At 33.2% G+C, this 60948-nt stretch overlaps 4 protein-coding genes and 2 long non-coding RNA genes across 11 annotated transcripts; 3 read left to right on the top strand and 3 right to left on the bottom strand.

The window, feature by feature from the left end:
• Positions 1 to 307: 307 nt before the first annotated feature.
• On the top strand, positions 308 to 4660 carry LOC107622576 (uncharacterized). Its single transcript, XM_021113086.2, has 4 exons — positions 308 to 398; positions 1468 to 2001; positions 2813 to 3592; positions 4427 to 4660. The coding sequence occupies exons 1-4, from the start codon at positions 308 to 310 to the stop codon at positions 4534 to 4536; spliced, it is 1515 nt and encodes a 504-aa protein (XP_020968745.1). The 3' UTR covers positions 4537 to 4660.
• Positions 4661 to 16558: 11898 nt separating this feature from the next.
• LOC148579336 (uncharacterized) lies at positions 16559 to 17558 on the bottom strand. The gene is made up of 2 exons (XR_015906960.1): positions 17352 to 17558; positions 16559 to 17249 (listed from the first exon to the last, which is right to left on the bottom strand). It is a non-coding gene; the product is annotated as an uncharacterized LOC148579336 (long non-coding RNA).
• On the top strand, positions 16683 to 20798 carry LOC107621741 (uncharacterized). 5 transcript variants are annotated; one of them, XR_015906955.1, is made up of 6 exons: positions 16683 to 17137; positions 18488 to 18557; positions 18733 to 18807; positions 19165 to 19246; positions 19495 to 20176; positions 20549 to 20798. It is a non-coding gene; the product is annotated as an uncharacterized LOC107621741 (long non-coding RNA). The 5 variants fall into 5 exon arrangements; XR_015906959.1 differs by lacking the exon at positions 16683 to 17137 and having other exon boundaries at positions 17545 to 18557; positions 19495 to 19665; positions 20095 to 20176; XR_015906957.1 differs by lacking the exon at positions 16683 to 17137 and having other exon boundaries at positions 17545 to 18557; positions 19495 to 19665; positions 20059 to 20176.
• Positions 20799 to 32926: 12128 nt separating this feature from the next.
• LOC107622521 (ABC transporter D family member 1) lies at positions 32927 to 37699 on the bottom strand. 2 transcript variants are annotated; one of them, XM_021113881.2, is made up of 10 exons: positions 37395 to 37699; positions 37217 to 37278; positions 36745 to 37131; positions 36473 to 36611; positions 36048 to 36263; positions 35210 to 35282; positions 34914 to 34970; positions 34211 to 34396; positions 33995 to 34087; positions 32927 to 33315 (listed from the first exon to the last, which is right to left on the bottom strand). In XM_021113881.2, the coding sequence occupies exons 3-7, from the start codon at positions 37044 to 37046 to the stop codon at positions 34924 to 34926; spliced, it is 777 nt and encodes a 258-aa protein (XP_020969540.2). In that variant the 5' UTR covers positions 37047 to 37131; positions 37217 to 37278; positions 37395 to 37699; the 3' UTR covers positions 32927 to 33315; positions 33995 to 34087; positions 34211 to 34396; positions 34914 to 34923. The 2 variants fall into 2 exon arrangements, with proteins under 2 accessions (XP_020969540.2, XP_088362835.1); XM_088506709.1 differs by having other exon boundaries at positions 32927 to 33507; positions 37395 to 37696.
• A 1161-nt stretch (positions 37700 to 38860) lies between these two features.
• Positions 38861 to 42999, top strand: LOC107622520 (ras-related protein RABH1e). The gene is made up of 6 exons (XM_016324451.3): positions 38861 to 39207; positions 40775 to 40845; positions 40954 to 41042; positions 41400 to 41511; positions 41807 to 41897; positions 42175 to 42999. Exons 1-6 carry the CDS (start codon positions 39091 to 39093, stop codon positions 42316 to 42318), a joined length of 624 nt encoding a protein of 207 aa, XP_016179937.1. The 5' UTR covers positions 38861 to 39090; the 3' UTR covers positions 42319 to 42999.
• A 357-nt stretch (positions 43000 to 43356) lies between these two features.
• On the bottom strand, positions 43357 to 47351 carry LOC107622518 (adenine deaminase). Its single transcript, XM_016324448.3, has 7 exons — positions 46996 to 47351; positions 46388 to 46499; positions 46235 to 46293; positions 45151 to 45432; positions 44865 to 44940; positions 44113 to 44221; positions 43357 to 43586 (listed from the first exon to the last, which is right to left on the bottom strand). Exons 1-7 carry the CDS (start codon positions 47017 to 47019, stop codon positions 43511 to 43513), a joined length of 738 nt encoding a protein of 245 aa, XP_016179934.1. The 5' UTR covers positions 47020 to 47351; the 3' UTR covers positions 43357 to 43510.
• Between the last annotated feature and the right edge of the window lie 13597 nt (positions 47352 to 60948).

Below are 60948 nucleotides of genomic sequence, written 5' to 3'. Positions count from 1 at the left end.
CTTTTTAAGGTACCTTAGAAGCCTCTTTAGCTTATGCAGTTGAGACGAAAGAAATCAAAGAATATATATAAGTTGGAAAACACTCCACGCAACATAGTGACTGACCCTCAATGTTAATACATTATAATCATTTTGACTCTTGGCTTTCCACTTTGGCAAAGAAAAATTCTTATTTTTTGTTCTTTTTGGTTTTCCTTTGTTAGTTGACTTGGTTCGCATGTTCTATATAACGGTTTGGAATTGCATACCAAATTATCCACACTCTTCATCTTCACTAAAGTCTCTGCTCCTTTGTTTCATTTGAGTGATGACTAACTCAAAAGCCTGTTTTTCTTTTGTTCTTATTTTTGCATTCTTCGTCTCTTCTCATCATGTCTTAGCTCGTGAATTTCCCAATGGTGAGTCTTCTCTTTGCTGCTTTCATTCAAATGTATACTTTTGTTAAAAGGTATTATTTTAAATAATTTGATTATAAATAGAAGCTATTTACTTTTGAATTGTAACATATTCAGTAAATGGTTAAATAAGTTTTGGAGTCCTATACAACTGTTTTTTTTTAAATGAATTTTCATCTTATATACAAATCATCTTAGAATGAATTAAGTACTTATTCTTTAATCCATAAGTATGAAGCTAATTTGTATGCGGCGGATAATAATAGTAAGGACTAGTTTCTTTCTTTTTTCTTTTTTTTTTTTAATTAAAATCACATAAAATTATACAAGGGCTAAAGCCATAAACCATAAACCATTTAGTTTTGATCTAGTGGTAAGTTTATTGGAATCCTTAATCAACTTATGAGGGTTCAAATGCCATATTGAACATGGAGAACTAGATTAAATATTAAAATTAGAGGTCTAAAAATTTAAAAGCTCAATTGAAATTCAATTGAAAATGAACTAGATGTAATAAAATATTTTTTATATTATTTTTACAAGAACTAACAATTTATTTAACACATTAGCTAAACATATAATAAACACTACAAACAAAATTTTCATACCCGATATCAATAATTTACAAAATGTTGAAAATCTTACATAAACTAAACTAGACACATTATCTTAAAATTGTTTTTTGTTAAAGAATCCAGTCATGAAGTTGATTTTATCATATAATTAAACATACATAAAATTAATAATTTTTGTACTTGATCATTGAAAACATTTTAATTTCACATTTATTCAATATAAAAAATGTTATATGTACATAAAAAATCAACCAATAAATTAGTTATTATATATTTTGTATATTTTTATATATGATGCTTCAAGTATTTTTAATGTATATTTTACATGTATTTTATACGAATAGTTAATTACTGATTAATGTTTAATGTATTTGGAGGAAGTATGATTGGTTTACAATACTCAATTCCAAAAAAAAATTCATCTTTGACTTTCTAATTATTATTTTGAAGTTTTTGATGTTTAATTTAAAATTTTAAAGATTATACATAATTTCTAGCAGATAATGTGGAAGTTGATGACTTAAAAGGTTCAACAAACAACAACATTCTATGGACTATTCCATTAACACCAACTAAAACTGAAGAGGATCATTATTCTAGAAACCCTCATCAGGGTAATGATCCTGTTCTTCCTATGTTATTCTTTAGAAGAAACAAAAATAAGAAACCACCAGAGACTAGTACACATACTCCACCAAAACCACAACCAGAACAACACATTCATAACCCGAATACCCATCCACATCCATATTATCCAAATGATCCACCCACACATCCATATTATCCAAATGATCCACCCACTAATTTTCAACGACCAAATCCATTAACGGGTGTTATACCTCTTTTGGACCCATTAATACGTGGTCAAAATGGAGAAGATCCAGAATCAGAGAAAGTTGATCCAGAATCAAAGAAGATTCCTCCACCAGATGATGGAGAAGAAGACTCGATGGATAATATTGCTCATCATTCGATTGGTTACAATCCCTATAGCAGTAATCAATACCAATCCTCAGGTTTTGAAAAAATTGGTAAGGAAGGCACACTACTTTATGAAAACTTTTTTTTTTCACTTTTAACATTTTAGTTAACTAATCAAACAAGTAGTAGTTACAACTAGTTAATACTGAAACAATTAGGTAAACAATAAGAGATGCAAACAAAAACAACGTGAACAACATATCATATTTCAGATTCATTAACAAAGATTATATCTAATTAATTTAAAATTTAAATTTTAAAATTAAAATTAATATTTTTTTAACTTATTATTTACATTATTCTCCTGTACTTTTTTATATTTAAATCTTACGTAAATTAGTAGTCTCATAAATTTTCTACACATGAGAACCTTCTAACTATATAAATGAAAATATAGAACCAGAGAATCATATATAACAATATAATTATTAATCAGACCAGTGTGATGTAGTGGTAGATTTTACAAAATAATAAAAAAAAAAAAACTATTGGTAACTAAACCTTAAGTAATAATACTGTAAACAAAATTTCCATACCCATATTTGTAATTTATTATATGTTGAAAATACATTATCTTAAAAATGTTTTCTAGTTAATGAATCAAAAGACGAAGTTGATTTTATCATAATTAATCGCATAATGTTTATATCTAATAATTAAGAACATTTTAATTTTCACATCTAATACAATATGATATATATAATTAATAATTCTCCATTGCAAAAAAACAATTCCATCTTAGACTTTCTTGTTTTGCAGGAGAGAAGGGTTGTTCCTTTTTTTTTTTTTTTAAAAATGTTTACTTTAAAATCTTAATTAAGGATTTTACTAATGGTGACAATTTTGCTCTTTATCTTTCAGGAAAGAGATTTTCAGCATATAATATGGAAGAGGTTGATGAGTTAAAAGGTTCAAACAACAACCTTGAATGGACTATTCCATTAAAACCAACTAAAATTGAAAAGGATCATTATACTAATCCTTCAATTGGAAACTATCATAGGGATTCTTATCAGAGTAACACTCCTATTCTTCCTATGTTACTCTTTAGAAAAAGACGACCAGAGAGTGAACCACATCCTGATCCACCTCATGGTCCGAATCATGATCCAAATACTGGTTCACATGGTCCACATCATGATCCACCTCATGGTCCACATCATGATCCACCTCATGGTCCAAATTCTGGTCCATATCATGGTCCAAATTCTGGTCCATATCATGATCCAAATACTGGTCGATATAATCCATATAATGGTCCAGATTATTATGGAGACGGATCAGGGATGGATTATCCGAGTGATCCATCTATTATATGGCAATATTGGAACACGATTAAGAATTGGGGTAGGAAAATTAAGGATTGGTATTATTCAAATCCAAATAATCCACAAGAAGAGAGTCCTCCAGTTGATGAAGATGAGCCGTCATCAGATCGTCCTCATTCTTCAATTGGTTACAATCCTTATAGGAGTTACCAATATTATGTTCCGTCTGCACTACCCCAAACTCAAAGCAACAATTACTACACTCTTCCCTTTAGCTACAATCCAAATCACTACTTACAATGGAATCATCTCTTAAAAGGTGGTTACTCTGCTAATTTTGCTGCCTATCAACCCTCACCGTTTCAACATATTGGTAAGGCACAATACTTCTCTAAACATTAATTCTATATATTTTCTTCCCCTAGCTTAATTACCTATATACATTGTTTACATAAGATAGGTTTAAATTTAATTATTTTGTCGGTTCCTATAGTTTTATCGAATTTTTAATTAGGTATCTATATTTTCTTTTCTTTTCAATTTAGCTCCTTATACCATATTAGATTTTGTAACTAAATCCCTACCGTGACAAAACGTTGAAATTAACAGAATATTCTATTAAATTATATAGAATATTCAGTCAAGTATTAGACATATTCATTTTACTTAACGGAATATTCTGTTAATTTCAAGTTTTTATCATGGTAGGAATTTAATTACAAAATCTAATATGGTATAGGAACTCAATCGAAAAAAAAAAGTATAACAACCTAATTAAAAATTCAATGAAACTCTAAAGAATACAGAATAATTAAATTCATAATGTAAAATAACTTAGAGGATTGCCCAAAATAGTATCTTGGCCGTATGTTTGGCTATTGTGACGGTTACCAAAAAAAAGTTTTAAAACTTTGATTTTTTTTTTTTAATTATTTGACCACTAAAATAATTATGTTAGGTGTATACTAAGATCAGACATTAATATAAAATAATAAAATATATGTCAGAATACAAAATATATATTAAAATAAATTAAATAGTACATATATTTATACACAACTATATAATGACTAATTTTAATAACTGATTTTGATGTATAAATAACATTTTTGCCTCTCAAATAAATAGTTATCTTAACAATCTCATAAGTTTTCTAATATGATAAAATTAAAGTCTTCTAATAACTATGGTACAAATAAAAATGCAGAAGCAGAGAACTACAAAGATGGAAATGTAGTCTGGAATCACAAAATGAAGAGCCCTTCAGAAATTGGCTGGAGCACAAATTATGGAGATAACAAGGAACCAATGAACTAATTTCGACTCTGAGTCACCTATGCCAAATACATAAATAGAATATATTATGGTAGTGCTGTGTCATACTACTTATCCTAAACATACTAAATAATACTTTACGCAACATTGGTCTTTAGCTATCATGTGCCATATGTTGCAAAGCTGGGTTTGTTGTTAGTGTTTTATATGAAATATGTATTGTTAATGATTTTACAAAGGGAGTTTTGTATTTTCGTAGAACTTTTTTCACTTGTTTGTTAATAATATAATTAAAAAATATTTTACTATAATCTTTATATTTTCACAAGTTAGTATGAAGTCATAAAAATTATAGCAAGAAGTGGATGATTATAAAAGTATAAATAATAGAGTATGAAATAATCATGTATGGTTGTATAGTATATCTATTATATATTATTTTATAATTAAAATATATTAGATGTTATTTTTTTATTGTAATTAAAATTATTTTTTTATAAATTAGAATGTTTTTTTTTTTTTCTTTCTCTATTTCTCTTATTTTTTTACCTACTCTATTTTTCTTATATATCATTGTCAATGATTAATTACAAATTGGACAATCAAAATATACAACATTATATTCTTTAATTGTAATTAAAAAATTAAAATTGAAATATTAAAATTAAAATATAGTTATATTGTATTACTAATTTAACAATCAAAATATATCACATGACACTCTCTCATTAAAATTAAAATAAAATATTTTCTTCTAAAATTAATAAATTCTCTTCTTCTATCCTCTTATTTACCTCTCCGTCCTTCCATTATATATATAATTTATAATTTACATTTTATATTACTAATTTGACAAATCAAAATATGTGATAAAATATTCTTTGATTATAATTAAAATAAAATATTTTTTTCTAAAATTAACAAACTATCTCTCTCTTTCTTCCTTATTTCTCTCTCTTTTTTTCTCATTTTTTATTTCTCTCTACATTTTTGTTCTACAAAAAATAAAATTAATAAAATAATATAATTCAAATAAATTCATAAAATTATAAAAATATATTAAATTTATAATTAAACATAATTAAATATAATTAAAAAATAATCCTGTAATATTATTTACATAAAAATATATTGTTGTTGTTGTATGCATATTTTTTTAATTTTAAATTTTTATCACTTATTTTTTTAATATATATTTTCACATCTCTTCTTTCAAATATTTATTACATATAATTTGGAGAATACTAATATTGTGATTAATAATTAATTAATTTAGAATCAAGATTCAATTATTTAAAAAAAATTAATTTTCAGTTAATTTATAACTATCAATATAAATTTTGATACTAAAATCTAATTATATTTTTATATATACATAAAGAAAAAAAATATTATTTGTAAATAACAAGCTTTAAAATTAATTATTTTTATTTGTGCAACAGACTTAACATCTAATTAAATGTAAAAATATACACATTAAATTCTTTTAAGTTTTAGATAATCAATATTAAAGTTAATTATTAGTAAAAAATTAAACTCTTTCACATGAAAATAATAGGGTTAAGTTCGATTTTGGTCCCCAACGTAGAGGCCGAAAATTGGAATCGTCCCCAACTTTTTTTTTTTGCTACAAAATGGTCCCCAAAGTTTTAGTTTGTTTTAAAATCGTCCCTCGGATGAAAATACCCCTCCCTCCCTCCCTCCCCTCTTCTTTCCCTTCTTTCCCAAAAATATGCAAAAGCACCAGCAGAAGCACCTCCCTCCCCTCTTCTTCCCCTTCTTTCCCAAAATTATGCAGAAGCACCAGCATAAGCACAAGTAGAAACAGAACCAAAAGCAACAACAATTAATCAAACAGAAACAGAAGCAGGACAACAACAACAATAAATCACCAATAAATCAACAATGGAATCAAGTAGAAATAGAAGAAGAATAACAATAACAATGAAACAATATAATCAATCAGAATCAACCAGAAACAACAATAATAAAAAATCAACAAATATAATAGAAGCAGAATGAAAGAAGAAGAAGAAGAATGATGGAAGCAGAAGCAGAGAAGAGCAACGGTGGCGGCGGCGGCAACAGCGAAGACCCTTCCCCCTCTTCTTCTCGAACCCCCTCCGCCCTTCTCCCTTCGCATAACCCCTTCCCTCTTTTTCCTTTACTTTACACATAAAACCCCTCCCATCTTTTTCCTCAACACCCCTCCCTCCCCCTTCTTCCCTTTCCTCCCCTCCCCCCGTTTCTTTTCGCATACCCCCTTTCTTTCTCTCTCCCGATCCAAAAATATTCCAAATTCAAGCCAAATTCAGTAACAACAATATTTCACAAAAAATTCAGTTCACAGAAGAAGAAGCGGCGGGCGGTAAGGGCGAGGAGGAAGAAGAAGAAGAAGAAGAAGAAGAAGCTGGTGGTGGTGCTGTGCAATGCAGCAGGCAGTAGGGCGGCAGCGCGGTGGTGGTGCGGTGCGGTGCGGCAGGCGGCAGGGCAACAGTGCGGCAGGGCGGCGGTCCCCCTTCTCTCCCCCTCCTCCCCCTCCTCCCCCCTTCTTTTCTCACGCCCCCCTTTCTCTCTCTCCTCACCCCCCCGCTTCTGTTATCTCTTTCTTTCTTTTTTTATTTATTTTATATTTATTTTATTTTATAATTTTTTATTGAGGGGTAATTTAGTAATAAAAAATTAAAATTGGTAAAAAGGACGATTTTAAAACAAACTGAAACTTTGGAGACCATTTTGTAGCAAAAAAAAAAGTTGGGGACGATTCTGATTTTTGGCCTCTACGTTGGGGACTAAAATCGAACTTAACCCAAAATAATAATTAAAAAATTTACTATTTAATTTTTTATCTATGAAGACTAATGCGAGCCAAATGTCCATTCAAAAATTTCTCAAAAAGAATCTCGTTGTAAATATAGTTTTAAACCAACAAATGACCAGTATCAGAATTTAGTTTGTTGTCACAAATTCAAATCAACAAAACCGGGAGTTTTAAAATCCGGGTCGTCTCACAAAAAAATTGCAGTGAGGTGTGCGTATCATTGGCTATGAGAAAAAGGAGTTTTAAAAATAATTGACAAGAAATTTGGTACGAATTTTGCAATCCACAACTTTCCGGCAAGTGCATCAGGTCGTACCAAGTAATAAACTCAGGTGAGTGAGTATCGATTCCACGAGAATTAATGGATTAAGCAAACAATAGTCAATTGATTATTCTAGTCAGACAATCAAAATTTAGGGTTTCAATAGTATAAAAACAGAGAATTAAATAAAAGCAAATTAAAATTGGTTAAGAAAATGATATGATAAAGATAGTTAAGGTGTCAGAGATATTTAAATTTTTGGATTAATATTTAATATTAACTACTTTGATCATGTAAAGATTATGTTTATGGCAAACCTCAAGTGATTAAATTTCTATTCCTAGGCAATCCAATCTCCTCTAATATAACTGACCGTCAATTTCTTGATCACTCAATTATATATTTATATTAGAGGGTTAAGTTCAAATTCCGATTTATAAGCCACACAACCCTAAGAATCCCAGAGAAAAATGTAGTTATATGTCACGTACCACATTAAGTCCAAATAATTAGGAATTGTGAGAAATTGGTTTCAAATTGTAATCTAATAATATAATTTTTCCAAGACTCAAATAGAATTTAAGTAGAATTAAAGTTATTTTTCAATATTCACTAATCCGTAGGATGAAGAACGAAACCAATTCTTAAACAATAATCAAAGCATTAATCAAGAGTAGAAGAACAATGGAGGATTAGTTGCGCATAGTGCAGAAAATTTCAAATCCTACTCTAATATAAAACCTAAAATTAATGAGGAGTATAAGATGGAAGAGATGGAGAGTAAGTGCCTCTTTGGGGAGGAAGGAAATCCCCTTTTTATAGTAAAACCTCTAAGACTAAACTTAGAATTAAAATTCAAACTAAATCAAAACAAAATCAAATCAAATCAAACCTTTTCTTAATGATTCTTTGACTAATTAATGATCTTTCTTGTAATTTAAGTTTGGTGTCTTCAAATCTTCTTTAATTACGAAGATTTCTCGGATCCGGGTCTATTGTAGGCGTTTGGCGCCACTTTGGTGGCATTTGACGTCTCTTTTTACGCAATTATGTACTTCCTTGCTGCTTGTCGAGTGGCCTTTAGTGCCAGGAGTCCCGAGAAGAATTACTGCTGGACGTGGTTTGGCGCTATACGCCAATGTCGCGGCGTTTAGCGCCGTAAGCGCCGTGATGCTAGAGAAAAATATAGATTATTATATATTGTTGGAAAGCTCTAGAAGTTGGCTTTCTAATGCCACTGAAACTGCGTCAAGTGGAACTCTATAGCTCAAGTTATGCTTGTTGGAGTGTGAAGAGGTCAGGGTTAATAGCATCCATGAATTCTCTTTGCACTTGTCTTTAATTCTTGGTTCCTCGCTCCTTGTTCTTTTGCTTTTCTTTTCCTAATATTTTTCTACAAGAATCATGAAACCAAGAAAATCAAATTACTAATAGAAAAGTTTAAAAAATTATATAATTATTAAGCAAAAGTCACACTTTTCTATAAAAAAATGCTAATGAAAAGTACTTAAGATGCTCATGCATCAAAATTAAATGACAAGAAAATAAAGAGCAAACAAGTAGTTTAAATGCTAAAAGACATCTTGAAAATGATTGAGAGTCAAGATTTTCTATCTAAGTTATTGACCACAAACATGGTAATTAAGAAGAGTTAATCCCACTTCGTCATTTCCAAACATTGGAAGAAAGTCAAATAGGCATAATTGATCTTAATCTACAAACCCTAGCCAACTCACTAATTATTAGACTTAGTGAAAGACTAGCGTAAGTGAAAACAAAATCAACTAAGAATTCTAAATTACCAATCAATATTGGATATCAATGACTCAAGGTCACCTAAGTCTTCAATTCCAAGTTTAGAATGCAAAATTCTACTCTAAAACTAAAAAATGTATTTTAGCAAACACTTGAAAGGCATAAAAGTATAAATGGTAAATTATAAGAATTAATAAAAATCTATAACTACCAAATTTAAGAAAATAATAATAGCAACTCAAAGAAGTAATAATAAACATGAAAACATGAAATTGTATTAAAGAAAAATTAGAATTCAAACAAGTATTCATAAACTAAAATTGACAAAAATAAAGAAACAAATAAATAAAAATAAACAAATTAAGATACTATAATAAGAAATTGTAAAGAAAACTACACTAAAACAAGAATTAAAACCTAAATATAAAAAGAGACTAAACTAAAATTTCTAAAATCCTAGAGAAAAGTTTCTTTTTCTATGAATTAACTTAAAACATGGATCTACACTACTATGACTACTTCGTTGATCTCCCTTGAGTCATGTCTCTAGCTATATGCATCGGAAATGAGTTGGATTAAGCCAAAATTGGGTCTGAAATCACGATCCAAGTGTTTACTTAAGTAAATCATGTGCTGCTATTCGTGCGTACGCATCTGTCATGCGTACACACAAATCCAAGGAGATGTGTACGCATCTGTCATGGTATGTACAATTAGACAGATTTCTAAAACTTTATTTCTTCATAATTCTTCTACTTTTGCATGCATTTTTTCCATTTCTTCGAACTATTCTTGTCTTCTAAACCTTAAATCACTTAAACAAACATATCAATACATCGAATGGGATAAATGTAAATTAAATTTAACAATTTTAAAGCATACAGAACATATTTTTTACAATTAAGTACAATTAGGAGAAATTCACAAAATTATACATTTTCTATAAATAAATGTATGATAAATTAATAAATTTTACTCTTTTCAACCCAAAATTTATTATACAATATGGATTTATCAGAGACTGGTCTTTTTAGTCGATAGAGACTTTGATCCCTTACGACTTTTTTGTAAAAGTAGTTTGATTTTATTAAAATATTTTTTGTCATAATATATAATATCATGACAAAATCGACATAATTTTAAAAGATTTATATTTTCATAATGTTATTACGGATAAAAAATACTAGTATGATACTAAACGTTCAATTGTTCCATATATATATATTTTTTTTCATTTAATTCACATAATTTAAAATTTTAAATTATAACATTTTTAATTTAAATAGGTATCATTTAAATTAATAATTTAATTTATTTGATAAAAATAATTGTAATCATATTATTGTACTCATACGATTAATTATGTTTATTCAATTCAAAAGAAATTAACTATTTAAAATTAATAATTTTAAATTAAAAGATCGATATACTAATATTATTTTTAAATTAAAAAATTATATATAAAAACACTCTTTCAATAGATTAGGCGCTTAATTCTCGACTAACTAAATCAACGATTTGAATCGTTTAACAATATAATAAATTAATTACATGCTTTTACATAGAGACAATGGACAACTTTAAAAATATTGTATTAAAATGCACAGGTTATGTAAAGGTGGATCTTAGACTCATTTTAAAATTTAGTAAAATTTTTAAAATATATAACATTAAACTCAAGATGGAAGCTAAAGTAAATAAGATATAAATATCATAATATTTATTGTATTATTGAAATATTTAACTTGTTAAATATCAAATTAATTTGAGAGAGTAAATTAAGTTAATTTGTTTGAAATTAAATAAATATAATTAATCACATGAGTATAATAATATGGTTTCGTTTATTTTTATTATATTAAATTAAATTAAATTATTAATTTAAATTATATCTATTTAAATTAAAAATTTTATAATTTAAAGTTTTAAATTATGTAAATTAATTAAAAAAATAAAAATATATCAATACGATCTAAATTGTATGAAAATAAGAACAAATTTGTTATACGAGTGGACGAACTTGCTTCAATTTTTTTTAAAAAAAATATATTTTAAAAATTAAAGATAAAATTATTTATTTTAAAAAATAACTATTTTTTTTAGTTTATTTTAGAAAATTTTCCGCATACAAAAAACTACGCGAAATGAATACACGTTTTTATTAAGTATTGATCCTACAATTTTCAGCAAATACTTTGTGTGAATATTTGTTTCATTATATCCATAGGTATGTGCATATGGATTAGAAGAAGGACCTTTTAATTTTTAAATATATGTAAGTATTATAATAATATTTTCATAAATTATGCATACAAGTTTTATAATGATATTTTTACAGGGTGCTTGATTCCAAAAAAATAATCTCAAAATAATTCAAATTTTTGAATGAGGACTATGATTTGTTTGAATCTGAATTATAATTGTTTACAATATTTTGTCAGTATTAGTTTGGGTTAGCCACTTAACTCATCTTAATCGTTACACTGTAATTTGATGATCGACCCGCATTCATGATTTGCTGAAACTGGTGATGAAGTAAACTTAATTTATAACATGAACTCAATATACTATTTTATATTCATTAATTACTGGTAGCTTCCCCCATTAAGTTTGAGCTATTTTATACAAAAACTGGTTGATCAAAGAGAGATGATATTTTTATTTTTTATTTTTTTTTGGTTTAACTTCAAGGTTCAGTGCTAGTTTGCTGAGGTCAACGCTGTTTTTGGAGCTTAAGCGGCATCATGGAGATCATCTAGTACTAAGAGAGACTCATGAGAATGAGGTTCTTTTGGAGCTGCATGGAGCGAGTGACTTCATGGTGCTTCATGGGACAGTTCCTCATTTGTGCAATTCTGGTGCTTGACGTGATGCTGAAGGTTTATTATTATTATTATTATTATTATTATTATTATTATTATTATTATTATTATTATTATTATTATTATTATTATTATTTATTTAACCATTTTTTATTTAATAGTCAATATAAGATTAATTTTATAAGTGAAACAAAGAACCAATCTCGACAGGTGGAAGCAAAACTTCGGGTATGCGGCTACGAAAACTGGCATATTGTTAACCTGGCAAGAGTGGCAGGAGGACTTGTGCTGGCTTGGAAGGACAGCATCAGTGTTCAAATTATTAGTAGTGGAGAATTTTTTGTGGCAGCCGAAATTAAGGAAGTCGGAAGCAGTGAGGTATGGGCGTTCATTGGTGTCCATTTGAGTTGTTCAGAACAAATTCGATCCTTACAGTTTGAGGAGCTTATAACAATGAGCCAACACATGGAAGGAAAAGTGGTAATAGCAGGCGATTTTAATGCTATAACAAGCCAAACAGAAAAGGAGGGTGGAGGCCAAAAATCAGCAAGCACCATTGCAACATTCACTAATTTTATTGACAGTAACGAATTGGTGGATATTGGAATGGTGGGGCACCCTTTCACGTGGACAAATCGAAGACAAGGAGAGGATTTGGTGAAGGAGAGGCTTGACCGCTATTTAGTTGGGATGGAATGGAAGTTGAAGTTTCCGAATGCAGTGGTGCACAGGCTCACAGAGTCAGGCTCGGATCATGCTTCAATTTTGATGGAAACCGAACCTCAATCCTGGCATAGTAAAAGGCGGTTTAAATACCAGGAACGTTGGTGTGGAGAAGAGGATGTCAAGAGAATTGTCAGTGAAGTGTGGAGAATGGAAGTTGTAGGCTCGGCTATGTTCTCCTTGGCCCAAAAGTTGAAAGTTTGTAGACATAGACTAGTTCAATGGCAGAAAACTCACAAAGCAAACTCTCAGAAAGAAATTGAGGACCTTCAAGCTAAACTAGAGGAGTTGCGGGTGGCTGGAATCAATGGGGGAGAGGAGGTTACCAGTTTGGAAGAGAAGTTGGAGCTGGCATATTTGAAAGAAGAGAGCTATTGGCGAGAAAAATCTAGAATCAAGTGGCTAAAAGAAGGAGATCAGAACACTAGATTCTTTTACCAGAAATTTCAATCAAGGATGCGAAGGAACAGAATTTGGAGATTAGTGGGGAGGGACAATGAGATTGCATCGAAACCGGAGGATATTGCAAAGGTAGCTGAGGACTACTTTTGCGATATTTTTACTTCTTCTTGTTCGGCTGATCCGAATCCATACTTAGAGGATTTGGAGTCTAAGGTTACAGCTTCCATGAACCGTAGGCTCCAAAGGCCAGTAACTATGGACGAGGTCAAAAGAGCTACATTTAGTGTTCATGCTCAGAGTGCTCCTGGTGATGATGTGTTTACAGCTAAGTTTTTTCACTTTTTCTGGGATATAGTTGGAGGTGACGTTTTTAAGGCAGTGAGAAGTTTCTTTCACAGTGGCAGAATTTTAAAAAGCTTCAATCATACTCAAATTTGTTTGATTCTAAAGGTGCCAGATGTCAGTGACATGACTCAGGTACGACCGATCAGTTTGTCTTCAGTTATGTATAAAATTATTTCTAAAGTTATGGTGCACCGATTACAAGGTATTATTCATAAAATTATAAGTCGAAATCAGAGTGCGCTTCTCAAAGGAAGACTCATTTCAGATAATATTCTAATTGCCCACGAATGTATGCACTATTTGAAAAATAAGAGAAGTGGGGCAGAGCATGAGATGGCTATTAAACTAGACATGAGCAAGGCTTATGATAGGGTTGAATGGCATTTTTTATGGTATATTATGGATAAGCTGGGGTTTGATGCTAAATGGATTAACTGGACTAAGGAATTGGTAACGACTGTTTCTTACTCTGTTGTTGTGGAAGGTCAACCATTTGGCTATTTTAGGCCAAATAGGGGCATCCGACAGGGTGACCCCCTATCTCCATATCTCTTTCTTTTTTGTGCAGAAGGACTTTCCTTCTTGCTACACAAGGCAGAGCAAAACAGATTAATTCAAGGAGTTCAAGTTAATCGGAGATGCCAAACAATTAATCACCTTTTGTTTGCTGATGATTCAATCCTTTTTTGCAAGAGCGCACCTAATACAAGCCAAAGCATTCTAGAATTGCTAGAGACCTATGAGGGTTTTAGTGGGCAAAAAGTCAATTTGAATAAGTCGGCTATCTTTTTCAGTCACAACACTCCTCAGAACACAAGACTAGCAGTTGCTCAGACACTAAATATTGAACATATCGGAGCACAAGACAAATACTTGGGACTGCCCTCTATAGTTCAAAAATCAAAGAAAGCAACCTTTGGAGCTATCAAGGATAAAGTTCAGAAGAGGATTATGGGTTGAAAAAGAAGTATATTGTCATCAGGTGGCAGGCACACGCTATTGAGAGCGGTGGGGGAGGCGATTCCTATTTATACACTCTCTTGTTTCAAGCTCCCGGACACGCTGTTGACTGAGATTCATAGCATGCTCTCGCAATTTTGGTGGGGTCAAAAAGGCGCAGAACGAAGAATGGTTTGGATTAAATGGGACACAATGACGAGACCAAAGAAAGATGGAGGGCTGGGGATCAAGGATCTAAGGGTGCAAAATTTGGCTTTATTGGGCAAGCAATGTTAGCGTCTAATGAAATACCATAATTCTACTATATCAAGAATGCTCAAAGCTAAATATTTCAGATATACAGATTTCCTACATGCAGAGATAGGAAGCGTACCGTCGTGGGGTTGGAGAAGTGTTCTTGAAGGGCGCAAGGTGATCGAGAAAGGCTTGTTATGGAAAATAGGCTCTGGCACTAATGTTCGCATCTTCCATGACCCCTGGCTCCCACCACCAGTGCCCCTTAATGTCCCTCAAAATGCACTCACAATCCCGCCAAATATGCAAGTGTATTACGTTAGTGCGTTACTAAATCCTGATAGAAGTTGGAATAAAAATTTGATTGAGTCGATTTTTTCAGTTGATATATGCAATAAAAATTTTTCAATCAAACCAACAGAGGAGGAGGATGAAGTTAATTGGTGCTGGACAAAATCTGGTATATATGAAGTTGGGTCAGGATACAAAATTGCTTATGGATTCTTTCATTCTCCTACTTCATTGAGGTCCCAGAACATACACAACAGAGTCTGGAATAGCATTTGGGAGTTGAAATTACCACATAAAATTAAGATTTTTCTATGGAAAAGTTTTCATGAAAAGCTTCCGGTGTTGCAACAAGTTCACAGCCGGTTCGCATCCACTCCTGCCACTTGTCCAAGATGCATGTTGAAGGCTGAATCAATTTCTCATGCTTTGTTCCAATGCCCCCTGTCTTCAATAATATGGAGCCTAAGCTTAATAACCCCTGACCTATGGATGAGAGAAGAAGAAACTTTTTTCAATTGGTGGCAACGAGTCTTATCCTAGGCAGTGGTTCAATTCGACGGTAGACAAAAGACCCTCCTCATAGCGGCGTTGTGTTGGAGCACTTGGAAAGCGAGGAATCGGTGTGTTTTTGAGAAGGTAATAAGCCCAGCACCAGAGATAGTGAAAGAAGCTAGCAATTTAGTGCGTGAACTCGTGAACCATACTTGATAGATGCTACTTTTTCTTTACTCTTACTTTACTCTTCTTTAAGCTCTTAGTCTTTCAGTCACAGCTGATGATAAATGGAAATACCCAATTCTTTTGTACTTCCTTATGGAAACACTTTTATTTTATATTAATAAAATAATATTTATCTTTGGAAAAAAAAAGATTAATATTTTTATTAGTCATTTTTAATTTAATATTAAAATTAGTTTAATCTATTTAATTTAAAATTAATTTAACAGAATAATTTTATATATTTATAATCAAATCTAATAAAATATTAGGCTGAATTCTATTGACTATCAAATATTTAGATTAAATGAATATGTCATTTGTTAAATATTAAAAGATTTTTTTGTCACTTTTAATAAATATAATATTTATTAGTTATTTTTATCACAATTTTTAAATAATTTAATGATTATTTTGTCTACATCTGAATCTTTTAGATATCAAATTGGTAGTTATTTCTATTTTGAATAAATAATCAAATATATATAATATATATACACAGCACAACAGTGATATTCACTAAGTATATAAATATATTTTTTTAAATTTTAAATTTATTTATTAGTCACAATTATAAAATAACAAATCTATAATTATTTCATTCTTTCTTTTTAATGGTTGTGGTAACAAATTTATTTAAATTTTGAATTATTATTTGTTTTTTTATCATTGAAGTTAATAAGTGAAGTTCACTTATAGTGGGGTCAAATTTAATTATATAGTGGGGGCAAATAAATTTTATTACTATATATTAGTTAACAAATTTTTAAATTCCAATGGGGACTTGCCCCCACTCCCTTCAACATGGATCCGTCCCTGATTACGACATTGTGTCTTTTTTCTGTAGGGTATTTTATGTCCATTCCAATTAGACATGTATTTGAAATGAGCATGGTTAACAAAAAAGACTCAACTATGAAACTGTATTAAAGGGTCTCTGACATCATCATCACATCCTAATCATAGAGACCAAGGCTTCTACAAATTAATCTACAAGTGCTTTTATTCTTGCAGACAAAAAAATTGTTTAATTCCATTTGCTTTGTTGTTTATTCTTTTAGCATTGTTTGGCTAATTGGTTCATATTTGTGACTGTGACCGAATTTGAGCTGAAAATTTTTCTACTCCAATTTATTTAACAATAAGGATGTTGCACCTAAATATTGCTTCTATGATAGGTGATGCCCTGAATTCTTTGAAGAACAGATTGACAGATCCTGCTGGTGTTCTTCAAAGCTGGGATTCCACTCTTGTCAATCCATGTACATGGTTTCATGTTACTTGCAGCAATGATAATAGTGTGATCCGTGTGTAAGTTATACATACATCACTTTTACTTTTACTTTTACTTTTATAGCCGTTTGTGTATGCTTTGATTTACCTTGAATTATGACTCCACTAGGCAGCTTCAAAGTCCTAGATGCTTCACATAAAGAACAATAAATCACATATCACAATACATTAACAATTTTTGTCATTTCACACAAACAAGAAATTAAGAATCAATATGAAGAGAGACAGAAACCTTATAACTTCAGGTTTCTTCATTTCTGGCATAATTAGCGCAGCAAAAGCAAGAGAAGCTTTCTAAATCAAATGGTTAATACCCAGAAAATGCAGAACTAGCCTTCTGAAAAATCTTCTCTCTATTATTGCTCTGAGACTATTATTTTCTAAGCCTTTAGGTACAGCACATTTGAGATTTGCATTCTCCATGCACCTGGAATTTTTTTTATAAGGTTTGAAACAACTAAACATTATCTGTATCCAAAGGACAAAGCTTATCATGTTTGTTTTTTTTTTTTCTTTTTTCTTTTATTTTATTATTTCTTATCTATATACCTAGATTTTGGCCTCTACTATGGAGGGATAGATAAGGTGCACTCAGGTGAGTTTCTGTATACTACTACACCACCAACAACTTTTGAGGATAACAATATTGTGATGATGATGCTTTTTCTAACCATTCATTCCTTTGGAGTTGGAATTTTTGATTCACCTTGCGGGCCCTAAATCCCACATACACTATGCCAAGTTTCATAATTATCAGTACAAGTATCCTTGTTTTTGTTTACATCATATATATATACTATAATATATAGTAATTAATTATACAATTCGACCATACCACATGTCACTGGTATTATTGTGGAACGTGGCCAAGTTTTTTTAGTGCTATTTTTTTTAGTCTAATTAATAGCACTTTGATCCGGCCTTCTCCCTTAAAGAATACCAACAATATCAGATAAGATACCTACTTATGATTTCTATTCTTGTGATATGTATTTGTACTAGTACTATATTATGATGATTCGTACTTATGATAAAGTACTATATTGTAAACTATATACGTATACTTTTTTGTTTATATTAAGTTAAATCTATAATAAATGCATAGATATTTGTATGGTTTGGTGTAGAGCTTAGTTACTATCCAACAAGATTGTGTGTGTGTCTCTTTGTATATATATGAAAAATGTTAGGAGTCATTTATTTTTAGTACTTATGCATGCAAATTTTTCCAAAACATATGGCAATTGGCAGTAGGCTCTCCATTAATGCTCATCATTTTTCTTGAGGAAAATCTAGAATTGAGTTTATATTAAGAATATAACATTTTGTATATATAAAACCTTCTAATTTTTACCATTTTTCTTTCAGATTAGAGAGATCCGCCAGAAATATGATATGGTGACCTACCTGTTGGAGTATATTTACTATCCTGACCAAAGTATGTCTTTTCGGAGTTAAAACTCAACTTATTGCACGTTCATATGCTGTGGAGCATAAGTTCTTTTTATTTTTATATTCTTAAGTTGCACTTCATTTCTTTTGTGAGGTTTTGTCTAAAATGTTTCCACGCTTGGCTAAATGCCTCTTTAAAACTTGTGATAAATGTTGTGTAGGAGGAATTGCATAATAATCTAGTCAGACTAGATATGCTATTTCAAAAGGCAGTGGAGTCTGGAATTGAGATACAGGTCTGTTGTCCTTGTTTTTACTGGATCCCTTCAGTTTCAGTTTTAAGAGAATTTCTGTGATTCACTCCTATTGGAGAAGAAAAGAAGTTTTATGATCATTTATTTCTGTTAATGGTTTATTGTTATACTTAAATTTTAACAAGAGCTAATTGAATGGTGAAAAATCAGTTGCACTTTTAACAAGATCTATCTAAGAGAGATGGTTTCCACAACCTTATTATGATGCTGATTATTTATCCCAAATGTTCCATTTGATTCTATTTCATTATTCTTATCTCATTGTCAATCATATCAGTAGTTCAAGTGTGAAACTAGCTTATAGTTTTCAACTAAAAAGATTAAATTTTTGTAAAGCAGGGTGAAGTTTAACAGATCGAAGTCTCTCAACATCCTTCCCAAAATTAGACAAAAGATCAGAATGTATCCTGTGTTGCTGCAGGTAACGCTTCATAAAGTCCCATAGTTTCGGTTAATCATCCTATAGTACTGCTCTAAATTGCCCCTTGCAACCTCCACTACTCTTTCTTGAACCATCTGTTCCCTCAAAAACCTCTCACAATGCTCATTTCTTGAACCATCTGTCTCAATTATTGCATATCATGATGAATTGGTGTTACTCTTCTAATGTTGTGAGAAACTTATTTTGTACCTGATGAAAGGCTAATATTACCCAATCTCTTGTTTTAGATAGAGTCAAGGGAAGAGAACTAAACTGGGAGAAGAGATATGACACTATCATTGGGACAGCTGAAGGATTGGTTTACCTGCATGAGAATTCAAAAACTAGGATAATTCAAAGAGATATAAAAGCCAGCAACATCTTATTGGATGCTAAACTTTGCGCCAAAATTATATGTGGTAATAAATCTTGTTTCTTTTTATTTTCTTATGATTATGGAATGTCATAAAATACTAAAGAATTTTTCATTGAGGTGCAGAAGTGTGGCAGCATTCCAGTTAAGTCATGGAGAGCAATTATTGCATGTTTAAGTCATGAAACAGTATTTATGCACAGATACAAACTGTTTTCTTTTATGTAAAAATGAGATTTGAATGAGTTCTTGTAGGAAAGTATTTCCCAAGACAAGAAGAGAAGTCATGCTGGCTTTGTATTTAAAAGACTCCTCAACACTCTTGTCTGTTTCATTTGTTGTTTTCTCTTTTATATTTAGGTTAATTCTGATAGTGGTTAGCTATAAGAGCAGATTGCTTTATACACCTTTAGTGTATGCTACAGTACAAATTTTACAGGCTAATTCTGTTCGCAAGTGTCCTGAATGTAAACAGCCACTACCCGAAAGCTATTCGCCTCCGGCAGATGAACCTTGGACGACTGGGATCTTTGGATGCACTGAAGATAGGGAAAGTTGTAAGTAATGCATTAATGGTCAATGTTAATAGTCTGTTTATATTTTTTTTTATGCTGTAATTGCCTTCAGTTTGATATAATCTAAACTAAGTCTATATAGGCTAGAGTGGATCCATGACCATGAATTCATTGAGTACTGACTATTTGGCAGAAACTGAGTTGCATAGACATTTGACAGCATAACATTTTCATATTGTACTGATCATGGTTAGTCCTTATGCATTCAATTGACATAATTTTCATTAGGATGTTGAGTAATGAGTTTTTTGTGCCATAACAAAGTGAATAACTTTCACTATTGACATTTTTTCATGTATTTTTCACTGTTGTGTACTTTTACTGACATGCAGTACTTTGAAATAATATTTTCAGGCAAGAAGTGTAGCCCTTTTCCAATTGCATTAAGAGATATAAAGCAACACGACATTACTCAAAGCATCCGCGGACTACTGGTTGATTGGCTTGTAGAGATTTGCATAATGTAATTTTTTTCATATAATACAATGTTATGAATTATAGTTGATAAATTTAGTACGGTTGAACAATACACTGAGGATTATAGTTGATGTATCAATACATTTTGTTTATATTTTGAATTATATTGACTTGCTTGTTTATAGTACTTTTCTTTTAGTTTGATAATATGATGAATTTGTTTATTTTTTGAAATATTATAAATATTCAAATACAAATTAGATAAAAATTTATATTTATTAAATTTATATTTATTTTGTATGAAAACAGGTTTATTTTGTAGTTAAAAAATAAAAAAAAATTATTTTATCTTACAGACAGATTTACAGATGAATTTTTTGTCTGTATTTAGAGTTTGGAGTGGTTTTTCAAGGCTCTAATTACTGACAGAAAATTCATCGGAAAGTTCGACGCTAAAGGGAAATGGATGGAGAATTTACAGAGGAAAAATCCATCAGTAACTGATAAAAATCCGTCGGTAATTTTTCGACGGAAAAAAATCCGTCGGTAAATAATTTTCGACGAGGCTTTTACAGAGAGACAAAATCCATCGGTAATTTTATCTGTAACTAAAAATTCGTCTGTAATATAAACCAAATCTATCTGTAAATCTGTCTGTATTAAGCAATTTTCTAGTTGTGAATCTCAAAAGATTATTATTTTGTTTAGGTTGTTTAATATAACTATTGATAAAGTTTGTAAAGCAAGATGAAACTAATGATTAAATAAAATAGTTATTCTCTTTTTTTTTTAAACTCATTTTACCTCACTCATTAAAAATGACTCAAATCAAATAAAGTATTGAACATTTGAATATAACATGTATTTATTGAAAATTAAAAAATATTTTATATTTATTTATTTTATTTTATTTTTGATATACTTTATATTTATTTTTCACTTGACTTTTTTTTTTTATTCTTTTTCGACTTAGCTTTAATTTTGTTCGGCATTCAGTTTGGCTTTTCTAAAAAATTGTGGAAGTAACTTTTATTTCTTATAATTTTTACTATTATCTAATAACTCATATATTATGGACTTCAAAAACCATAAGCCTTTTATACTAGTATAGTATAAGTACAAAAACAATGCCAAAAAAAATATTTTATATTTAAGCATGACAAACTTGCATTATTGCAACATAAACTCAGGATCAAGGTAATTATGTTGCATAAAGACCTGTAATTTAATTTATCGGTCAAAAAACAACTCACTTCATGTCAAATCACTAATTCATATTCCACGCGTCAATATTATAAGAGGAACAACAAGCTAAAAAGTACGAGAAGTATCATTCACCTCATTTAGTCAGGTGCAGGCTAAAACTCACCTATTTTAATAGAATCTTCGATACATCTGAACCAAATATAATGATTCACATTAGAATATCGTTTCTCCATGTTACAATTATACCCAAAATATAATTGATAGATAGATAATATACATAATATTTCATATATAAATTATTATTTATTGATACAAAATTATAAATTATATTAATATTATTTGAGTCATTTTTTTAAATTTCGGTAAAGCAAATTTAAATTTTACAAATAGATTTAATTTTAATTAGTCAAACCCTAAACTAAACTTGAGTTTAGTCTGATTTGACTCAATTCGAATCTCTTCCTGTAACACCCTACTACACAGAGTTTTACGCTTAAGTCGTAGAACAAAGGTAGTATAGTGTTACGGACCTCTAATCAGAAAATATTTATATATAATAATGAAAAGAGATAATATACTAGGAGCCTTGAAAAACGGGTAAAAAAAATCGCAAAATAAAAAATGCAACGCTCAAGGAATATAATTACTTGCGTGCTAAGAAACCTAAAGGTTCAAGATATAAATGAACGAAAGAATGAAAAGAGATTCAAGAATACAGTAAAACTAGCTCCTGACTCAACCTGCGAAGCCAAGGCTGGCCGGAGAATATTTATATATATATATATATACACACACATAAGTATCCCAGATACCCAAAATACAGAAACCAGTTCCTAACTCTCTGGTAACCTCTATGAGGAACAAAATAGTCTAATTACTTGAAGAGAAACTAAGTGCTCAGGTACATATATATATACAAACAAAAACCCAAAATGTCCCGGGGGCTACTCCGCTTCAGGAATCCAGACGCCTAGCGAGGAGCCTCTCGACCTGCATCTGAAAACAGTAACACAGTATGGGGGTGAGAACTGGAGGTTCTTAACATGGTAAAGGTGCCACGCGTATAATAAATAAGGTCCTGGGAATGCCAGAGGCAATCCTAGAACTCCATCATACAATTATAGAACTTAATTTCTAAGCAGAAGCCATAAAAAGGGGTAGGTGATCTAAGCATTCCTAAACTTACTCACTTTTAAACCTAGCATAAACACCAAACCATTCCACCCTTCCTCCGCTCCTCCATCTTCCATGATTCAGTAGAGACAAACAACCAAACAAGTTCACGCACAAGTAGAAAACAGATAGTGCAAATAAAAAGTATAACAATTAGCAAGATATATGTTCAATTAGGCAATCCCAAGTAATGCACAGCAGACAAACAAACAAGATGCATATGATGCATGCCTGTCCTATGGCTGATAAGGCTCATCTATTGGTTATCCAGCCAACCCGACAAGTCCGAAAACCTTAGACTGTCCCCCGTTGCGCATCCCCATGAGTCTATGCATAGATTTCACATAAATTCATCATTTAATCATTCATTCATATATCACTCAATGGGGTTATCCATACCCGGGAATTTATACGTGCCCGGTCACCCTTACGACGTAGGGTCAACAGAGTATCGAGATTCTACTTGGAACACGAGGTGGCAAGCCACGGTTCTGTTACCCAGAAAAGTTCGTATCTCAGATAGCATCATTCATAAGCCAATTCATGTTCATAATCATTATTTAATCATTCATCAAGCCATGGCATCATAACTTCTTTTAATATCCATCTCTTGTTCCTATAAATCCTCATGTTTTCCCTTTTCTTCATTTCCAAGTTACCCTATTTCCCTAGCTTCACCTAGTTACTGGACTTAGCACTCTACTTTATGTTTAAAAGGATGAAAATGGGGGTTTAGAAGTGAAAATCTGGTTTAAAACATAAAAATTCAGTTTTGCAGCAAGCAGGAGCCACGCGTGCGCGTGGTAGTGTGAAAAGGTAGCACGCGTGCGCACTCCCTTACCATACGTACGCGTAGTTGAGAACAGCATGTCACGCGTATGCGTGGGTCATGCGTACGCATGGTCATGCATGTTGGCTCATCGTGCGTACGCATGGGCCACGCGTACACGTGAATGTACGCTTTTCCAAAAAAATAACAAATTGTCCAGAAAGCTGCAAAACCAGAAATTAACTACCTGCATTCATATTTTTTACACCAAACTTTCGTCGTCCATAAATTTCTCTACAAAATTCTATTTTTCACAAAATTTATATCGTTCAAAAGCTTGTAAAACCATCTTTTATTTGAAACAAACTGCATTTTCATCCAAAATTTGAGGAACAAGTTATGGACTACCAAAGTTCATCAAAAACCACTTTTTTACCAAATTATACCAAACCCCCATTTTACCAAATTCACATTCCTTTACTCATAAAACCTGCACATTTGCAACATAACCAGTCCCTTTTCATTAACACCGACTACTAACTCATTAATGCTCCTACCATCCCATAAAATTCATACAATAACTCCAAAATCCACCATTCTAATTACAAGCTAAAACTTTAAAATTCATTAACTTACTTCCTCAATTCATCAATAACAACCTATAAATCATCATTAACCAATCAACAAGCCATAACCACAAAATTTCATTAACATATACCAACAACATCATCAACTCACCATTATAAATTCCAATAACACATATTTATTAACATCAATAACTCATTCTCATTAATTTTAACATCTCATGTCCATTAATTCCAACACAAGTTCACTCATCAATTTATCCATCAACATCACAAAGCTAATCATTTAATGCATATAACCATTTCAACTTATCCTATATATAGTTTCCTAGCTAAGTTTTCACAGAGCCTTATATTTTAAATGCGCGAAACATAAACCATACCTTGGCCGATCACCGTGTTTGGTCCAAGGCAGCCACACTAGCTATACATATAGCCCCTGCAAGCTTGAGAATTCAACCACAATCTTAGCTCCAATCACCACCAAGCTTCCAAATGCCTACAATTCAATTCCAATGCACATATATATACTTAATTCACACCTAATACACATATATATATATATATATCCCAAATTCAGTTTTTACATAGTAAAATCAAAATTGACTAGGGTTAAGGTGCTCCTTACTGTACCCATACGCGCAGCAACTCAAACCCAATGAGTTTCGCAAGCTTAATCGGACCTAGAACACCGAATTTGGCAAAATCTCATTACAAGCCTCAATTTCTAGAATAAAAAAGGGGGTAGAGATTCTGAGATAGAATTAGGGCTTACCGGTGAAATTGATCCGACAGAAATGTAGATGTCGATGCGTTGGACGCGTGACCGCGAACGGTGCGGCGATCGGAGCTCGAACGGAGAAGTTACGGTGTTTGGAAATTGAAACAAGGGTTTCGTACCCTTCTCTTCTTCTCCCTGCATCTAGCGCTGCTTCTGTTGTGTTCTTAGAGAAGAAAATGAGCTTTAGCTCATTTATATGCTGGGCCGGTTGGGCCCACGGGCCCAGTTTAACCAGTTCGACCCATCTGATCCAATTTTGGGCCAAAATTCTCAAAATTGGTATCAAAATTCTCGTTTTGAAGAGCTCTATCCTATTTTGATATTAGTTTTGCATTTTTAATTTTTCTAATTAAAATTTAATTTATTAACTAATTATTTGCTAATTTTACAGGGTTTACATCCTACCCACCTAATTAGGAATTTTGCCCTCAAAATTCAGATTCAATTATCTGAAAAGAGGTGTGGGTAGTCCTTCGGCATATTCCGAGTTTCTTGAAGCTGACCCTGTTACTCGAAACGTCCATCTACTTTCATTTAAACTGGCTTAGGTTGTAAGACATGAATTTGTTTTAGAAGCGTGTTTCAGAAGTTACGAAATATGGAGTACGTCGAATAGATTCGAAAGGTACGGCAGAAAATTATTTGGCACACCACTGACCCTCAATACTCTCTGAAAATTAAAATGGGCTAACTTAGCGGGTCTTAACTTCTTAGTTTTTTATTGCTCATCCGATTCTAGTTCGTTGAAGTAAGTTTTTCAGAAATAGGTATCCTCTTCCTTCCAACTTGAGAAGTCTTCTTCTTAAATCTGCCTAACTCTTTCGTCAGCTTTCATAATGAGAATTCTAACTCAGATTTGCGTAACTTTTTCTCTGTTGTCTCGGCTGTCAAATTCAGGAACTAAGACGTTTGATGTTCCAGTTTTTTATTAATTCAAAGGTGTTTAGCGTACTGTGGAGTCTCACCTTCTCCCTGATGTATAGTCTCGTTGATATCCCCAATAAGCAATTTGCTCTGATGGGCAAAATGGACTTGATCACTTGATCCACGATTTTCTAACAGCATCACCTTTTGTCCTAGACCTCGGTAATCTATTACGAAATCGATAGCTATTGCCTTTTACCTTTAATCTAGAACCTTCGGCGGTGGTAGCATTTCGAATGGCTTCTGGTGGTCTCTCATTTCTTTCTCATGCGTCAAACATGTAATCACATAGATTGCCACTTTGTTCTTCACTTCTGGCTACTCAAAATGTCTTCTTGGATTCGTGCTATGTTTTAGAAATCTCAAGGTAAACTCGAAAATCCTCTCTTGTAAGCATCGGGCAATAGTTTCTCATTTCAACTCCCGATTTTGACACATAACTCTTTCTTGGTATCTTCTTGATTCAATAGGCTTCAATACTCTTAGTAGCTCCTCATCACTATTATTGCGCTCCCTAAGTCCTCGACTTTACGATCTCCATTTCGGCATTTGGCATATAAATCTCTTCTTAATTCCCTTTTGTTTACCAAACTTCAATATCCATGGTGGCTCCTTATTGTCCCGTTACGCGTCCCGTATCTCATCGTTACCATGTTGTAAACTAGCAATGGATTTAGTCCGACACTTCCAACCACACTCACACTCTCCAACTTAGAACTTTAACTCTTCTAACATTTTCTCCTTTGGAATTAACGTCCAAGAATTCCTTAGAAACTTCTTGCTTAGGGCGTCTACTGCAACCTTACGATGTCGCATCAGCACGCCTCTTAAGTCCTCCTATAATACATCGTAGTCATTCCCTGAATGGTTCGTTAGGCTCAAATGATACAAGCATTGGCATGAAGATCAATCTTCTTTCCATGGCTCGAAGGCTTCCATCGTATCCTGGTATTTCATTCACACGGTGCACCTCTTTGCATCTATTTAGTCACGAGCAGTACGATCGGCGAGGATTAAGGTTTTAAATTCCCTAGTAATGCCGCTGGTTTATTTTCATGTTCAAAAGTCTTGCTCTAAAGGATTGATACTCTAATAATTGCATCTAAGAGTTATGCGCGTCGTAAGATCCAATACGAGTTGATTTTTCAAAGAAATGTTATGTTCAAAGAGACGAACGAGTAACACGAACGGTGTTCACAAGAATTCAAAAGAAAGTCTTGCATATAGTTAACCAGAGTTGTACAGAATTAATGGAATGCACAAGAAGAGAAACCTAGTTGCATCTCAGGAAAGAAGTTCGAATCAAAGCTTGAATAGAAAGAATAAGGCATGCCGAATTAAATAGGTTCTAGTTGGCTTTAAAAGAATGCGAGTTTCCACAAGAGAGCAACTCCACGCACCGCAGGTTTCTAGGATTCAAAGATTATGCGATTATATTAAAATGAGTTCAGGCTTATTTCAAAAGAGACAAGCTTTATACGAGTAAAGAACAAATTCGGAAGAACGATGAATTGGACTTTTACAGAAAAAGATTCAAGATGGAGCTTTCAATGTAAGCTATAAGAGAAAGGTTAGATTAAGTCGTGAAGATTAGTTGGCATGCTCTCGCAAAGAAACACTTAGATTCTCTCTTCCAGTACTCCCTTCAACTCGGTCCTGAGTTTTACCGATTATAATGACGTCTTTACTTGTGGTGCAATCAACACTAATCCGGCTTTTGACACTAAGTTTATCACAAACTCACGTTCTCTCTAAGGTGAAAATTCTGGTACATCTTCAAGAATGGTCTCAAGAACTCTCTCGTATAGGAATTTGGTCTTACCTTGACACGTCTCTTAATTAATTAGTAACTAAAGGTTGAATCCTCTTTATTCCTCTTCCTCGAAGTCTTAACGTCACTAGATTTCAAACGGTAACTCCGCATAGCTCTCGACAGTTCCAATTCCTTAGGTATAATCCACCCTGCTTTCACTGCGTCAGTCTGGCTCTTATCCTTCAAGAACCTAGCCACTCCTCTAAGTTAACTAAGTATCACTCCATCTCAACAACTAATAGTCTTCGACTAACCATCGGCTCGGACTCCATGATCATCAAAACTTGTCATGCATTACGAATTGAAATTCAACTGCTAGTTCATGGTTACCTCAGGTCTGAAAATCGGATTCGGCTGCATCCCGGCGTTTCTTCTGTGGACAGTCTTGAGCTATATGCCTCAGCTTCCCGCACTTGTAACATACACCTAGCCCGGCCCTATGCGGCTCGTCTGAAGCAGTCTCTCCATAGCTTTCCTGTAGCTTCGCCAACTTCATGGAGTAATCTTCTGCGAGTTGGCTCTTCTTAACCAATTCGGTGAAATTCGTTAGCTTTTGCGGATACACGTAGTTAAAGATATCTCTCCTAAGTCCTTTCTCATACTGAGCACACATCCACTCCTCATAGTTAGCTGGATTTCCTTGACAAACTTTTGAGAAATGGCACAGGTTGTCGAATTCATGGGTATAGTCAGCAACTGACATATCTTTTTACTTCAGCTACATTAACTCCAACTCCTTTGCAGTGCGAAGTGCATGCAAGAAATATTTCCCGTAAAATTCCGTCTTAAATCTACTCCAAGGGACATCTGTTAACTCCACCTGCAAGGTATGACATAACTCCTGCCACCACTTCTGAGCATCTCCCTTCAACATGTAGGTTACTATTTCCACCGACTGTACTTCAGGAATATGATGAGTGTACAAAAACCTCTCCACATCTCAAAACCACCGATCAGCTTCCAACGCATTGGCATTTCCATTAAACTGAGGTGGACCACTCTTGAGGAAGTCCGTAAGGGTCATAGATCTATAATATTGACCTACATTGCTTGTACCAGCACCCGAGCTTCCATCTCAAAGTGTTTGCATCGGTTCAGTTCTAAGATTTTCCCTCTGGTTACCTCGCTCGGATCTGCGAGACGACATTTAGTCCCTATTCACACCAAACAATTGATATTAGGGTGATCAATCTCAATATCTCAAGTTTAGTGCTTAAGAGTCCCAAATGCATGCTCACGAACATGTATGCTACACATATCAATTAGATATCCAAATAGCACATAGACACATACACAGAGAATGCACAGAAGCATAATCAGTCCGTCCTCGGGCTCTATAGGAACAAACTGCTCTGATACCATAATGTAACACCCTACTAAACAGAGTTTTACGCTTATGTGGTAGAACAGAGGTAGTGTGGTGTTACGGACCTCTAATAAGAAAATATTTACATATAATAACGAAAAGAGATAATATACTAGGAGCCTTGAAAAACGGGTAAACAAAAATCGCAAAATAAAAAGCGCAACGCTCAGGGAATAGAATTACTTGCGTGCTAAGAAACCTAAAGGTTCAAGATATAAATGAATGAAAGAACGAAAAGAGAGTCAAAAATACAGTGAAACTAGCTCCTGACTCAGCCTGCAAAGCTAAGGCTGGCCGGAGAATATTTACATATATATACATAAGTATCCCAGATACCCAAACTACAGAAACCAGTCCCTAACTCTCCGGTAACCTCTATGAGGAACAAAATAGTCTAATTACTTGGAGACAAACTAAGTGCTCAAGTACATATATATATACAAACAGAAACCCAAAATGTTTCGGGGATGACTCCGCTTCAGGAATTCAGACACCTAGCGAGGAGTCTCTCGACCTGCATCTGAAAACAACAACACAGTATGGGTTGAGAACCGGAGGTTCTCAGTATGGTAAAGGTGCCACGCGTATAATAAATAAGGTCCTGGGAATGCCAGAGGCAATCCTAGAACTCCATCATACAATTATAGAACTTAATTTCTAAGCAGAAGCCATAAAAAGGGGTATGTGATCTAAGCATTCCTAAACTTACTCACTTTTAAACCTAGCATAAACACCAAACCATTCCACCCTTCCTCCGTTCCTCCATCATCCATGATTCAGCATAGACAAACAACCAAACAAGTTCACGCACAAGTAGGAAACAGATAGTGCAAATAACAAGTATAACAATTAGCAGGATATATGTTTAATTAGGCAATCCCAAGTAATGCACAGCAGAAAAACAAACAAGATGCATATGATGCATGCTTGTCCTATGGCTGATGAAGCTCATCTGTCGGTTATCCAGCCAACCCGACAAGTCCGAAAACCTTAGACTATCTCCCGTCATGCATTTCCATGAGTCTATGCATAGATTTCACATAAATTCATCATTTAATCATTCATTCATATATCACTCAATGGAGGTTATCCATACCCAGGAATTTATACGTGCCCGGTCACCCTTACGACGTAAGGTCAACAACGTATCGAGATTCTACCTGGAACACGTGGTGGCAAGCCACGGTTCTGTTACCCAAGGAAGTTCGTATCTCAGATAACATCATTCATAAGCCAATTCATGTTCATAATCATTATTTAATCATTCATCAAGCCATGGCATCATAACTTCTTTTAATATCCATCTATTTTTCTTATAAATCCTCAGGTTTTCTCTTTTCTTCATTCCCAAGGTACCCTATTTCCCTAGCTTCACCTAGTTACTGGACTTAGTACTCTACATTATGTTTAAAAGGATAAAAATGGGGGTTTAGAAGTGAAAATCTGGTTTAAAACACAAAAATCCAATTTTGCAGCAAGCAGGGGCCACGCGTGCCCGTGCACGCGCACGCGTGGTAGTGTGAAAAGGTATCACGCGCGCGCATTCCCTTACCATGCGTACGCGTGGTCATGCATGTTGGCTCATTGCGCGCACACATGGGCCACTCCCGTATGCGCAGTTTAAAATGCCACACCACGTGTATGCATGGGCCACTCGTACGCGTGGATGTACGCTTTTCCAAAAAAAATAACAGATTACCCAGAAAGCTGCAAAACCAGAAATTAACCACCTGCATTCACATTTTTTACACCAAACTTCCGTCATCCATAAATTTCTTTACGAAATTCCATTTTTCACAAAATTTATATCGTTCAAAAGCTTGTAAAACCATCTTTTATTTGAAACAAACCGCATTTCCATCCAAAATTTGAGGAGCAAGTTATGGACTACCAAAATTCATCGAAAATCACTTTTTACCAAATTATATCAAACCCCATTTTACCAAATTCACATTCCTTTACTCATAAAACCTGCACATTTGCAACATAACCAGTCCCTTTTCATTAACACCAACTACTAAGTCATTAATGCTCCTACCATCCTATAAAATTCATACAATAACTCCAAAATCCACCATTCTAATTACAAGCTACAACTTTAAAATTCATTAACTTACTTCCTCAATTCATCAATAACAACCTATAAATCATCATTAACCAATCAACAAGCCATAACCACAAAATTTCATTAACATATACCAACAATATCATCAACTCACCATTATAAATTCCAATAACACATATTTATTAACATCAATAGCTCATTCTCATTAATTTCAACATCTCATGTCCATTAATTCCAACACAAGTCCACTCATCAATTTATCCATCAACATCACAAAGCTAATCATTTAATGCATTTAACCATTTCAACTTATCCTATATATAGTTTCCTAGCCTAAGTTTTCACAGAGCCTTATATATTAAACGCGCGAAACCTAAACCATACTTTGGCCGATCACCGTGTTTGGTCCAAGGCAGCCACACTAGCTATACATACAGCCCCCACAAGCTTGAGAATTCAACCACAATCTTAGCTCCAATCACCACCAAGCTTCCAAATGCCCACAATTCAATTCCAATGCACATATATATCCCAAATTCAGTTTTTACATAGTAAAATCAAAATTGACTAAGGTTTAGGTGCTCCTTACCATACCCATACGCACAGCAACTCAAATCCAATGAGTTCCGCAAGCTTAATCGGACCTAGAACACCGAATTTGGCAAAATCTCATTACAAGCCTCAATTTCTAGAATAAAAAAGGGGGTAGAGATTCTGAGATAGAATTAGGACTTACCGGTGAAATTGATCCGACAGAAATGTAGAGTTCGACGCGCTGGACGCGTGACCACAAACGATGCCGCGATCGGAGCTTGAACGGAGAGGTTACGGCGTTTGGAAATTGAAACAAGGGTTTCATACCCTTCTCTTCTTCTCCCTGTGTCTAGCGCTTCTTCTGTTGTGTTCTTAGAGAAGAAAATGAGCTTTAGCTCATTTATATGCGGGGCCGGTTGCGCTCACGGGTTCGGTTTGAATTCGATTCAACCGGTTTCACAACTAGAAAATGGCTTAATACAGACAGATTTACAGACAGATTTAGTCTTTATTACAGACGGATTTTTGGTTACCGACAAAATTATCGACGGATTTTGTCCCTCTGTAAAAGCCCCGTCGAAAATTATTTACCGACAGATTTTTTTTCCGTCGGAAAATTACCGACAGATTTTCCCTCTGTAAATTCTCCATCCATTTTCCGAAGGCGACGAACTTTCCGACAAATTTTCCGTCTGTAATTACAGACAGATTTTCAGACGGATTTTCCGTCTGTAATTACAGACAGATTTTCAGACGGATTTTCCGTTTGTAATTACAGAAAGATTTTCAGACAGATTTTTTGTCTGTAATTACAGACGAATTTTCTAACAGATTTTCCATCTGTAATTTAAACTTTGCAAAATCATCTCACACTCTGATTACAAACAGAAAATTTGTCTGTAAATCCTTTATTAAGGTAAAATAGATTTTTTTTTATTTTTCTAATTACAAAATAAGCTTGTTTTCATACAAAATAAATATAAATTTAATATAAATTTTTTATCTAATTTGTATTCGAATATTTATAATATTTCAAAAAATAAACAAATTCATCGTATTATCAAACTAAAAGAAAAGTACTATAAACAAGCAAGTCAATATAATTCAAAACATAAACAAAATGTATTGATCATCAACTATAATAAATAACAACCATATATCAAAGTGTGTTGATACATCAACTATAATTCAAAACATAAACTCAATATATTGTTCAACTATACTAAGTTATGCAAATAACGACCATATAAAAAATTCTTTTGATGTTTCCTATTTCTGCAGATGCTGTATCCAACTGGAACCAAGTTCCCATCGAATGGACCTTTTAGGAACAACTGCCTCCTCCTTTAAGTTTTCCAAGGATTCTTGAACCTTCTTCCGAACTAGATATTTAGAAGAATCAGAATCATCCAAATTTGATAGAGATGTCACAGACCCTTCCAATTGATCAGCATCAACTGCAGACTGGTGATGAAGCAGTAGCCTCAAACTGTAAATATCTCAGATTCATTAAGATCGAATATTTATGCAGCTTATTACCAACATAAATGGCAATAATATATATTTTAGTTTTCTTGTATAATTTCCCCTTAGGAATTACAAAGCACCAATAATGCCTCGACTATGATTATGATTTAATATAAATGGCAATTCTCCTCGCTTCAGGTGTCTTGTCCCTTCCCTATATCCAACAGTTGAGAAAAGATTATGATTTAATATAAAAGCAATATGTGAGCTCATGTGTGTGTGTGTGTGTGTGCAATTTTATTGCCCTGAAGAATTAACCCTGCAGAATGAATGGCTCATCTCTAACTCCCAATTTATTTGAACATAACCCACATCCAAATTAAATTCCCAAAGCAAGAATGAAGATTCATCGTTGAACTAAAGCTTTCAACAGTGTGACTTGAAGAATTCAAGAATATTCCAAAAATAATATGGTCAGAGATTGCTGCTATCACACAGATCCTACATTTTAGAGCCATTACTACAATTCAGTGCAGCTAAAACATAGAAAACAGAAAAGTATAAACAGTTACATATACTTCAAGTATGATCTAGTACCCAAATCAAAATGCTAAATGACCAGCTCAATAATAAAAATGCAGTTAATATCAACAGAAAAACTAATTAGAGAAGAGAAGTGACAGCTTCTGGGAGGAACATACCCACAAAGGTGTCAAATATGATAACAGTTCATCGAAGAAAGGTAAGAAGGAGGCTTTGAAGGTTTTGATCAAAGTTCCCAATATCTCTCCCACCTGGGACACATAAATGTTTTGAAAGGATGACCAAAGAATTGATCTGTACAAACATAATACAAAGACAGTAGTCCAGCAATCAACATAACTCAGATTTTTTAAAAACGAATTTAAACAACTAACTTGATCAAAAACTTCTTCCTCTTGTTCATTTTCCTCTTTAATCAGCTCACTCTCTTCAGCATCAAAATCTTCAGCTTTGGTCCTCTCTGCCCTCTCTCTTTTCCTACTTGAACTAGCTGTGATCACTTGTTTTATCTCGTCAACAATGGACCTGACCTGGCTTTCATCCAAAAGCATCCCAGAAATCTGAAGTACACAAAAAGATTAGAACACATACTGGATTGATGCTACACAGGAATTACTCTTTCCTTGTAATAATTTGATTATAAAATAAATAAGTGACAACAAAAAGAGTCTTCAAAAGGAAGCAAGCAATAGGCATCCATCTTAATAGTGAAGGGGAGTGAAAATTCTTGCATAATAATATATGATTATTTTTAAAAACAAGACTACAAAAACCACAACAATTACAAAGTGGAGCAGACTTACTATCACATGGAAATGAGGGGCAATGGTTGAACAGATTAATAACCAATTCAACAAATATATATATATATATATATATATCCTAATCTAGAATTCTAGATCAATTATGAAACATGAAATAAACAAAACCTTTTAGTTTTGGCTTTATTAGCATCACTTATGATGTTAGCTAATATATGTGAAGCTAGATTTTATTTCCAATTAGAATGTTAAGTATCAAACTTCGAGTGTAACACCCCCTAATTTTGTATAATATTTATCATCTAATGATACTAACCTGTAAGCATTCATTCAATGAATCCAACATGCTTGCATAAATTTCTGTATCTGGTTCCTGCAAGCAAACAGAAGAGGGAGAACTTCAGCACCACAAATGCCGTTGTAGAGCCTGGCCAGGCAAAGTCCACCCAATATAACCTATATTAAGCTTTGTTATCAAATCCATGCCTAGACTAGGTCTCCTAAACTAACAAAAAAGTCCATACTGCACACATAAAGGAACACCTCAGCTTATATGATATTTAGAGACTGATCAACAACCCCCTAAGGGTTCAGATCATAATAACAACTTACTCATGCTGTTCGCATTGCCGCTTTTTGCGTCCCTGGACGGCAATGTTGCTTTTCTCTGCATTTCAATTCCAACCTGGAGAGTGAAAAAAAACAAAAACAGAGGATCGATTAATTGATCACTCGAATTTGAAGTAGAATTGGGAAGTTCTGTATCAATAGAGGAACAAAAAGTTCAATGGAAACAGAAGCAACAGTGGATGCAGGTATTTGACCACCAGTCTTCTCTTCTACCCACTAATTGGATAAATATCTTTTAAAAAAGTAGTAAGCCATTTATTGCAGAAAATAAAAGAGTTGACTCACAAATGTTTGGCATGGTGCAACTTATCAAGACCAGGTACACTGCCACTAGAAATTGGTATAGGTCCTTGAAGCTCATTGTTAACTTATTACAATACCATCTTTTTTTTTTGAGACAGGATGGTGCCAACTTAATGCATAAACATAGCATTACTAGGTTACTCCATTAAGAAAACTGACTAAATGCATTGCCTGGTACAGCTTCATCAAATGCATTGCCTAGTAGTTGATTAAATGATGAGCTAGATGGAACTTGCCCACCAAAATATTTTACAATGGAATGTGTCCCCTGGAAACATACAGTTTTGATAAAAATTTCAATACCACTGTGACAGAAACAGCTATCACTTGCTAAGGAGTTACGATCAGCGAAAAGAAAAATTTTTAAAGGGTAAGCTAGCAAGTATGCACCTAAACATTGAACATATAGCTTATTGATAATATATATCAATGCTATAATAAGCATTTCAAAACCTTATGATGTGCTTACTGTTCTAAGGTTGAGAGAAAATTTGTAACGGAAGTAGTTCAAACTTACAGATGGTATGGGGACAATCTTACTAGTAGAAACAGACAGTGATGTAACTCCCCAGTTGTTATTTTCATTCCCATGAGTCTTAGAGTTGCAAAAGCCCAAAAATTCACATAATGCAGCTTGAAACAGAGTGAGGGCATCTTCTTGAATCTTTGTAGTTCCGTATCTTAAAGGACAAGATTTAGAAGGGAACTTTCTAAGTGAATCTGATTCTCCTTTCTGAAAGAAACATTAAAATAAGACAGATAGATTGATGCAAAACTACTGATGAATACAGAAGATGACTCAACCCTAAGAGTCAAGTCATCCACTAAGACATTACCAGTGGGAGTTACAACCTGAATTTTGGGAGCAGCATCAATATCAAAATAATAACAAAATCATAATGACAAGTTCAGGTGTATAGATGATTCATTGAAATCACTTGCCTTGACACCAGAGAATTCAATGTAGTTAGCTTCACTTATGAAACTTCTACTTCCTCGTCTTTGGAGTGAAGATTTCCCATTCTCCAGGCTTAGCTCCCTTGATACAGCCATTAACTCATGAATGCGATCAGCATAACCACTATAAAATATATAGTTTACTTAGAATATATAGGCTTGAACTTTGCAAGGATTTGTATATAACATATGCCTACATACCAAGAATAAAAACCGATATCAACTTCTAAAAAGGATAAATGACAGATTTAATATACCTGAGTCGATTGAGCCGTCTTGCACTAATAAAAAGAGTTCCCAGTGACTGAAATAGGGAAACAATAACACTAGTATGATATCTTAGATTGCTTAGCATCTCTGCATGCCCTAAAGTTGAACTGTCAGACCTTAGATGGCCAGAAAAGAAAGGCTCAATTATCAGAATAACAGCAACTGTAGCACCAAAGTACTTCAATAAAAAGTCCTGAATCATGCCAAACCACCAATGGTCATGTAGGACACTACTCAAATGCCTAACCAAGGTCTTAAACTTCTGTTGAATATGGGCTTCTTCTCTCATTTCTCCACCATAAAATGCTATACTTTCCAAGTGAGTCCTCAATCGCGAGTGAAGCTGTCGATAGTCTCCTTCCAGTTGCTGCTCTCTGAACATTAGTTTACCAGGAGCCAATGTCATCAAAATCAATATCAAACTATGAAAGTTAAAAACTATAGAAAGCAATGGCCTACCATGAATTTTAGGTCAAAAAAGCTTCGATTGCAGAAAATAATTCATCAAAATTAGAGTAAACCTGTAGATTCAAACAAAGCACAAAAGTAGAGTATGATAAACCTAAATCTGTCATAGAAAAATTGAGCCCTAAAATTTATCACGAAGAATAGAATCACAAAATCAGGATATATATACCTGAAATTTGATATGGTTACGAGAAGAACTGAGGGAGCGAGTTGAGATTAGATGGAAGAGGAGCCAGAGGGAGCAGATGCGATGAGAGCGGCGGCAGAGAGAGCTCTGCGACGATGGGAGTAGATGCGACGAGAGCGGCGGCGGAGGGATCTCGTGCGACGCAAGGGATGACAGAGAGAGATTGTGCGACGCAACGGCGGCAGCGGCAGCGGCGGAAGAAGCAGAAGTAGCAGCCACGGAGAGAAGAAGTAGCTTGTGCTACGGAGAGAAGAAGAAGCCGTGTTTCATTTGGAAGAAGCTGGAAGAAGGTCGAGTTTCATTTGGGTTTAATTAAATATTTTCGACAGAAAATTTTAAATTACAGACGGATTTTCCGTCTGTAATAATTTAATGAAACGCAGCGTTTTGTCTATTTAATTACAGACGAATTTTCCGTCTGTAACCATTTTTCACGGAAAAAAATTATTTTTACTGACGAAATTATCGACGGATTTTGTTTTACGTCTGTAATTTATGCTAATTCATTTTTTTTGTTTTCCGACAAAAATCTCTCTGAAATTTCGTTTGTATTTTCGTGGGATAAAATCCGTCGGAAATATCCGTCTGTAATAACTAGTTTTCTAGTAGTGTTTGACTCATCCGATCTAATTTTGGGCCAAATTTCTCGAAATTGGTATCAAAATTCTCGTTTTAAAGAGCTCTATACCTATTTTGATATTAGTTTTGCATTTTTAATTTTCCTAATTAAAATCCAATTTATTGACTAATTATTCGCTAATTTTACGGGGTTTACACTTCCAACCTTGTATAGTTATATATGTCGAGGCATAATTAAATACATGTATAATTTTTTTTGTATTATCAATATAAAATTAAATTCTTTATTTTATTAACTTCATTTAAAAGAATTATCACGATGACTCGTATTATTTTACTTTATACATTGTTTATTTGCCACTTTATTTTTCTCATAATATTTATCATTCCTTTATACAAAAATTATTATTAAATATCAATTATATACTTAAAATTATTGAAGATTTTTCTAATATTTTTTATTAGTTAAAGATTATTAATATTTATCGTAATAACTTTGTATTTAGCCAAAATAACAAATAGAAAGACACGAACTGAATATTTCTAGTAACTTAGCAATGGAGTTAGACTGCCCTGCTTTTTTGCTTCCATTTTGGTTGCTTCAATTAAGGGAAGGGATATAACTTATAAGTGCCCAAATGTAAGAAGGAAGGGGCAAAATTTGTCAAAATAAAATAATTAAAGAATAATACTACACATTTAAATTTTGTTATGAATAAAATTTAATTAAATTAAAAAATAAAATTTAAAATAACACTACACATAATTAATTTTTATTATGTTAGATATTTTTGTTGGACTTAGTTAAAAAAAAATTTAATGTGTATTATTATTCTTAATTAAAATAATAAAAAGAAAATGGCGGTGACACGGTCCTCTTCGTCGTGGTTGGCGCTCTCCACAGCCATATATAAAGCCATCAAACTTTGAATTGCGACCCTCCGGTCGTCGTCAACAATTTTCTGTCCCTTTCTTCTCTCTCTCTCTCTCTCTCTCTCTGAGAGAGGTTCAGATCCAGATCTGAAACCTAATCTCACTCTCCGTTACTCGCATTCGCGTAAACGATACATTTCCAAATCGATAATTCAAAAAGAAAAAAATGGCGACGGTGTCACCTCTCGCCAAGTATAAGCTCGTTTTCTTAGGCGATCAATCGGTTGGAAAAACCAGTATCATCACACGTTTCATGTATGACAAATTCGACACTACCTATCAGGTCCTTCACCATATTCTCGATCTTTTCAGGTTTTGGTTTTGTTTGATCATTCTTCAATGGTTTTCGTTGATCGGTTCTCAATTCAATTTGATCGGTTTATCAAACGTGAATGGTTTTGGTTTTGGTTTTGATTTTGCATTTCCCGTTGATCTCTTCTTCTTTGCGTAGTTTTGTGCGGATCAACCTGAATTAGAATAGTGTTTCCGTTTTCAAAAATTAGCCATTTCTGTGTATGCTCTGTTAGGAGTTAAGAATTAAGATCAGAATAAGTTCATGCTATTCATTGATCACTTAATACTGTATTTAATTGGAAAATAAGTATCAGAATGACTTTTGCTATGATTTTTAAGACCTGTTTATCTCACGTGATTAACTGTGATATCTTGAATCGTATTAAGAATTATTTTGTTCAGTTTAAGAGTTGTGAATTAGTACAGGTTAAGAAGTACATCCAAAACAAGAAACATAATTATGTTGTATGCATCATACATGATTCCCTGCCTAAAATATAAACAAGTTACTTGAACCTCAGACATGAAATCTTAAACTTTAAATATCAATAAACAAATATAGAACTCCAAATAATACGGTAAAGCAGTTAGGCATTAGTTACTCGTATATCTTGACTGTTCCTGCAAACTTGTGGTACATCCTAATAAAAATTCAGTGTAATACTCGTATATCTTGAACACGTATTATCCGCTGAGAACAGTGCAATACTCTTAGTTAACTTTCTTTTCTCCCTTTAGAACCATGTTAGTACTTTGAATATTCTGTTTGATAAGAATAATAGAGCAATGAAACATTTGGATAGGATGCATATGTCGTGAGTGGGTGAATGCAAGTTCTTGTTATGTCAAATTGACAACAAAGTAGTAGAGAACTCAGGGTGCATTCAATAACATCCCCTTAGTTCCTTTTATCTAATAATTAAAGTTTCTTCAACTTCTCAGTTTCTCTTATGAGAATTGGTCAAAAGCACTGGAAAAATAAAATCCTGAACTGCAAAATCCAGAAAAAAATTTCCCCAGCCTTAAGATGTGCTTTGCTGGCTTGCTCAGTTCTCAAATCAAGAAATTCTAATTATGTATCATCCAATTTAAACAACTAGGAATTATGGATATTCTGCAATTGTAACTTGTACTTTTCCCTGGCTCTTCCCCCTCGCCCTCACCAGGAGCAAAACACATTGTTGTTTGATATCGTTTTGATATAATCGAAGATTGATTTTAGCCGGGAGTTAGACCAGTTGCTTACAGATTGATATTGCATTAGCAATGCACGTATTGAAGTTTGAGTTAGACAAGTGCTGAAGTAGAGTAGAACTGCAAAAGAGACTGTATGTACTTGTAAAAATGTTTGAATTGTTATTATTTCGCTTGAAAATAGATTTACAGGGGTTGTTTCTATGTGTACTATATTTTGTGATGCTTCTTGTTTATATTAGTTATCTGAGATAGAATTTTGTCTTCCCTTTCATGCTATTTTCATTTCAACACTTTCATTTCCCTTGTCCTGCTACTACCTACTAGGCTCTTGACAACTTTCTTGATCATCTGATTTTCAGGCTACTATTGGCATTGACTTCTTGTCGAAAACAATGTACCTTGAAGATCGAACGGTTCGTTTACAGCTTTGGTAGGCTATGTTCCTCTTAAACTTGTTAGACAAGATCGTCCATTTTTGTTTTTTCCATTTTACCTATTCTTTGCATGTCTCTCAGTGTAGTGCATTTTAACTTCACAGGGATACTGCAGGGCAAGAAAGATTTAGAAGTCTAATTCCAAGCTACATAAGAGATTCTTCTGTTGCAGTTATTGTATATGATGTAGCCAGTGAGTAATGGTTTTTTTTCTTTTCCTCTTTGGTACTAGGATCAAGTCTAATTAACGAGGTCCTTTATGGATCATACATATTTTATTATGACATAATTTCTTCTTGTTATTTATGTATTTGAATTTTGAAGAAAAGATATTATAGCAAATGAATACATTCTTAAGCCTGGTTTTTAACTAACTGTTCTGTTCTTATTTTACAAAAAGCATGTGGTATGGAAACATCAGCTTTCTGTGTGTCTTTTGTTTTCTCTTTCTCTGTTAAGTTTGCATGTGGATCTGACGTGTATAAACAATCTATCAAGATTCAAATTAAATTATAAATATTAAATTCCTTAGCAAGTTGTTCTGATGCAGACCGGCAATCATTTCTGAACACTAACAAGTGGGTTGAGGAGGTACGTCAAGAACGAGGCAGTGATGTTATTATTGTCTTGGTTGGAAACAAAACTGATCTTGTTGATAAAAGGTTAGCAGTGAGATTCTAAATTTGGTCAATACTAATATACTATGTTGCAATGACTATTGTTCCATAAAAATATTGATAATTCACATGTTGTCTTTGCATTCTATGATGTGATTTAAGTTTTCATTTATTACCTAATTTACTTGGGTAACTGGGTAATTATGTTACAAAAAGTTATTGGTAATAGGTTAGATTATATTGTTGGTGGTGGTGGAAGAGGAGGCCAAACAGTGCTATTTTTGCAAATCAACAAATTTCTGTTTCAATTTATAGTGTCATTTTTTTTATACTTGAACAGACAAGTTTCTATAGAGGAAGGAGACGCCAAGTCTCGTGAGAGTGGAATCATGTTTATAGAAACCAGTGCTAAAGCAGGCTTCAATATCAAGGTAAAAATCAACGAATGCTCCCTGTAACCCTCATTTTTTTTTATAAAAGAAAAATATGAGCAACATACTTCTGATTATAATGTCTATGATCTTTACCATATCAATCTGGAAGAAAGATGGCATGTTTCCACTACTATTTTTTACGTAGAATAGGCCAGTCTAGAGATTTCAGTCGAGTTCAACTATGTTATTTCCTTTTTACATGTTCATTCCTTTGAGTTATTATTATTATTATTATTATCAATTCATGTATGTTGTCTGAATCCCAAACTTTCAGCCTTTGTTTCGAAAGATTGCTGCAGCATTGCCGGGGATGGATAGTATGTCTTCTACAAAACAAGAAGACATGGTTGACGTAAATTTGAAACCTACTGTGAATTCATCGCAGTCAGATCAACAAGGAGGAGGTTGTGCGTGCTAAAGAAACTCTGTTAACGAAGGTGCTAATATAAATCTATTAACTTGGCACAATTATTGGTTTGTATGCTTGTGCTGGTGGAAATGTTAAACGTGCATGATTATATTGGTGAGGGGGCAAATCGCAATATACACAAATCTGGTAGTTATTTATTTGATTTTATTTATTATTATACAGTTAGACCGTAGATGTAAGAGCACAGGTAATAAAGTACTAGTATAGAAATTTTGTTAGTGGTAGACATGAAGGAAGCACCGTTACCTCTGACGGCTTATGCGTGAAGAGAAAGCTTCAAACTGAAGGTTTGGTTAGAATTTCTAGAAAATGGTTACATGCTTAAATAGAGGAACGTTATATGTTCCACCAATGCTAGTTTATATATGAGGGTAAAATGCACTTTTATTCTTGATGTTCAGTCAATGTGCATTTTATCCTCAAAATTTTAGAAACAATGCATCAAACCCCTTGTGTTTATGAAGTGCACACCCCCAATGACAAACTATTGGAGAAGTGGTTGCAAAATGAAGATTTGACAATTTGGATGTAGTGCACAAAATTTAAGGGGTTAGAATGCATGTGTTCCAAATCAAAAGGATACAATGTACAATGCACATTGATTAAACTTTTGGACGTAAGTATGCATTTTCCCCTATAATAAAATAAGGACCTGTTAATTTTGATGAATTTCCGATTTTTTCTGAAGTTTAGACCCCTAAACAATTAATATTTGAACATAATCGTATGAGATCTATAGATGCATATCATACTAACGTAATCGAGCATAAAAGATAAGTAAAATGTTCACAACTATTATTTTACTCTTGTATATTGAGATTTTCATGCCCATCTTTGCGGAAAACTTGATCCATGGAAAAATAAATTTTCTCAATTTTTTTTTCTCAATTGATCCTGTAAAATATAATTTCTCACCATTCAGTCATACAAGATTTAACAATTGAGAAAAAACAAAAGTTGAGAATCTATTCCCTTTCAGGCAACTATAGTTTTATGATTTGGCGGATGATTCAATTAAAACTGGGGTTTTAGGAAAACGTAGACCTCAATCATCAAATCTTATCCCGAGCAACATTTTCAATATAACTTGAGTATCATAAGCACCCCTATTACAATTCAAAGTTCATATTAAACAGCCATGGAAGTTTACACGCACTTAAAGGCACCGAATATCAGAGCATCAACTAAGAAAGCCTTCAGCCTTTTGCCTAACCCTCAACGTCAGATATATCAAAATCAATGTTCCAAAGCTTGACCTGCAGGATATTGATCATTATGGTTAATGTTCATATAGAATAGATAACAATTTGCATTAAATGTCCGTTTCAGCTCAATCGGACCAAGTCCCGACACATTGTACTGCTGTATCAAACACAAGCCAACTGTACACCGTACTAAAATAATGCTAATTAATGTTCTTTCAGTGGTGGGTGTTTTGTTTTCATTCTTATCAGCCTCCTGGAAACATCAACATTTATTTTCATAAATTCACAACAGAGTGCTACATGTATAGCTTTAAAATATTTTGTTACAACTATGGGGGAAAAAAAAAAGAAACGTTTTACCAGGAAATGGAAAAAAAAAAATTCAGATAATAATAGATGAAGTTATATCAACTGATACGTCTATTTTATTATTTTACGGCAATTTTTATTTGAGCATGTCAAATAATCACATTGGTATATACTCAATAATATCCATCAATCAAATACTATGGAAGATATAAATTTACAGGGCAAGTAGATAACTTATTCTTTCATTGTCTAATCTGTTAGAACTTACAATATTGAAAACAGAAGAGCAACTTTTCTGGAATCAAACGAAGCTGCACGCTTATATCTTCTCCATCTGTTACTTGGTAAATCATGTAACTTCTCACTGACTGGTTTATCTGTTAATTAGAGATATAAAAGTTAAAAATGTATAGAAATCACCAATCTAGTTGATGTTGGAGAACATAAGCACATAAACACACTTGGTAGCTTAAACATCACAAAAAGGATTAGGATAAAAACATGGAAACTACGCTTTACCGAACTATGAAGGCTTCTCCATGTGATTAATCAGGAAATGCAAAAGGATTATAAGTAACTTATCCTTATCTTCAAGTTCAGATCAACCAAATGTTATTACCAGAGTCTTTAATATGTTTGATTAAATGCAAATGCAATGGGGCAATACCAACCTATCCATATTTACCACCTTGCAAAAGTTAACTATATGGTTAATCAATACTCTATAGCACATGTCAGTGACATCCAGATCCAATCACAAAAGAACATGTTTCAATAGTAAAGAGGGCATCTGTTCTTTGAGATGTGAGAGGATACATCTATTTATCTTGCTGCTTCTAGCACACATTTTTGTTATCATGCCACTGATTTGTATCACTTGGACAATATTTCTTTTCAGATCTAACTATTCCAACCGTCTGCTTACTTATTGTGTGCGAACTACATAATCATCTCCAGTAAAGAAAAACTATCATCTTATCTGAATTAAAATATCATGGTGACCAAGAATGTCAAACATACCTCTTGAATTGAAGCTCATCAGACTTTGCAGTTGCTTTCCACCTGATTTCAAACTTGATTCTCTCCACAGTACACTCTGCAATGTCGTGAAATATCAGTCCTGATACTCATAGAATTTGTGTCCTTGGTATATATATACCAAGAGATTCAAAATAATAATAAACAGAAATGAATGACAAAAAGAATGATCACTGCTCAAATATATCTGGAATTAATTGAACCCATCTATTCATTTATATTTTAGAGAACATCAATCAAGAACATAAGTTTATGAGAATTGACTTACAGTTGGGGAGTTCCCGGTTTTAAAAGTTTCAACACCCTCTTCATGGGATTCGGGTGAAACTGAGTTTCCATTCACACTAGGTATATCAATTACGCACTCAGAATACTCATCGCCTTTCATTTGAAAATCAAAGCAGTCTTGGCAATTTAGGTCAACATCTAAACAAGCCGAGCTTTTAGCTTGATCAGGAACCTGTAGGATGCTTAAGAAAGCTAGCGGCGAAGCATAATTTGCAGTTTCACCTTCCTCATGCAACATTGAAATGCTGTAAACATCTTGACCCTGTATTTATACAAGGACTTCACTTTTCAGAACATTGAGTCATATCCATCATTAATAACATAAAATTGATGAAGCACTTCAAATAAGAAAAACATGCAACACATTGGAAACTCATTCGATTTATACCAGTTCCTTTCCCCTTTCCCTTTTGGTCCTTGTATTTTACCAGTTTTAATTAAAAAAAAGAAAAAAGAAAAAAGTGCAGCTTTGGTGTGTCTTAAGCTTCATGAAACCATTTGAAATATATATATGGTTCAAAGTAATAAGGTGACTAAAATTAAACCAAAGTCAAACAGAAACCCAAAAGCTAAGTTCATTTTATGTTTAAACACCAAGGTAACAGCAATACAACAAATCCTTGTCCTACTAGGTGGAATCGGCTTCATGGATCAAATGATCAAATGATGCCATTGTGCTGTCCCTATCCACTACTTGGATCAAGGAAGATAACAGTAACCCAAAAAAAGAAAAAGTGAAGCATCACTGCATATATTTTGTAACCTTTGTTGCTCTGTTTTCAATCTTACTGTTCTAATACTCTAACATAGTGAATCATCACAAACCCATGAACCATCAATAATGAAATGCCAAAATGTAACAGTTTGGTTTTGTTTCTACTTTCTACTCACTGGCATGCCTTTATATAAAGCCTAACATTCAGTATTTTTTTTTCCGCCAATTTCATGCTTACCAACGAATAAGTAATAACTGTTCAGTCACATAAAGTTCACTACGTGAACTAAAAATTAAATTAGAAGGAAAAAAAAGGAACATTTAAATCACGCTAAACAGAAGAACCAACATGTGAACCGTGCAATCTGGCTGCATGTGAAGTCTCTTCAACCCGAATCGGCGGAACCTCTGAAATAAATTTAGAAAAAAAAAGAATAATAATAATAAAAAAGAATCGAGCACCATTGTAAAGTTATATTATGAATCTAGTAGAGTAAATTACCCAGAGGAAGCTGACGATTAAGGTCATCAACACCTGCTTTGAGTAACTTCAAACAAGAACAACCCACAGGTACATTCCCATTCACATTCCCTTCTCGAATTTGATGCTCTTTCTGCAAAACAAAATTCAACCATAAAAAAAAAAAAAAAAAAAAAAAAAAAAAAAAAACCAAAAAAGCAATGTCGGTTAGGAATGCAATTGAACAATGTGACTCATCAATTTAACCTTGAGTACGCGATCCGTTCAGTCAAAGTAAGACATTCAGCAAATCCAACTTAATGTACTCGAATTTTACAAAAAATGGCGAAAATCAATTAACATAATAACCTACAACATCAAATCGCGTCGTTTTCAGTTCACTTTCACACACACAAAACGCACGCGCGTGCGTGCAGAGACTTCTCCAGCTTTCGTTTTCGAATTAAAGCTGGAAAGTACCGCCACGCAACTCAACTCAACTCAACTTGCTCTTAGAAAGTAGTAGAAACGGAAACAAGTTGAGGTTGAGGCTCCGATTTAGTTCAAACGACGTGTCGTTTAGCTGGTGAACTCAAAATGCAGGTTGAAATTAGAGACATAAACGACAGAGGAAATGAAGGAGCGTTTACCGCGGTTGACGAATCGAGAGCCATTAGTGAAGTGCGGGTACCGTTTTGTTGTGTTTTTAGTGGCGGTTTGAGGAGAAGAGTAGAAGAGAACAAAATGTGAGTGTGATGGGTGAGGAAGTGAAGGTTACATTGGGAACGAGAGTGAAGAAGAGAAGGGAAGAAGGAAGGGAAATGGGTGTGTGAGTAGAAGACATGTAATGTAAGTAAGGAACGGTAAGAGAGGCTCTTGAATGCGACGTCTACTATAACGACAAAGAAAGATCAAACACACCCTTCAATCCTTCGTTGAATCTTCTTCTCTCTCTCTCGGCAGCACCGAGTGGGAGAGTGTCACCATTGTCGTGCCCATTATGCCCCCCGTGCTATTGTGCCTTTCCTTTTAGGTTATTATTTCTAATTTCCAATTTTATAATAATTATTAAAATTATATTCTGTATATTTATAATTATGTGGGGAAAAAGCATAGTGATACCTAATTGGCAGGAGAAGTTACTAACAATGGTCTATTTACAAACGGCTTGGATAATATTGAATTGGATTTAACTAACATATATATGCTTAAGTCACCAAAAAACTAACATATATATGCTTAGGACACCTAATAAAATTATTATTAATATTTTTTTAATTTTTTTAATAAATACAAAATAAATATATTAAAAATTTTACTTTTTATATTTTTAATAGAAACTTTTTAAATTTGTAAATTTTCATATATTTTTAAAATATAAGTTAGTTAAACCTTATTAAATTATTAATGCATTGTATTTATTTACAAACACAGAATACTAAAACAGAAATACAAAGATACAAAATTATATTTAAAAATAAGATATAAAAATAAAAATTATATCTTGAGATATTAAATTAATATATTTTATATTATTTTTGATAGAATAGACACCAAGATATTAGTAAAGAATATAATTTATTTTTTAATTTTTTTATTATTCCTATATCTTTTTTATAAATTACATGCTTTATCATTATATATTTTTTTAAACTTTTATATGAAAAAAAGAATAAATTAAATTTTTATAATTTATTTTTTATATTTAATTTATTATTAAATAAAAAAATACTAATTTTTATGTCTCAATTAATATATTTTTTGTATCTTATTTTTAGTATTTTAATTTGTTCTATTCTCAAAATTAAACATAATTTTAAAATCAATTCTATAAGTGACAATAGATTTTTAAAAAAATTCTAAAGTTGAAAGTAAATTTACTATAAATTTAAAAAGAAACTAAGATTAAGTAAATATTTCACCAAATCCATATTTTATAATTTATAATTATTAAAGAATTTCTGTAGTTTTTATTTTTCTATTTATCATTATTTTAACTCTTAAAGTTTTAATGTCTGTCATCATCTATTATTCCGTATCCATTATTTCAGTATTATCTTATTTTAGTATTATCTTATTATTTGTACATACTTCTACTTTGATGTGTGAATACGGAATAGTGGATGACAAACATTAAAACTTTAAGAGTTAAAATGATGATAAATAAAAAAAATAAAAACTACAGAAATTTTTTAATAATTATGTCGAAGATATTCTTCCATGTGCAAATTGCAAAATATGGGTTTGATGAAATATTTACTGCTACAGTTCATGTGCTTAAAAAAGTTTGCTTGTCATTTCCCTCTCACAAGGATGACCGCAAGTCAGAAAGCATTATACATTTGGTTAATATTTAAATTAATTTTTAAAATAGTAAATGTTGTAATTTAATTCTTAGAAAATATTAATATGAATTAAATTAGTGAATTTTTTATTGACGTGCTGTGTTATGTGACCATAATATACTCTACCTTAAGTCCTTAAAAGCTTCGGGTGGAAAATATTAAAAAGACTAAGTTGACTTATGCAGCTATTTTTCAGAGACAAATTGAGACTTTGGCCATTAACTTATAAATTACTTTACCAAAGATAATAAAATCTCTCATTTAATAGTTTACTTAAAGGAGTTCTAATAAATATCTTATCTAATAAGAAAAAATAAAACAACATTTAATAGTACAAAGTGAACAAATTTATTTAAAAAGTAAAAATGTAAAACTTTGAAATTTCAGTAATATTAAATATATAAAAAAAATTATTACTGTATTATTAAAAAAATACCCTTAAGACAATCTTAAATTATTTTAAAGCTTCTCAACTGCTTATTAGCTATTGCTCAGCTTCTCTAGTTATATTTTTTAGATTGACCGAGTCCAATTGGAGAACGCCTCAATTGCATTAAGAATTTTCTTAATTAATGTCCTTTTTGTATCAATTATGAAACTCCCTTTTCATTAAAGAAAATTCTTAATTTATGATAGTGTTGTTGTCAAATGTTTTCCAAAAGCTCATTCATATATATCATGGACCGCTAACAACTGAACTTTATATATCACAATCAATCATTCAATTGTGTTAACATCATCATTTTCTAACAGATCTTAGTTTTCTACTAACATAAGGACACAACTATCCCCTAAGACATTGCCATCATTCCATCATAAAACAATTACAACATAACCCAGTTAATCACCATCATAAAATGAAAACTTATTAAATGTTCTCAAATGTCACATAAAATTATGCCTACTTTTCTTATAAAATAGCATTTTGACTCGCTGAGAACATTTAATTACTTTTCATTTTCGCGTCCAAACAAAATCATCTTAAATTAATTTTGAAAATCATTTGATAAAAATTTAATGACAGTCCTTGATATTAGACTAAGATGACATTTTCTCTGAATTGATTTTTTATATACATTAAAAGATAAATTTTGTTGACAATTGTCCCAATTGATATTATTAATGTGAAAATTTCATGTTGAAAAACTAAAAAATAAATAAATATTCAATATATTTATCATTTAAAATTTTTTAAATAATTTATATCTTGAATAACCTTAACCAAACCGTCAAGAAATTTAGATTTAAAGATAAAGTTATAATTAGAAATTAAAAGAAATTTTTTAGTGTTTGTTAGACAGAAGGGGAAGTGGCAGAATTGAAGAATTGGAGTGGATGTTGGGGTGATGATGAAAATAGAAGATGGTGAGGGTTGTAACGCATGTGAGTGAAGTTGTTAGGTGTGTAGCTGAAAAAGGTAGCCTTCGATGCCACGGACAACGAGACAAAAGTCAGTAACTATTAACTAATATAAAGAGGGTCACGGGTTGCTTCACTGTCCATACTGTTTAGTATTACACTATTACTCCTATCTCTTACTCCTTTCGTCCTCTTCTTAATTTATTTTATTCTATCTTTGTTCACTTTAATAAAAAAATTAATTAATGGAGTGTAAAATAAATTTTATGTCTTGAACTATTCAAACTGTGATGTTAATAGTTTGACGAATAAAAAAAAAAAAAAGAAAAAGAGTGAAAGTTGATGGAAAGAAAAAAATTCATTCCTTATTTTAAAAATTTTTAGATGAATGAAAAATAAAAAATGAAAAAAATCTTATGTACTTCTTATGTATTTCTACTATAATTAATTACCATCAACATTAAACTAATAAAAAAAATAACAATGCTAGGAAACTAAGATGGTTCATGCCAAAAACCAGCCAAATACTTCTTGGTGAATCCAAAACTTTTACGTGGATGATACTTATGCTAGTCATTAGGATGTTTCTTTTCTTTGTAAATTGGATGGTTTTGAATCTGTTTTCTGATTTATCATGTTTTAGGCATTTGGAGGGGAGAAGAGTGAAGAGACGGAAGCTAATTGAATCAGTTTTTCCGTAATTCACGTTGCAATGATACTGAACGTATCTCCTCCTAATTTGAATGTGGTGAAACATTTAATAACCAATATTTTAAATCATAAATAAATAAAACTATTACTATATTTATAATTAACTAAGTTGTTCTATTCTTGGCTGATTTGAAGTTGGTTCCATATACTTTTCCATAAAAAAAATAATTTAGGTAACATCTTCCAACAAGTTAGAATTATATAACTCTAACAATGCTAGCTTGGAAACATTAGTAAGAAAAAGATTCGGTGGCAGAGCTTTAGGAAGAAAATCAGCAAGTTAGTCTTTGGAACGAACTGGCATAAAATGAATGAGATTAGACAAATATTTTTCACGAATAATGTAGCAGTCTACTTCAATGTGTTTAGTTCTTTCATGAAAGATGGGATTATTGACGATGTGAATGGCTGACTGGTTGTCACAGAATAGAGTGATAGACTTTTGAAACGATAAACCAATGAAATCCATTAAAAAAGATAACCAACTAAGGAGTGGCAACAACAAGAGACCTATATTGAGCTTCTACAGAGGACTTGGCAACGGTGGTTTGCTTCTTACTCTTCCAGCTAATGAGAGAATTTCCAAGTATGAAGCAATAACTAGAAACGGAGCAGTGAGTATCAACACAGGTAGCCCATTTAGTATTGGCAAATTTGGTGAGATGCATATTAGAAGTAGAGGAGAAGAATAGACCAGTTGCAGGTCTGCCTTTTAAATATCAGAGCACGCGAAAAGTAGCCTGTAGGTGAGAAGTCATTGCACAGTCCAAAAACTAGCTCAAACGTCCCATAACATAAGAGATATCGAGTCTAGTGTTTGTGAGATAAAGGAGTCGGCCGATAAGTTGTCTGTAAGTAGTGTTGTCCGGTAAAATAGTACCTGACTCCTTCGAGAGTTTCTAACTATAATAAAATGGAGTAAAAAGAGGCTTGCAATCTAGATAACCAAAATCTTTGAGAAGGTCCATGACGTACTTCTGCTGATAAATATGAATTTCAGAATTAGAGCGTGTTCCATTCCCAAGAAATACTTGAGATCACTAAGATCTTTTATTTTGAATTTGTCATCCAAAATTTGCTTAATGGAATTGATTTCGCCAATGTCATCCCCGGGTTAAAACCAAGTCATCAACATATACTAGAATGACAGTAAAGCTTTTAAATTGTTTCTTGATGAAGAGGGAATGATCATAAAAAAAATAGCTTATAACCAGCATCAACAAGAGTCTGAGTGAGTTTAATGTTCCATTGTCTGCTTGCTTGCTTAAGCCAATATAGAGACTTTTGCAATTTACAAACCAAACCTGGTTGTGACACAGCAAAACCGAGTGGTATCCTCATATAAATTTTCTTGTCTAAATCTCCATGAAGGAACACAGTATTGACGTCCAGCGGTTTCAAATGCCATTTCTTTGCCGCTGCTAATGCTAATATTATGGGATAAGTATTGTTTTGGTCCCTAACGTGGAGGGTCAGAATCGAAATTGTCCCCAACATAATTTTGGATTTAAAATCCTCCTTAACGTTTTTTTTCCGTATTAAAATCGTCATTTTTAATAAAATTTTTAATTTTATTCCTAAACTACCCCTATTTTAATAAAAAAATTATAAATTTTTTTAAAAAATAAAAGAAAACAACGCGTTTTGGGGGAGGGGGTGGAAAGGAAACGCGTTTTTAGGGGTGGGGTGGGGAGAAGGAAACGCGAAGGGGGGGAGGGGAGGAGGCCATCGCCTTCACCGCGGGCCTCCACCGTCGCATGAGGCCATCGCCGCCACCGTTGGGTCCTTTACCACCGAGCATGAGCAGCGAGAGAGGAGATCTGAAAAGAGAGAGGGAGCACCGGTGGAGGGAAGGAGGCCGCTGCCGCTGCCGCTGCCGTGGAGTGCGTCGCCGGGAAGGGGAGCCTGACGCAAGGAGGGCGGCGAGAGAGAGGAATCTGAGGCTGAGTTGGGTTCTTGCCACCGCTGATATGCCCAACCGCCGTCGCTCCGTCGCCCACGAGCTGCCGATGGTTCTGCTTCGATTTCTGCATCTGCTTCTTCTTCTTGCTTCGACTTCTGCTCCTTGCTTTGGCCTCTGCTTGCTGCTTTTGCTTGAGCTTCTGCTGTATGTTCTTGTTGAATTTGTGCTTCTGCTTGTTGATTTGGCTTTGTGCTTAAACTTTTGCATCTGTTTCTGCTTCAATTTCTGCTTTCTGCTTCTGTCTTTTGTTTGTGTTGATTTTTTCTGCTTTCTGCTTCTGCTTGTGTTGATTTCTTTAATGTTGAATGTTGTGTTATTATTGATTTGAATGTTCTGTTATTGTTGATAATGGATTCTTGAATTTAAATGTATGTTATGTTGTTATTGTTATTGTGGAAAGAAATTGCTGATAGTGGAAATAGGGGCGGTGACGGTAGTGGAGAATGCAGAATGAGCAGTGGTGGTGGAAAATGCAAAATGATTGGATGGCTAATAGTGGAAATAAGGGGGTGGCGATGGTGGAGAATGCAGAATGAACGGTGGTGGCAGGAAATCCAAAATGAACGGTAGTGCAGTTGGGGGTTGGGGATATTGTTGTCTTTTAAAAAATTATTTTATTTAAAAGGACGATTTTAATACGAAAAAATACGTTAAGGATGATTTTACATCTAAAATTACATTGGAGACGGTTTCGATTCTGACCCTCAACGTTAGGGACCAAAACAATACTTATCCCTAATATTATTTGTAGAGTAGTCATTTTGATAACTAGACTAAAATTATCATCATAATCTACTCCTTGTACTTGAGTGAATCCTTTTGCAACTAGCGTTGCTCTGTGCCTTTCTATGGTACCATCGGGATTGAATTTTACCCATCATTTACAACCCACAACCTTCTTGCTTTTTAGGAGTTCAGTGAGACACCAAGTTCTATTCTGATATAGAGCTATCAATTTAGCTTGTATTGCCTTTCTCCAACATTCATATGTAGTCGCTTTCTCATAAGTTCTAGGTTCCGGATTTGAGGTGATGGCTAAAGAAAAGGACTTATATTTTGGAGTTAGTTTATCATATGACAAGTGTTGTGAGATAGGATATAAAGAGTTAGAGTTGGCAAAGTTGCTAGAGTGAGTTGTGTGAGTTATCATACAATGGTAGTCCTTCAAATAAGCAAGTGATTTCTTCACTCTTTTAGATTTTCTAGTAATGTAGTCAGGTGTGATGTCGTAGTTTTGTGATGCAGGTGTATTGTTAATGTATGGTGTGGTAATAGGTGCAATGGTGTGCGAGAAAATTGGTGAGTGCATTGAGTTTGAGAAATGTTCATTTAAATCTGTGAGTGTGGTATGTGTGAGTGATTGTAAATAATGTGTGGATAGTATATCATATTGAAAAAGATCAATGCATTGTGGAGTACGAATGGGTATTGTAGGAATGTCATTGCTAGTGGAATGTGAAAATGGAAAATGAGTTTTATAGAAAGTTATATTTCTAGATATGAAAATTTTTTCTTTGATTTTAAATCAATAAGTCGAAAACCTTTTGTTCCTAGTTTAAAACCGAGAAAAGTTGTTTTCCTAGCTCTTGGGTCCAATTTTGTTCTTGAATTTGTTAATGTGAAAGAATATGCAAGAGAACCAAATACTCTTAAATATGAAAGGTTAGATAAGTTACCATACAAAAACTTATAAGGACTAGCATTATCCAGCTTAGTGTTGGTCAACCTATTAATTAGGTGAATAGCGTGAGCAACTGCGTATTGTAAAAAATAATGTAAAATTCCTTATTGAAATAACAGTGCTTTAGCAACACCTAAAATATGCTGGTATTTTTGCTCTACAACCCCGTTTTGCTCTGGTGTTTCTACACAAAAAGTTTGGTGTAAAATTTCAGTGATGCAAAAAAAGATTTTAGAGTGAATTCTGGCCCATTGTCAGTCCTTATACACTTAACTTATTTTTCAAATTGTATTCTGACAAAATCCACAAAATTAATAACCAATTGTGATGCCTCAGATTTGGTTTTTTTTTTAAATCCAAGTGAATCTGCTCTTGTCATCCACCACAGTAAAAAAAATACCTGTGTCCTTCATTGAAAGGGACAGAAATAGGACTCTAAATATCCATATGAACTAAGTCAAAACAATCTTTTATTTCAATTGTACTAAGATCAAAAGATAATTTCTTTTCTTTTGCAAAATGACAGGAGTTACAAGGAAGTTTTGAAGTAACTCAATCTATAAAAGGGTAATATTTCTTCAGTAAAACCAGTTTATGAATTGGTATCTGTCCTAATCTAAAATGCCAAATGTTGTTGTGCTCAGTGTGTGAAGGTATTGTGGGATGAGTAGTAGTCGTAGTTGCCGCCAATAAAGCTTGCTTTGTTGGAGGATGGGAAAAGTGAGAGAATTTTGGTTCTGTACTCATTGTATATAACCATTCTCTATACTTAGTAATGCCAATCATCTTTAATGTGGATCGATTTTGTATCTCACAACACTTATCATTGATTAACAGTTGGTAATGTAAGTTTGAGGTTAATTTTGACATAAAGATTAGTTTAAAATCAAAAGAAGGAATGTACAAAATATTTTTGAGAAAAAAGTTTTTAGAGAATATGATTATGCCAATGATGGTGCTGACAGTTTTGGTCCCATTTGACAATATCATATTGACTGGAGCAATATTTTGAAAGCTTGCAAAATCGTTTAAGTCGAAAGTCACATGATCTGTTGCACCGGAGTCAATGACCCATAGTAAAATCTTTACTCGTGTTACACGAACTTGTGCCATCTCTTCCTTCATTGTCTTCATTGGAATTCTTTGCTTTGGATTTTCTGAGAATGTGATTTGATTATTTTCCAACCATGACTTATCGTTCCTATGTACTCTTGTTTGCCTGTAAATCTAATTGCCTACCAGAACTTCTTTCGAGTATTACCTTTAACATTGCCTGCACTTCTATTTATGGACCCTATTTTCTTTGGTTTGAATTTGAATTTGTTTTGATGTAACAATTTTCGAAGACAAATTTTTACAAGGTAGGTAGTATGTAACGACCCGCATTTTTGAAAATCTAAATAAGAAAAAGGTTCTAATTTATTTTATTAATTTGGGCTCCTTATTTTTAGAAACTAACTTGTTAAGAATAATTAAATTGATTTTTATGAATATTTTGAATTCAAATTTTATTTAAAAAAAAAAGAGAAAAGATGATTAATTTGATTATTGTACTTTTAAATTTAAAATAAATATTTGATTATATTAGTATGTTGATAGATATATTTTTATATGTTCCTAAAATAATATTTGGTATCATAATTATACTTTTAAATTATTTTAATCTTAAGATTTTGTAAAACTCTTATACTCCTAGTATGTATTTTTAATACTAAATTTCTTATTTTTATACACATCTCTATTGTTTAACACGTATAATTCTCATCCCTCACCTTCACACACGTACATAGACACTAATCTTACTCTCACCTTTACTTTAACCCTAACCTACCCCCTTTCCTTACCCACACCCACACCTCAACGAAGAAAGAAAGCAGAGGGAAAGAAACAAGAGATGGGGATTGAGAGAGTTAAGAAGGGAAATCAGAGCATGAGGGAGAAGAAGAAGAGAGGGGGAGGGATGGCGCCGCAGGGTATGCTGCCGTGCCACCATGTCCAGCTTGCCATCACGCCTCACCACCATTGCCGTTGTCGACAAGAGCGTCAAGAGAGAGAGAGAAAGGGACGAACTCGCGAGGGAGAGAGAGGAGGTTGCGTCGTGCAGCCGTCAAAGCCATCATCGCACCAGTCGCCGCCGCTGCCGATGATGGAGCCGTCGCCGAAGCTCGTGTCACCATCATTCTTGCCAGCTCGCAAGAAAGAAGCACGATGGAGCTCCTCCGTTTCTGTTGCACTGGTTCACCGAGAGAGAAGCTCGTGGATGGAGGAAGGCCGACGGAGAGAAGAACGCCGTTGAGAGAGGAAAGACACCGCTGTCGTGCATCACGATCGTGGTGATGGAGCCCGCGTCGCCGTCACCCATGGTCGCCGCTCTATTTGGTTCTGTTTTGAGCTGCGCCGCCGTCTGGGTGGTCACTAACAACAGCTACTAGAGCCACCAACTCCACTGTTACTCCTCAAATTATGCCTCTCTTCCATTAGGGTTTGCTATCTTAGCCACTTTGAAGCTACCGCCGGTTCTGTTGAGGGTTTCTACCATGAATGCCACCACCAGCAGCACCATCCTTCTTGTCTTGGTCTCAATTATGTAAATCTTGAATCTACCATGATTTTACCTTCGTTTTTGGTCCAATGTTGTTTCTTAGTCAAATTCTTGTTTTAATTTCAATAGCATGTCTCTATTTTAGCACGGCCATTTTGCTCCTCCTGTTTTTTGCTAGGGCTGTCTTGAGTGTTGATGATTGTGCCGCTATAGAATTGCTAAAGTTGCTGCTGCCATGGATTAAAAATAAAGAAGATTGTTGTATTTAAATTCTATGGTTTCAACTAACTGAGATAGGGGGTTCGTTTTAAAATTAGGAGTTTTTAATTTAAGAATACCAAAAAACTTATTGAGTAATTGTAAATAATTTATAAATGCTTTGTATGACCAATTAATGAGAACTGATGAAGTTGGAAATTGTTAGTGAATGTGAGTATGCTTGAATATACTGAAATTGATTTTTGGTATGTTTGATGGTGCTGTAAAGAATTAGGTGATTAGATGAGCTATATGTGTATTTGTTAATTTTGATTCTGTTAGTGATGATGATATTGTTGTAGTTGCTGCTGGTTGTATTGTGATTGTGAATAAAGATAAATTTAGTGTTTCTTGTTGAATTGAAAATATGAATTGAGTTTGAATTAAGGATGTGATTGATGCTGGGACCTCTGGTTATGTTGATGTCTTGGTTTGATTGTTGACTTGAGAAATTATGAAAGTCAGGGAGCCTGTACGGGTGGTGAATTCAAATTTAAAAGGGAGGTTCTGTCCGAGTTCTTGTAAAAATATATGAAAAAGTGATTTTGATTTGAAAATCTGACTTATAAGCTTATTTTGAGAAATGATTCTATGGTTGAAAAAGAATTTGGTTTACATATTTATACATATCGAGAAAAAGGTATTGTATTGAAAAGTTTAATTTATACATCTAAAGTAAGGAATGACTTGGGTTTGAAACCGTTGGAAAGAGTTTGAGGAAACGTTGGTTTAATTTATTAGTAACGAATTGAGAGTTGGAAATGATTTTGATATTGAACCTGGTTAGCTTTCAGATTTATAAATGATTTGACATTAGATTTAGTTTGTTTGATTTATCAGAAATGAACTTTGGAATCGAAAATGGTTTGGTAAGGACCCTTAAAGGGTGGCAAAGTCCGAATTTTAGAAGAAATACTGCAAAATTTGTTATAAAACTCCGAGGCTTTGTTTAAAGCATTATTTAAAAGAAAATTTGGTTTAAAAATCATATTATTTGGTTTTCGATTTATTAAGAAAAGTATTATGTTTTAAGTTTAATCCATTGAGAAAAGATTTTTGTTTTAAGTTATGATTTGAGTTCGGTTTATTAAGAAAATGAATTTATCTTGATTAAACGTTAAAAAAGTTTGGGTATTTGGAAATTAAACGTTTTGATGCTAAGACTGATGAATGACTGAAAGTAAACCTATGTGGTGATGTGGAGGTATAAGTGATTACATGGTGATGTGGAGGTGTGAGAAATTATATGGTGATGTGGAGGTAAGATTGATTATTTGGTGATGCGGAGGTATGACAAAAAGAAAGGAAATGAGAAACGATGATTAAGAAATTTAAGTGAGAAACTATGAATGATGAACAAATGATTGAAAACTGATGATTGTTTACCTACTGAAAATGAGCAGAGATATGGTGGTGAGTCCACCGAGATTCGCTTTTCAGAGATACATCGGCCAATCTGAGGGATGGTCTCACCTGTATGACAGAGGTTGCTTATAGAGGTTATCAATACAAACATTAGCTAGAGAGAGCCTAACCTGTAAGACTGAGGTTGCTTACAGAGGTTATGGTTGCATACATTAGCTCAAGAGAGTCGAACCTGTAAGACAGAGGTTACGTACAGAGGTTATGGCACTGGAAGCCAAACTCAGACAAAGGTTGCTGAGTTAACTTGGGAGCGGGTTGAAACCGACAAATGAGCTCATTACCTGTACTAGGGAATAGGCATGCATGTAGTCGTACTTTTTGTATTTGATTGGCTCTACAGAGGTGCAAGGAGTGAAAATGTATTCGCACTTTCTGTATTTGATTTAGTCTTAGATTTTATTTTCCCTTCGGAAGAGAAGGACTTGTATTTGAGGATCTTTGAATAAGTCTATATATATAAAGCTATGTGAATATATACTTTTGTGGTTAAGTGATTTAAAATAAAGTCTCCTTTCTATTTCTTGATTAAAATTTCGATTCATATTCGCGAAGGCTCAATATTTAATAAAGATAATATAAAATAAAAGAGTTTAGAGGTAAGTGATATGACGCCTGAACTTTTAGTACGATCATGAGGTGCTAAAAATTAGGGTGTTACATATTCCTACTATAATTAATTACTATCAATAATAAACTAATAAAAAAATAATTTAGGTAACAAGATGTACTAATTTATCGACCCTAAATATATGTATAATCAACAACTATGGTATTCATGGATTGAATATGTAAAGAGATAGGTTTGTGTAGATAATACATTAGCATAAAATATGTATTTTGTCTTTGAAAAAATTGAAAAAAATAACTATAATGTCTATATATATAGTGATTACAGTAGCTATAAAATTAAAATAATATTTAAAAAATATTACTACTATAACAACAACAAAGTCCCACTAGATGGGGTTGACTACATGAATCAAACGATGTCATTAAGTTCTATCATGTATCATAACTACAGAGAAACCGTTTATATGTAGATCTTGTTTGACCACCTCATGAATGGTCTTCCTAGATCTTCCTCTGTCTTTCACCCCGGGTCAATCTTCTATCTCATCCACCCTCCTGATTGGGTGCTCTGTCGGTCTTCTTCTTACATGTCCAAACCACCTGAGATGCGATTCTACCATCTTTTCCACAATAAGTGCTACTCCAACTCTCTCTCTTATATCTTCATTCCTTATTCTATCCAATCGTGTATAACCACTCATCCATCTCAACATCTTCATCTCTGCCAAACTTAACTTATGTTAGTGCTTCCTTTGGCTGCCCAATACTTTGTACCATAAAGCATAGCCGATCTGATAGCAGTGCGATAGAATTTACCTTTAAGTTTTTAAGGCACTTTTTTGTCGAGTTAAACCCCAAAATAGTGAGATTGGCGTCATGCACTAAAATCGTCCCTAGGATTTCAATTGCACCAATTACGTCCCTAAGATTGACAAAAATACACCACGTTAATCCCTGACCCATTTTTCATTAACGACGTGATGACATGGCTTGATAACGTGGGCTGTTAGTGACATGTGTCGCTCCATGATTTAGCCAAGTGTAATGGTATGATGATGTGTTGACCAGTGACACGTGGCATGCTAACCTGGATGGTTGTGCCATGTGTCACAGTGCTATTTGGCCATATGTCACAACAATATTCGTCCACATGTCATCCATTATGTCATCATTGTAGATGCACCAAATTAGTTCATTACTTAGCATTAAGTGACTTATTTTAGTCCCTGAAATTGAAGGTCGTGCACCAAACTAGTCCCTTCACTAGTTTTTTCTTCTTTTTTCCTACAAATTCAAAATTCTCAATATTTTTGAATCCATTAATTTCAATTCTATTTTTTCACATGTTATTTAAAAACAAATGCTTTTATAAAATATTTTTTCTCTTGCGAGTACCCCTAACCGCCGTCTTGGAGTTGATGTGAAGATATTTTAAGCATCCCCACTACCATCTCCGATCTCTTTCATCTAGACTGAAGAAGTCGGAGATAGTAGTGAGGGTGCTTGAAGTGCTTTCAGTTTAGCCCATTTGCACACAACGGAAATGTGTATTTCATAAGAACCGGAAAAAAATATGTATTTTAATTCTTGATTTCTTGTTAAAAACACATTTTTTAATGAAAAAAATGTATCTAATCAATCATATAATTTTTTTTTTATAATAACATACTTATATATTACAAAATTTACCAATGTTAAATTATTATAGAAAAAAATTATATAATTAAAACTAATATCTTAAAAATTTTT

This window comes from Arachis ipaensis, chromosome B10 (genome assembly GCF_059453495.1).
Source record: "Arachis ipaensis isolate K30076 ecotype BB chromosome B10, ASM5945349v1, whole genome shotgun sequence".
NCBI lineage: Eukaryota > Viridiplantae > Streptophyta > Magnoliopsida > Fabales > Fabaceae > Arachis > Arachis ipaensis.
This window is presented reverse-complemented; position numbering and strand designations above follow the sequence as displayed.

Bases quoted from the DNA above. Each gene is read 5' to 3' on its own strand.
- LOC107622576 (XM_021113086.2), top strand. From the start codon at position 308: ATGACTAACTCAAAAGCCTGTTTTTCTTTTGTTCTTATTTTTGCATTC. The intron at 399-1,467 runs GTGAGTCTTCTC...CATAATTTCTAG, and splicing joins AGCTCGTGAATTTCCCAATG to CAGATAATGTGGAAGTTGAT. The intron at 3,593-4,426 runs GTAAGGCACAAT...ATAAAAATGCAG, and splicing joins CTCACCGTTTCAACATATTG to AAGCAGAGAACTACAAAGAT.
- LOC107622521 (XM_021113881.2), bottom strand. From the start codon at position 37,046: ATGAGAGAAGAAGCCCATATTCAACAGAAGTTTAAGACCTTGGTTAGG. The intron at 36,264-36,472 runs GCAAGTGATTTC...TGTTTCTTTCAG, and splicing joins TTGAATTCTCTGGTGTCAAG to AAAGGAGAATCAGATTCACT. The intron at 34,971-35,209 runs GTAAGTTGTTAT...GTTTGCTTGCAG, and splicing joins CGGCAATGCGAACAGCATGA to GAACCAGATACAGAAATTTA.
- LOC107622520 (XM_016324451.3), top strand. From the start codon at position 39,091: ATGGCGACGGTGTCACCTCTCGCCAAGTATAAGCTCGTTTTCTTAGGC. The intron at 39,208-40,774 runs GTCCTTCACCAT...TCTGATTTTCAG, and splicing joins AATTCGACACTACCTATCAG to GCTACTATTGGCATTGACTT. The intron at 41,043-41,399 runs GTGAGTAATGGT...GTTCTGATGCAG, and splicing joins TATTGTATATGATGTAGCCA to ACCGGCAATCATTTCTGAAC.
- LOC107622518 (XM_016324448.3), bottom strand. From the start codon at position 47,019: ATGGCTCTCGATTCGTCAACCGCG. The intron at 45,433-46,234 runs GTTGGTTCTTCT...GTATAAATACAG, and splicing joins CCAGATTGCACGGTTCACAT to GGTCAAGATGTTTACAGCAT. The intron at 44,222-44,864 runs GTATGTTTGACA...TCTAATTAACAG, and splicing joins GATGAGCTTCAATTCAAGAG to ATAAACCAGTCAGTGAGAAG.